Raw genomic sequence first — 56,940 nt, forward strand, 5'->3', positions numbered from 1 at the left:
AATACCTATACTTTCTGAATAGAGTAATCATACAACTCTTACAAACGATTACTTAGAATAATACGCGTAATAGGTGCTATTCCTGACAACTACTTCAAGAGGCGTAGTTGGTCCGGTGGGATATTAAACTATTAACTAATATTGATTTAATAATTCAATTGGAGGGTTCATTGCTCAATTGCTGGATGACTTCCCTTTCTGTGTGCTTTATCGCTTCATATGTTTTATTTTGTATTATTATGTATATGTTTATGTACAGATATAACTTTTACTTACCTATTATGTTAATAAATAAGATTGTAAATTTTTAGAACAAAAAAAAGGTATTGGTTGTAAAAACTTGAAACATTCCACTGCTACTTTAAACATAATTTTCTATACCCAATAACATTTTAAAAAAGGGTGGCCTTTTCGCACAAAACTTCCTCAACGCTCATATAAATAAACATTATCACTTACGCTTATTGTAGCATTGTTATAGATTGTGTAATAAAACTAATAGTACCAAAAAATATTAATAAAAAAATTTAAACTTAGTCATAAATATTAGAAAATTTAATTAAGAATCTTACATAAGTTATATGAAATATGAATAAGGTAAAAAATTTTATAATAGTGCGGAGCTTGAATTATAACAAAAGCACGAATATTTGCAAATTATTTGTAGTTAAAAATGTATATAATGTTCGATTTCTATAGCTAAGGTTTGATAATTGCTATTTAATATAAGATTCCCCATAAAACAGTTTTTTTTTATTTTTACCTCAATTTAAAATTAAAGATTTTAAGCCATATTAGTTTATTAGTCTTATTAGGTACCTATTTACACCATAAAACGCTTATAGTATAGTGTATTTCTATTGTTAAGATAACTATAATAACAATATAAATAGATAATACAATATACTTAGGGCAGTTAATCGTTTATACAATATCTTGCTAAATTTGTATAAATGTATTGATGAGAAACTAATGTACCTATACAGGGTGATTTTTTTATCACGAACCAGTCATTATTTCAAAAAGTATTCATGTTTTTGAAAATATTTTTTTACATTGTTTCAAGTTGTTAAAAAAATCAACGTTTTTATTAAAAAAATTATATTTTTAAATATTTTTTATCCTTATATTGTTTTAAGTTTTTAATTTTTTGAATGACAACAATACAACATAGTTTGAATTTCATATTCCAAAACAGAATATTTTTCTGAGTATTTTGATACATAAAAATCGAATTTAGGGAGAGTAATTTATGAGTTATAACTTTATAAGTATTTAAAGTTTTGATGCGCGGAGTGGAGTGGTACAATGTCGCAAAATGTTTGTCCACTACACCGCTTGTCTAAACTTTAAATACGTAAACTCATAAACTACTCGTCCTAAATTCGATTTTCAAAATACTCAAAAAATTATTCTGCTTTGGAATATGAAATTAAAACTCAATGTTTTCATGCAAAAAAGTAAAAGCTTAAAAAAATATAAGGATAAAAAATATTGAAAAATATAATTTTTTAATAAAAACGTTGATATTTTAACAGCTTGAAACAGTGTAAAAAAATGTTTTCATAAACATAAATACTTTTTGAAATAATGAGTGGTTCATGATAAAAGAATCACCCTGTATAGGTAGCATATAGATTAGGTTATATAACAAGGACCTTAGTGAAGATTTAGAATAAACCAATAAATATTACAATATTACCGCTACTAAACATCAGTCAAATAAATGTAAACGTAACAACAATATATTTTTACTGGTACTTGATGAACCAACTGTTAATCACAACAGCGGTGATAGCTAAAATCTATAAATTTGTGATAATTTAAATATTCATTAAATTATTAAGGAATCAAGACTCAAAATTTTCAGTTTCGAACAAATTAATGTACCTACCTATTTTTGTTTGGTGAAGTTAATTATTTTTGTTTTGTAAAATACATACTTTGACACATCTCCAAGTATACACATATTCTTAAATTTTCCAACTTCTAAGCTAGCATGTAGCTTTGAGTTCCTAAAAATGTTCCTATGATGAGCTGAACCGGCCACTCACCACAATATTCGTAAATTTCAAACTAAAATTTACTAGATGCCTATCTATATTATATTCATATTGCTGTTAATACTATTAGATAAATTTATTTTACTATTATAGTAATACAGTATGTTGAATTTGTTTTTGTCGTAAGTATTAGCTATATTTGAAATTGGTATAGTTCATATAAAATATAATGTTATACATTTTAAGTTTCAAGTACTTACAAAAAAAAAAAAAACACGTCATTGTAAAATCAATACATTGATAGCCTATACGTTCATAGCTCCACTCAGAATTTATAAGACGCTTAATAATTACTAGAAAATTAGGAAATGTTTTACAAAAAAATTATAAAATATATTATTAAATGATTTAATTGGTTCAGTCTTACAGTCTAAGATAAAATTGTTGCTAAAAGTTAGCAGGAGATAAAAGCAGTCACCAGGAAAAGTCTAAGTAACATTTAAAAGCCAGAGTATTAGCTTAGCAAGACACTGTAAAACTTAAACATAATAAACTGGTAGATTAATGTCCCTAATAAATTAGTTGTTAAACAGACAATTATTCAATTATTGTAATGACGGCCTTTAATAATGAAGAATAACAAATAGTCCCCGCTTAGAATTGATTTTAGTATCGATTGATCTCTAATTTCTTACATCTATTATAGTGCCATACTCAATGACAAGGTACACCAGACTACTACTGTACAGCAGAATGGTTACCTTGTCCACTTTTTAATAGTAATTTAGTAAATAGTTATTTTAATTTTAATAATATTATTGAGTTGAGATATTGCAATATATGTACCCAATAATTAATATGCATTTAAAATCATGAATTGCATTGAAGATTTACAATTTGTCATAATCTGAGCAGTCAGCTGTTAATTTGTTACTAAGTCAATATTATATAGTTTAATATATTTGTTTGGCTTTTATTGATAATTATTTACAGTATCTTTATAAACAGCACTAATTAAACATAAAATATTTTAATTTATATTTTGTTTCAACATTCTGAAACCAATTAACGTAGTAAATTAGTGTTTACCAATGTAACACATGCACAACATATATACTTGGATTATTATTAAAATAATTATATTTTACATTACAATTATTAAGAAAATTATATTATTTAAACTTGTATTTATTAAAGAATGTAAAGAATATGCCAATAAAATAATTGTTTTATTATATTATAATACAAATAGTTTCATATGAAATATAAGTGATTACTTTGGTTTTAGAAAAAATTGTAATCTCAATTACAGTTTTATATTACGATAAATATATAAATATTTAAAAATTTCTTGGAATTCACTTTAAAGTAATCATTTAGCTTAAATCTAAATAATCAATGTGAATTATTATTATTATTATTATTACTATTATATTATATATATATATATATGCATAGTGTATTTAAGATTTTGGTTTATTATGTTTATAATGCATTGATAGTTGAAAAATTGAAATAAAAAAGTATTGTTTTATTTGTAGTACACATGGCTTAGGTTTATTTTATACCTGTAATTAGTTTTGTATTGATTTACACAACTAATTGACCATTTATAAGTTATGTTAAAAAGTAAATAAGCAAATAATCATATAATTCAAAGCATTTAATTTAAAATCTACAATTTTATTTTATTTTATTTTGTACATATAAATAATATCATTAACTGTTCATGTACATGTTTATTTTAATATATTTGTATAGTAGTAGGCATTTAATGTGAATGGCACACATCATAATATTATAAACATTTATAATTAATATGATGAAAAATTAATTATGTTATGGGTTTAGTTGCTCTGTAGAAGCATCCGATTTCTTTCGAGACAAATTGCGTTGAAGAGAGATTGGAGTTAACCATTCCTTTGGTAAACAACGTTGGAAAAAAGGAATACATGAGCTAACATATGCTAGCCTATTTATCCAACTTGGTATATCTTGTCCACATAAAATCTAAAGTCAAAAGTTTATAAACAATATATTTAATATTAATATTGACTATATAGTTAATAAATTAGTTATATAAAAAAACGATGAAAATCTAAATGAAACAATATTTTACCTTTGTTAATGATCCAGAAAAATGATTACAGTTTTTATTCATTAAATGGTATTTATCACCTCGAAAATCCTTACCAAGTTCAACCATTATTCGTTTAACATCACTAACAGTAAAATCTGTACTTCCAATGTAAATGGATTCTCTAAAAATAAAATAAACATAAACATTTTATTAAATTCTAAATTAGAGTAAGTAAGGTTTATCTAAAGATTTTATGATCCCTTTAAAATATTCTAATTATTTTACAAATTATATATATATATAAAAGAAAAGTAAAACTGCATTAAGTACTGTATTAATATATTATTAAAAATTAAAATAACTTGAAGAATTGATTAGAAATGCACCCAAAAATATGTCAATGAATACAATTTTAAAACACTCCAAATAATATGAATATTATATAAATACAAATATCAAAATGTTTAATAAACATAGTCAGTATGATCAAACCAATTGTATGTAACTACATGCTAGTTAAATGAAAAGTTAAACATTTCATCTAATGATTAGTTTAAAACTAAAATCATATAATAAGAGAAGCTCAAGTTCAATCAAAAAGTTTAAAATTGTTGTATTGTATGATTGTATTTATGTAAATATATTAGTATTATAAAATTATTATTTAATTATATTATAAATGTCACTATTTTTTTAGTATGTATTATGGTTATCTATTCAGGTTCAAAGACAAGTTATTCAATTTTACAGGTAGCTCCTTCACATACATCAGATGTTATACATTGTATTGGTGAACAATTAATGCTATTAGTCACTAATTCGTTTTTAATATGTATTACATGGGTCATGGGGTGAATTTTTGTTTTTTATTTACAGATATAGAATCTACTTAGTATGCAATTACATAATACTATATTTTTATTTGAATAGAGTAGTTACACTTATTAATTTTAATTATTTCATGGAATTTTAATTATTGACCAGTCTGAAATTAAATGAAAATCTCTAATACAAAAACAAAAACAACTAATTTATATTAAAAAAAAAAAAACAATTTCAATTCTAGAAAAAAATTAATATTATCTATACAATCAAAATTGATATTAATTTACAACAAATATCTATTACACAAAATAATGGTTCTGTTGTAATCAATATTTAAGAACTATGTATTTAAATTTTAAATGTATAAAGATTGATAAATTAAGAAATAAATACCTGTATCTATAATGGTCTCCTAATTCATAAACATCTTTTGGAATCATATCAAAAATCCCAGAATCTGGTCTATCATGACCTCCATATCCATATTCTACAACACAAGTTACAAATTAAAATTTCAAACTTAAAATATGATTTAAATAATATTCACCTTGTCCATACACTTCAATGCCAGAATGGAATACACCAAGACCCATATGTGTAGTGTATTCATTGATCCAATACTAAATAACAAAATAAGAAGTAATTAATAAATTACAAACACAAGATATCTGTTAATTGAATTATATATTGTCTTATAAAAGTATTAACATTTTAAGTAAATTAAAATACCTATATAGGTACTCATAAGTTTAAGCTTTTTAATCTTAGTATATACAATTCTCTAATACATAACCTTACCCATTATAGGTACAATCATAATTTACTTATATATTATTTATTGCATAAGAATTAAATTGTATTCAAGCTTAACATGAATACTAATAATAGTAATTAAAAATAAATATATTAAATAAATCAACTCACATTTATTTAAAAAAGGTTGTTATCATTCAGTTATCATATACCAATGGTCTAAAAATTCATAATCTTCAAAATAAGATAATAATAAATTATATTAAATATAATTATTATTTATTTATATAGGTGATAGATATTTAAAATATTAGAAAGAATACATTTTTAAGTACGAAACAGAAGCAAGTATACAAAAATTAAAAGTGATACCAAACGAACAATATACCTAAATATAATTTTAATACTGTTAATGAGAAGGTAATTAAAAATAATAATATAATCGTAAGGTATTAAGGTAACGACAATTATACACTCAAATTTCTACAATATTTTAATCAACGCCTATTCAGGTAGATTATTGTAATCATTTGTAAAGTATACCAATATAAAAATGAAATAATTATCAAATAATTTTGTTTATTTGAATTGCAAATTTGTTTCTACTTCTACCTACTCGTCTACAAAATGTATACAGTATCAAGTTGATTTAATTAATTTAGGTAATATTGAAAATGTTTACAAATACACAACATCTAAATCTAACCCACATTGTGCACAACAAGCGGATGACAATTGGATTATAATTTACAGTTAAAAGAGTTAAAAGAACATCCGACATTTAGGGTAGAAAGGAATCATTATTATAACACAGCGTGCTGTTGGGTTCGTTTGATCTTACAGCAGTGGGCACACACAGATGTGGTAGTCGTCGGTTACAACACAAACACTTACCATATCGTAGACGTGCACCAGCACCGGTTCTCGAGCCATGTTGAACGATCAGTGGTCCGGTTTCCATACAGCGCGTGCAGGAACGGATACGTTCAAACTGGAAAATAAAATCAACAAGAGACGGATGAAGAAAAGTCGGTAAAACAGACAGGGACGAAACGAAAGACCGCACACTCGAGCGTATTGCACGTCACGTCGTCTCACGGCCGACACGACCACAGCTAACCATCGCGGCAGCTGTGAAATGTGAGGTAGTAAAACATAACGTTATTATTATTGCGTACGTACCTAATAGACGTAGATAATGAATAATTGTGGTGAACGGGGAAAACGAACGGCTTTCGTATTTATTTTCGCACTTCCCGTTCGTCGGCGTCCATCGGGTCGGCGGTCAACGGCAACCGACGACGACGGCTGTCGCGTTTCTCATTTATCAGAACACTATCAGTTAACGGTAACACGGAAGCGCACGTACGGTCGCCCGCCGAATGCCGGAGAATGACGGAAACGAAATGAATGACGGACGTCGGGCGGCGCGACTGTGAGTGTACGAGTGTATGCGCGCGCACCCGCGCCGATGTGCATTGTCGCGAGTATGTGTGGTTTGTGCGCGCGCTCGTGTGCGAGTGTGTGTGTGTGTGTGTGTGTCTGCGACCGCGGTTGACACCTAAACGAGGCCAACGAAATCGATTTTCCTCGCCGTCATTGATACCCGCGAGACGAACGGCCGTCGTCGTCTGCTCGTCGCCGTAAAAGAGAAACGGAAGGAGACCTTTAAATATAATCATGTAGTAATTATTTGCAGTTTTGCTAACGATTTTCGATCCTTAAAACTCGATAATATATTTCTTTATAATAATAACCAAAACCGTTATGTTAATCTGATGTAATCGATAGTTGTGTCATCGTAATTAAGAGGTGATCGGGAACGGTCATCGTAACTTCGCGAGCCCAATATTGTAAGCGATACGCCGATACCTACTTGGCTGACGAGTGGTAACTGATAAGTGACTGCGAACGTTCTAAGTTCTGACGAATAATATTCCTACATATACCTAACCTACTCATCATTACCTGTCGACAGATCTAATTAAGTGAAAAAAGGATAAAGTGAGACTGTCTGTAACACATTTACGATGATTTTTTTTTGCTCGTTGTATGTATAATGTAACTTTTAAATTCCAACCTCCAATTTATAGAATTTATTTTGGCAAGACTTCGCTTCAGGAACAGGTTTTTTTACTGGCCCAGCGGGGGAGACAATATTTTAAACTACGCTTGTCAAGTCAAAGGTCAGCATGTAAACTTTTTTGATATTCAATTTTTAGAAATTTATTAATTGTATGCAATATGTATGTGTAATGTATTTTATTTTCATTTTCATTTAGTGAGATAGATCTCCGAAACCGGAGAGCGAATTTTGTTGTTAGGGGTCTTTTTAGATTCATATTGGCTAGGAGAAGTACAGTGAAGATATTCAGAATTTTATCTTTTATAATTAATTTACTACAGAGCTTCAAAAAAATTAAAACTCATTTTATTGGGCGTTTTTTATGTTTTTCAGTTTTATAGCTTTGTAGTGAGTTAAAGATTGAAGTTATAGTTCTGAAAATCTTCACTGCATTTCTCCTAGCCAATGTGAATCTAACAAGACCCCAAATAACAAAATCCGTTTTCCAGTTTCGGAAAATCTACCATGCTAAATAAAAATCTAGTAAAAAATAACTATTTTTTTAACTGAAAAATTAAATAATTTTTTTTTTGTACATTTTTAATCTTACATTTTGTATCTACTTGATAATCCCTTTTTAATGAGCTATCATCCAAATTTTTAGCTATAATAATCTTGGAGAAAAGTTAAAAAAAAAAATAGAAATTTTGAGACTGTTTATGCCGACGTTTATGTGGATTATAATCGTTATAGGAACCGCTTGGGTGTGATATCGGATCTCTCTCATTAATATTTTATGTTAAAGCTAGCTTAATTATCCACCTACTCATTATAATTGAGTTACATTTTTATCATTTTCCTATTTAACATAAATTCTTGAAATTTTAAAAATTCAGACTATTTTCATTTCAATTACCATACTTATTTGATTAAAAATCAAGAAAGTAAAATTGAGTATAATAGTAGCAGATTATATTTTATATCCAAATTTAATGTAACTACGTAAGTAATATCTAATAATATATTAATATCAGCGACGGCTTTAGGAGAGCTTAAAATTACAAACTCAAAAAATTCAAAATCCAAATTACAAAAAAAACAAAACAGGTACCCATATATTATTGAGTATACCTACTATACAATTGAATTTAATTGAATATACGCTTTTATCATTACAGTATGTAATATAATATTATATTAGTATGATACTCGATATCGTTTAATTCAGGCATCATAATCGCTTTCAGATGTAACTGCTTATTGTTTATTATTTCATGATCGTATTGTAGAATATGTACCTTTCATTAGAGAAATAAGAAAACTAGAATAAATAATTTAGAATTAAGGTTACATAATAATATTTAATGAAACAACATATATTAATAAATTATTTTTATTTAAATAAAACCGTGTTCTTATTCAATTTAAAACAATTATTTAAAAAAAGTGTGTGTAAGGATATAATTTCAAAATTTATATTAGTTCGTGTTATAGAGGAAAAAATGGTTTTAAGGAGGATATTTCTCCTTGAACTTTTAAAATCTCCCTGTCAAAAAGTGCTGTGAACATACTAATACATCATACTACTTACGTATCTATTTAAACTTTTTATTCTTTTTTTCTTTTAATTTTTTTTTAAGTATAGGTACTTATAATATATTGTATTATAACATGAGATTATTATTATAATTTTTTTTTTAATATTATTTATTAAATTTAAAATAATTATTGTTATTTTTTTAGTTATGAATAATAAATTAATTTTTCTAATGATAATACTATACAATATGATGTACGCATACTCATACTCGTACTTTGTCGATTGATTACGGTCATACGTCGTAACTCGTAATACTATGTCGATCAATCAGATACACACATACACACACACACACACATTTATATATATATATATGTATTATGTATATAAATATGTTTATGTGCTATGAAAACAGTTTTTTTATTTTATGATTGTCACCCATCTAGGTTAGTTTTTGACAAATGTGCGACCTTGATAATAAATATTTTTATGATTACAAACCAAAACCTTCATAGTTTAAAATTGATCTAATTATATGACCTACCTGGCTGACTAGTAAATTTCAAATTTAAACAATAATACATTTTTTTACAATAAGGTTAAATAATTAACTAGGTACTAATAAAATATGAAAAAAAAATGATAACAAAATCGCAACATTTTTTTTACAACTTCCGATGAATGTTTTTAGTTTGTTAGATGATTTAAAGCGAGCTCTAAAACTTCTAATTTTTTATGTGTACATATATTTTTATAATTGTTCTAATGAAATAATTATAAGTTTAATAGCTAATGTGGTTATCTATAGCATTAATTTTGAAGCATTTGAATATATTTCGATATAACAGATATATATATATAATATTAATAATAAACTATCGACCAAAAAAAAATGTTGTATAATGTTTATGACCCCTCCCAAAATCAAACCCTAGAACTGATGAATACAAGAATAACATTTTATATATTATTATAACATGTGTACAATTTTATATCTTTGTATCAGCCATTAGGTACTTAGTCTGAGTGAGTATTCTTGATATTATGTCGATGCGTAAAGACGGTCGTCGAATGAAAAACAATATTCATTATTCAAGAATTTAAAGTCTAAATCCATTTCCAATTTGATTTAATTTTTTCATAACGATCAGGTATCAGAATTTTGTTTATAATCCATGAGATTTATAGTATGTTATATAAAAATAATAAATAATAATATTTCTGTAAATATTACACAAGAAAAATTTAAATTAGGTTTAGTTTAATTACTGCTTCCACTACTTTTTCCATTAAAAAGTTAAAACCGTCTCTACAATACCATAGACTTGTTTGTAATATTAAAAAAAAAATACGAGGAAAGTCTGTATTAACTTTCAAGGTCTCATGCGGACTTTACAACGAATTCAAATAGGATTTTAAAATCCTTATCGGTTATCGCATCATTAAATCGCTAGTATCGATAAGAAATAAAACTCGTTAGAATAATTTCTAAATTACACATTACACATAGAATATTCCAACAGGCAATTACTGTAAATCACTTTTTCCAATCTTCGAGTTATTAGTGGTATTGATTATTAATACTTAGTATAATCAATAATCAATGTTAAACGTTAGTAGACAGTTATTACATAATAGTCTTTAGCCTTCCATAGGATAGATAACTTGATATTTGTCACAAATAAAATAATTTTTTTTCCATAATAATTAATAATTATTTAAAATATAAAGTATTTAGATTTTAAGATTGATAAGAATTTTCTAGTCTAAAATCTAAACTAACTTCAGCCATATCCTACAGCAGGAGCCACTTTTGTAAGCTAGATATTACCATACTGCGGTGATCAAATGTTAACAATTTATACTTGTGATTATTATCGGATAAATCTGTCCCCCAAAATTAATTACCTTCCCTTTTACGGGTGCACTAATATTTTAAAACTATTTTACCTTTTCGCCCAAGAATGTTATAGCAATTTTTGACCACATTTTTATAATACACTTCGAGAATTTATTTATTATTTATTTGTGCAAATTCGTTTTAGAAAGCCACTAAACATTATACCCAGAGATGAGAGAGTAGTAGAGTACCACGAGGAGGCGGCTTTTATTACTCTCTAAAAATTATATATTATATATTGTGTATTTGTACATTTGTAAGTATTTGAAATTTATTGGTTTATTACAATATAGTGTAAAAAATAAAAAAGAATATAGATTTGTGTAAAAAATAATATTAATTCAAAAAAAAAATTTTAATATAAAAATGTGGTCAAAAAGTGTTAAAATATTTTTGGGTGAAAAGGTAAATTAGTTTAAAAATATTTGGGTGAAAAGCAAAAGTTCATTTTAGCCCTCCTTTAATGCGTTAAGAGGACGTCGCAGCCGCGTGCGTTGTCTCTGTCTTATACACACGCATACGACATACTTAAAACGTATTTACGCAGCCTGAGTAGAACTCAGCAAATTTTAAATTTAAAATAAATATACCTATTATACAATTAAAATATGACAATATTTTGGAGGGCAAGACGATGAGTTTTTTAAAAAAATTTAATTTTTAAAAAGTTAAAGGTTATTTCAAAATTTTGAAATTTTTGCTTTTTCTAAACGATATAATGAACGTTATTTTGAGAATAATGGAAAAAACAAATCGTCTTGCCCTCCAAAATATTTTCATCTTTTAATTTTACAATAGGTATATATGGTTTATTTACTCTAAAACCAAAATTGAGCAAGTAACTACTGTATCACTCATGACTGCGTTTTGTATAATATTATGTCGTACGCGTGTAAGACAGAGACATGCGGGTGCGTCGTTCTCTTAATCGTTCACATTAGTTCAGCTATATGTCAAATTATCAACTCTCATTCTCTGTAATGTAGATAATTAATACATGGCTCAGAACTTCAATGTATCAAGATAAATTGTCAAACCTCCCACCACTTTGTTTGGCATACATTTGTCCAGACATCCTCCCTCCTCAAACAAATAATTGAAACTGCATCAATAATTATTATCGTTTGGCGGTCGGTGCAATGATTATATGAGCTTATGACGTGCGTTGAAGCGTAGGACGATTCGAATATTTCAATAATAATATTATTATTATTACGTTTGACGTCTGATGCCGGAACATCGGTCAAAAGCGGATTTACAAATAATTTAATAATAATAATTTATACATTAGGGCCTAGTAACTAGTGATTAGGCTCTACAATATTCACAAACATTATGCGATGCACGTCTACACTGTGCAATGTGCATTTTAAATGCAATTAGGAAATTATAAATTTATATTTTATACGTATTTGGCTGTGTGTTTGTTGTTATTATTTCCGGCTTGTCTTAGTGTCTAACAGATGTCGTCGCCACTGTTTCCTCGCCAGTCACCGCTATTACTGCGAAGTATCTACTGACTACTGATTGGTAAAGTGGTAACTGATTGCACGTCTGCACTGTGCGCAAGGCGCGATCGGTCGGATGTAATTTTCTAAACTTTTCTGAATGACGGAAACAAATAGTTATTTGTATGATAATTGTCGGTACATTTATTATTACTGAAGAATAAAAATTTATAAAAATAAATACAAAATTGAAAATACCATATTTATATATTATATAATATCTATAGTAACAATATAAAAAATTTTCTGTGCTAAATGAACAAAATAAAATATTAAAAATCGGGGAATTCGCTTTGAAATTTGCATAATATAGTAGGTTTCGAGAATACCTCAACACTACGTCGTTAAGTTATTGAGTAGATTGCCGTACGGCATTGCAGGCCGTCAATGGTGATACACGGTGAGGGGATCTAGAAAATAGAAATATAGTCATATCTACTGGAGTTCACATGTGTTTTTATTATAACTAGCACACCCCGCATTATTTAGTGTAATAATAGTTAATACTTTAGTATCCTAACTTAGGGTTTTTTATTTATTTATATTTTATATTTCAATTTAATGCTGTTTATTAGATTATATTAGTAAGTAATAAATAATGATTAATAATTAAGATAATACTACTTCAATATAGGATAATTTTAATAATAAAAAATAATAATAATAAGGTAGAACGGTGTTTATAGGCTCTGTTTAATGTTAAAAAAAATTGTTGTAATAGTATTAATTATTATTATTATATTATATATATTAAATAAGACCATAGTGCCATACCTAGGTTGAGTATAGAATAAACAAATAATATAGATTATTTTAACTACACAGCGGACCTTGATTGTGACAACAAAAATATTAAATTAGTATTCTTTCGTGCTTCCGTAGTCGGTATTATTGTATAAATTAAATATTATAAAATGTTATGGTTAGACATTATATGAATGCATACCTCCATAAATGCATTGTATAGTACAGTAATAAAATAATTCCTTTACATTATTCAATAAACTGAGATTGAATTTTATTTCATTAGTTTTATTTTTGAAGTTAGGCGCCTACCAATTTAGTATTTTAAAATATTTTCAACTTTCATTCTTACACATTTTAAGTTTGATCAGTTTGATTCCGGATTGGTAACTCAATCAATTCACGGTTATTTTTAAATAATATCAATTTGATTAGATTTAGGTAAATATATATTTCATATAGATTTCAGACTTATAGGTTGTATAGTTAATACTTAATTTTTTCATACTGACTTCTACCAGTTATAGCTGAATAATAATCATTTGTATTGTGTTTCATATTTGTATTAAACATCGATATTATTTATTAAACCAAATTATCGCAGCTATAGAATTAAAAATTGTTTGACTCTCTTATATATATAATTTCGTAATTAAATCATAACTAACAATGGCACTAATACACAGTGCCACTTGTGTTATACTTTTTATATCAAAAATAAGTAGATATATTTGAATTGTTAAATTTTAATTTTTTTAACATTTTATTAAAATATAATAGTTCGAAACTTCTTAAATAACTGTGGGTGTGTAACATACTCAAAATACTATTACAAGAGTGGCTGACGAGAAGAGATTCGCGAGCCGCCCAATATATTATTAATTAATACGAAAGAGCCGAAATTAGAAAAGGTCATATTAATATATATAAATATATTGTAAAAATGTTTTGATAAGATGCGAACCGTAGTTTGGCCATCACAGTACTATTATAAGTAGTTTGTTTCTATACAATTTATATACATAGTAATTATGTATTTATATACAATACACCTATATATTACTATATAGGTACCTAAGCACTTTTTTTTTCGTTATTAAAATATTATTGCCAAGTTTTTCAATCCCTTTGTACATATGCCTACACGTTAGTTACCTGTAGTTGTTGTCAAACACGAGGTATACTATTGTACATAAATGCGTTTGTTGCCATCAACATAATATCATATACCTATATTCGACAAAGCTGTTACGATGGTAACCACGCTCGTGACCAAATATACATTTAGACATTTGGTTATTTTACGTATCAGGTATAATTCCTCACTCTACAGTTGTTATATACCTATGCAATTTAATTAGATATGATATGAGTTACATAAAATATAAATAATTTTTTATTTGATTTGAGAAGAATGTATACCTACGCAAATCATACGAAATAATCAAACATAGGTAGTAGGTACGTATATCTTATTTATTTACACTACTTATAGTGAAAAACATTGTATGCCGCAAGACTTAATTGTCGTATTTGTATTTTCTAATTTTATTTGCATAACGTTAATAAATATATTTATCTTATTTGTAATCATATAACCTGTACATTAATCGTACAATAAGCATGAGCTTTAATAAAATGTTATAAAGACACATTAATTTGTTGAAGAAACCATATCCTGCAAAAACACTTTGGTGCTAAATATTTTGAAACAGAAAATATGTCATCGAAGAAGAAAATCAATTCATTATCAAAGGTTAATAACGAACATTCAATGGAACAAGTCACTTCAATTGATTCAGATCATTTCATTACCGGTTAGATATTTTTATGAAACTATAATATCTAGGTTATGGTTAAAAAAAATAATTTTCTAAGGTTTCAAATTTTTATAATTGACAGAGCCAATAGAAATTCACAAGGATGATTTACAAATTGTGTTCATTCCTAAAACTTTACACGAACATTTTGAATGTGTCATAGGAAAACACGTTTTTATAGATAAACCGTGGACAAAAATATCTCGTACAAAAATTATAGATAATTTGCAGTCACAAAATGCGGACTCGTGTTTTTGGAAATTTAAAAAGGAAATTGAAGTAAAAACGAATGATATATCATTTTTTTTCTTACACATAGCAAAAATATTATGTTTTTATTAATATGTAGTTATTTTTTTTTTTTGTTAGGGCATTACCAATGATTATATTTTAGTTGGGTATAAACCATTTAGTAGTACTGATGAGGAATTTTTAATATGTACTACAGATAAAGCAAAACAGTTTATCGAAGAAACACAAATACAAACACAAGGTGAAATTAAAAAAAAAGTCGAGCGGCCAATGTGTCGTGTACCGGGCCCTTGGGAATCCAAAAGCAGCGAAAAAGATATCGAAGAAATTAAACCAGTACAAACACGTGAAAAGGTGTATTTATTTATAACAATTATTAGATCAGTTTTATAAACTTAAATCTATAATAAAACCATGCATGTAAAAATTTTATCTCTCCGGTAGATGTGTTAAGTTAGAATCTAATACATAATAATATATAAACTTAACGAATAGTATAAACACTATAAATATGTTTTATACAATATTATAATACTGCTTTTCTAATTAACTTGGTATTTTTTTTTTAATAAACATAAAAATATATGCAAATACATATAAGTATAAATTATTGTAATATAAGTGGTAAGTACCTTTAATTAATATATAGTAACTAATGATAAATAATAAATTAATTAAAAATTGACAGATAACATACAAATGGAAACTTCCGGCAGGGAGACTTCAAGCTGAAGCAGAATTTGAGGACGCGCTTTCAAAATCTATAAAAAATGAATATGTAAAATTAGAACCACGTCCAAAAGAAATTTTAAAAAGTAGTGATGCTTTAACAATGGAATCGAGTGTTCAAGTAATTTATATAAATAATTCATTAAGTAATACGAATAAGTATTTTAAACTATTAACAAATCATATCTCATTGTTTAGGCTGTCCGACAAATGGTCAATAGGGAAATGCAGACAATTCCAAGAATTAAATATAATAAATGTATTCAGTCAGTTGCCGTGGAAGAGGACATGTTTCAATTACAACCCCAAATTACATCAGAAAAAGCTCTTGATGATTTTTTAAACAAACATGTTCCTAAGTAAATATTTATAATTTATATAACAATAGATTATGGTTTTGTATAATTATATAGATTATGTATGATTATATTATGTACAAAAATAACAACCAATTATTCAAAACAAATAATTAGTTAAGTGCATATTATATTGTATAATAGCCAGAAGCTACGTATATAAAAATATATAAATATAAAGGTCTTTCAAATTCAGTGTGACAAAAATAGTGGAGATCGCGTACCAACAAACATAATTTCCAAAAATTTTTTACATACAAAATATGGAAACCATTATCGGTCTAAAAATAAGTATATAATACCAAAAATGCCTATACTTACTAAAATTAATATATTATTAACCACTATTGTAGTTATTGTATATATTGAGCATTGTATAATATAAATTATAATATGATATTATATTTTTATAAATTAAGTTTAGTGAATCAGTTACATTACAATGAGTTATACGATTTATACCGTGATGACTATAAACTTTTAAAAAATGAAAACGAAAATGAAATCGAACAGGTCTCCAAAGTTATAAAACTTCTACCAAGATATCAAAATGAAGTGTCTAAAAAAAAATATGTATCTTGTCAAACTTGGCATCCGACGATAGCGGGTAAATTAATCATAAATTATGACGGTTTTATAGATATTAGATAGTATAAGTTTTTATTATGTTCATTTCTTTAGGTATTTTTGCAGTATCTTACACAATCAATAGTAATGAGTTATATAAGACAGTGAGTTTAGAAACATTTGATGATGAAATTACCAAGTCAACGGCTAAAGACGAAAAATACGGTGTATCCTACAGCGATGATGATATCGACACAGACTCTTGGAGTAACCGACCAGAAACTAAACTTTTAGATGAGAATTATAAAGAAAAGATAATTTCTTTGTTAAACAAAGAATTTGTGCAGGTAAATTAACATGTAATTAAATTAAATATAATATTAAATGTTGAGTAATTTAATTTGAAGAGGATGAGGATTATCCAATTAACAGAGGATGAAAAAAATAATCAACAACATAGCCATGACATTGATAGACAGTTGCGAAACTCTTTAATTTATGTTTCTCACGAACAGATATCCACATACAATGATCTTCCACTTGTAAATTCAGGTATGCTACGTATTTCATATTAAACGTCAATATAAAATCAACAAAAATATGCCAATAATGATAATATTATAACAATAAATAACTTTTTATATTAACTATAAGATAATGGAACTTTGATTGGCGAGAACAAAATTATTAAAGACAGCCAAAGTGAATTAACGGGTATTGATGTTTTACCAATTATAGATCAACAGTATAAATTAAATTTGAATAACGTTTTCCACAGATGAAAATCAATATGAGATACAAAACGATGAAATGCATGACACAAAAAAATCGGCGAATATGACGAGTATTACAAATACTGAATATGAAAACAATATGGACGTGATAGATCATCACGATTCTGACACAGAAAGCTTTTACAATATTTGGGGCGATGATGAAGAATGGCTTTATGATAACAAATCAAGAAATGCTGTTAGAAATATACATAGGTAAATGTTTATATTTACAATAATTATTTTAAATACATGTAAAAAATAGGTACTATTATTATTATTTTTTTAATAGGGAATTTAATAAAAAATTTGATCGAGAAGCAAGAGAAGAAAAATTGTTTAGACTTTTAAAGTCCGAAGCCAAGTATACTGAAAAAAAAAAAAAGTAAATGTTTTAAAAAAATTATTTCATTATAATTTATTATTATATATTTATAATATGACTAAAAAATAATGTATTAATTTATTTTAATTTAAAATGTAGACTCGATGATATGGAAAAAGAGAGAATAAAATTAACCAAAGACATGTTTGAAGCTGGAGATATGAGTCAAAAATTAAAATATCAACTAGAATTTAAAAATAAAAAGAGAAGAAAATCTTTATCAAAACATAAATCAATGATAAATGATGAAGTACCAAAAAATAAAAGTGAAAGTATACCAATAATGGATGATCAAAATAACTCTGTTTTCATTTGGTCAGTTAATGATAATATTTTTCCAAAGGTATTTACCATTGAGTATTTCACAATAAACTGTATTATACTATTATTCATATAATATTTAATAAACCCCTATGTCTTAACTTAAATAACAAATATATAATATAATAATAATTAATAACATAATATTTTAACAATATATTTGTGACTTATTATCAAGTAATATTATATTTCATGAATTGTGTAACATTAATTGTATAAGAATTACGTACCTATATAAATAATAAAAAAAAATTTTTAGTTGAGACTGGAAAGTGCTGAAGAAGTGCGTTGTATTGAATTTAATCCTAGACACGGTAATACTGTTGTAGGAGGGTTAAAAAATGGTCAGATTAGCATATGGGACATTAAAGGAAAGTTGGAGACGACAGGTTTAAATGATTTAAACATGTCAGAAAAGGAAAAAAAACATCACAAACATTTAGTAAAAATAATAAATAAATAGTTATATTTATCATCTTATAAGTTACCTACAAAGCTTAAAATAAATTTTATTTTGATAGTGGGAACACATGAAATGGTCGTTGGACGTTGAGTTTGAAACTAGAATCAAACCAGCAGCACTTAGTGCAATTTTAGAATCTCATTTGTCAACAGTGACTGCAATTCAATGGATTCATCCCACGAATGAAGTTAGTTGAATTTAATAAGTATTAGTTTATAATAATTATTAATATAACTAATATGTGTAGTAAAAATTAACATAAAAATATCGAATTAAACTAGGTTAAGTAGCAATTGAAATAATTGAATTATATACGTTATTTGATATGTTTACGAAAAAATATTATTAACATTTTTTTGCGTTAAAATATAATCATAAAAAAAAACAAATTCCAAGATTTATATTCATATATTATATTAAAATGCATTATACACATAAATACAATAATTTAAAACAAAAAGATTGAAAAGTATATAATTAGAGCACCATTTATACAAATCGAAATATTAAAAATGTTCTATCCAAAGATAACATGATCATTATATTTTTAAACATACAATTATTATAACTCAAGTTTTACGACCAATTTTAATAGAAACTCATATTAATGTTTAATATTGTGTAGGTTTTCAATCACAATTCCACGAAGAAATGTTCGTTTGGATTACATTTTGATTCTATATAAGATATACACAGATATCGCTTTTTGATATACATTTGAAATAAAAAACAATAATTATGTATTTATTTTTTCATTTAAAAAAAATCCAGAGCAATGCATTCTATTTCTGTATAAACAACGGCAATCCTATGTATTAAAAACAAAACAAATATTTGATGTGCGTAAGCCATAGCTACTATACTATAGCTACCCTATAGCAACCTATATGCAGGGGTGGCCAAATTGCGGCTCTCTTCATCGACGTATGTGGTCACGGTCTTATTTACAAAAACCAAAGTTTTAATTTTTTTCGTGGATGTTAGCTATCTTTATTAATTTTGTCGTATAAAAGTACAGATTAGATAATTTGGCTCTTGATATAATTGCATTTATATATGTGGCTCGCGTACATAAAGTCATGTTGGCCTCCCCTGCTATATAAGCTATAGTACAGTCTTTTCCAACTATTTATTCTATGCCAATCTTTTTTCTATAAAGTAATAATGAAAAACAGAGCATTTTTAAAAATCTAAAAGGAGAGTAGAATAAAAAAAAAGTTGGCATACACCTGAATTAGTAATTAACAAAAAATATATTTGAATTAAAAAGTTTAAAGTTATAATAACGATATAAATATTAATTTAATTAACGAGTTTCCTAATTATTATTTTTTTTTTTTTTGGTTTACAAATAATAATAAAATAATTATGTTAATTGCTGAGCTACATTCAATATTTTTATATAACAACTAAATATTTTATCAAAGCTACATTACCATTTCATTTTATTACTGATATAGGTAATAATTTAGGTAATGACAAGTTAGGAGCTATTATTATCTACTAAATTATTTGATCAAGTTATACATATTTTGTTTATTTTTTGATTATGATAAAATCAAAATAATACATGTATTAGTCTCAATTATAATTGTAATAGTTATATATAAACTAGATTTTAACATAACGTATTACTTTTTAAATCAATAAATTGATGCTTTAATCAGTTTGGTAATAAAGTTAATTAGAAAATTAAAATTAAATTAACTTGTTAACTTAATTTTGATTATTTTAATTATTTAATGTTTAATTTTGTAAATAATATTAATATTAAATATACAATATATTATATTATATTATATTTATATATATACTCATTTATAGTGATTTAAGTAATTAGACGACAATTATTTACCTAATTTAATTAAATTTGTTTTTTTTTAATTCTGTAATAAGTATAGTATTATAATATAATGTTTTAGTATATTATTGAAATATAAGGTAGTAATACGACTTGTAAGCTTATTTTTTTTCAGATAACACCATTAGGAACATTTATTAACGTTCAAGAAGGACAATTTTCAGATCAATTTTTTTCTGCTTCCATGGATGGGACTATAAAACTTTGGGACTTGAAATCGACACCAATGCCAAGAATTATTAAAAAAAGTACAACTAACACTAGTTTCAACCACCCAGAAAAGCTAAACAACTATAAATCACCATTAAGTATTTACAACAATCGTCTAAAGCCTTCGTATACGGTTAGAATATACATTTTAATTAAACATCAGTTTTTAACAAGTTAATACTATGATTGTCTCTTGATAACTAAATAAGGTTATACAATATGAGTTGAAGTTTTAGTTGCAATTGTTGATAGTACCTTATTTAATAATATTTGAATCTTTTGAGTACAAATGTAAAATACATTAATGTGATTTAACTTTTAAGCATTATCTGGTTTTATTTTTTTCTCCATTTGCCCATCAAGCCAGGCTTAACAGGAAATTAACTAATCAAACTGTATTAGTTTTAAGTGTGATATTCGTAAGTAATAAAATTCATCACCAAATGTTTAATATTAGATTTTGAATATTATGAAATAATAATAATACACGGCATTTTTATTATTTAAATCAACAAAAATATTTTCGATGGTTATTTAATGGCTTATCTTTTTCGGTACATCAAAACTACAGAAAGTCAATATTTTTTTCATATTTAATTCAAAACAAAAATTATCCAATTATATAAATTATAATATTATTCCTACAGTTTATACTTCATGTATTGATATTGCGTGTTGATAATTTTTATATCAATATACGTTATTACTTATCTACTAGTTATCTACTTACTGACCTACATATACGAGTATCCGAGTATCCAAGTATAAACATTATATTATTATTATATTACCTATAATAATATTTATGTAAATTTCAAAACTTTATCCATATTTTACAGTAATTAAACTTAATATCAGTAAATAATAATCATAAGAGATAGAACTAATAAGTAACAACATTAATTTAGGATGGATGTGTCGTTTTTCTAATTTATAATAAAATATAAATAAAATTCCATTATTCTATCTAGAGTCTCATAAAAAAAAGTTTTAACTGTTACAAAGTATTTTAGATTCTGAGCGGAGCGATGAATATATTCATTTTACAATGATGCGTATTTTTTATGCAAAATAAATTTTCGTTATGACCCGTTTTTCTGTGATAGAATTTCCTATATATAGTAAAAATTTATAGTTTGTCGGTATCAATTCAAACATTAACAAAACAATAATATTATAATAATATAGTATTACGTAGTATTTTAAAAATAAATATAATGTATTTAAAATAAAATAAATGTAATGGTTTCGAAAAAAAATTAAATCAGTCCACTGTATTACTAATAGTAAAGTAAATAACTTTAATAGTAATTTCAAAAAAATTATTATTTTAAAATATATTTAATGATTTATGGACTAAAAGACCTTCTCCAATTGGTTTTTGAATTGGTTTTTGTATATACCGAAATACCGAAAGGTATATTATTAAATTTAAATTTAACACATCAATTTCATTACAGTAATTCACTTGATACTAATACTGTATAACAGCTAGAGTGGTACGTACTTATCAGTTATCAATCTTTTTTATTTTGAAATTTATATTTTTTTTCACCACAATCTATTCATAAATACATCAAATAAAAAATATATAATAAAAAGCATATAAGTTAAGTTCTTCTTGTCAATTTTATTTATATTCACAAACATAATATGTAATACTCTATTGTCTATAATCTAAAAAATGTGAAAAAAAATATGAATAACATTTTTTTTAAATTTAAATAGAAAATTTACAATCTGTAACATATGTATAAATGTATAATAACCAATAAATAGGAAAAAAATGAGAATATTTATATAATACTAATATTGTGTGAGAAGGTAGACTGCCTGCAGTGAGAGAAACCTCTATGAATAACATTAACTCATATTCTAGAAAACAGATGATTTAATTTAACAGTATTAATGATTATAAAATCATAATATTAAATGTAAATTAATGTTATAGATCATTATCAGAGAGCCAGAAAAGACAACGCACAGCCCTATAACAGCATTGTCTTTTGAAATACCTTTGATGCATTATAAGTATACATCTGATAAACCACTGAGTATCGGAAAACGACTGTTTGAATATGGTAAATATTGATACTTAATAATAAAATAAAGCATTAAATTAATAATTATCAAAATTATATGATTTATATTATTTTAGTGCCAACAAAATTGAATGATCCAAACCGTATATTGGTTGTTGGTAGTATTATGGGTCAAATTGGAGTTGTTACTTGGAATGGTTATGATACACACAAGCAGGGTCGAAATAGCGAAGGTGTATGCTGCATAGCAATTTAATATTTAGTTACAATTTAAAAATACAACCTCTGAATTTACAGATTGCAAAAATATTTGGTGGGGACAAGTGCACGATGGACCAATCAACTACATTAAGAGAAATGTGTTTTATCCAGATATTCATTTAGTATGTGGTGGACATGTAGTATCTATTTGGAGTTTGAGTTATAAAGTAAATTAAGAATAGTATAAATATAATAATATAATAAAATTAATAAAATTACCACTAATAACTAGGTATGAACTACATGTACAAAATACTACGTGCATTATTACATTAGGAAATAAAAGTGTATTCAAATTTAATTTAACATCCCATACTAAGTTTATTTATTTTTAATTTGATTATCAAGGTTAGAAAATAATAAATTCATATTTATATAGTTCATTAAGATTGAGAGCGGAGCAATAAATTTATTGTTTTTACCAACGCGATACTCGTGTTTTTTTTTATGTATCTGCCTTCACATTTTAGGCAGTAAAATGTATCGATTTTCAAATTTGAGGATGATTTCCGATAGCAAGTTGGATTTAATTAGTATTTTCTTATTTTTTATTTTACTGGGATATTGAGCGTATAAAAATTCGTTGTACTTTTCAGAATAACTGAGAAAAAAAAGAAAAACTTTACTCAAAACTTGTACTCGACCAAATGGATTTTGTTGTTTTTGGCGTAATTAAAAAACAAAAAGCCGTAGATACTTAAAATTCTTACTAGATATTTATATCAGCACTTTCTATACATATTATTAGATTATGATAAAATTGTTGATGTATTTAACTCTTTTCAAGCTATTAATCTATGTTTGAAATTTGATGTTGATAAAAATTGAATACGAGATTTCTCTTATACGTCGATCATTTACTAATCAAATATATCGAAAATATATAGTCAAAATATGTTTTTTTTATAATCGTTAACAATTTGACATGTATAATTTTGACAAACTTAATTATAATTTATAATCATGAATTAAAATTATAAGTTTACTTTAGGGTGGTCCAGTTTGGTGGAAGCGTTTCAACGATTTAACAAACAGTGTTTTATGGTCTACTACTCATCCCGCAGAATTTCGAGTGTCTTTTAACACCAATGGGGTCTTACAATTTTGGAATTTCATGAAACACACTCATAAGCCTTATTATACGACGGATATTTTCATCAGCGATGGACTAATAGCAAGTAAACATATTGAAATCATAAATACTATTATACATATAAAAATATATATATATAAATATAATAGTATTATTCATACTTAAATATTGAATGTTTTTATAAAATATTGTACATTTACAGCGTTATCAGCACCGTATTCACCAATACATTTCATTGATACCGAATGGTTAACATTCACTGAAGGTATACATGAAGTATTGAATTATAAAAAAAACGAATTGATTAGCTTTTCGGATTCCACTGGGACAATAATGATGATCACCACAGATGCAGTGGTAATGGAGCCTAATACAATTGAAGAGGTTGGACGAGTATTCCAGAAAGAGGTGATTTGGAGAAAAGAGTTGGATGCATGGAACAGTAAGTATAAAGAAGAATTCAGATCGATAGCAGAAAACGACGAAGATGGTCGAGATTATAAAGCAATTAAGTCATATAAACCAAACTCGGTTCATAGCGACAACATCCAACCAACGTTGTCACAAGAACAAATAAAGAGAAATATTATTGATGAAACTTTAAAGTAAATAAATAAATAAATAAATAACTGTTTGTTCAATTATAAAACTAAACATTGACTAAATATTTTAAATTCAAATAAATAATTTCAGTTGGTGTTTTAACCGAAAAGGACCACAAACACGTTTGGGTAAAAAAAGATATAAATATTTACAACGGGAAAAGCGACACATGATTGAGGCTATGATGAAAAAAAAAAATATTGATCAAAAACAATTAGAAGAATATTTTAAAGGAATCGAAGAAAACAAGTATGAAAAAGATGATATGACAAACATAAAATTCGAAGCTAATGAATCTTATAGAGACATCGTCAACAAAATATTATCTGTAGAACAAACAAAAGAATATGTATGATTATGGTTTTAAATTTAATTAGATTTTAATTTCACTAAATCACTATAAAAAAAAATATTTACTTATAGATATTAGATGTCGATTCAAAAAGTGGTGAGTCGGTTGATATGAAGAAAACAGTTGAAAAAATTCAACAGTTGTTGGTGACTGACATTGAAATTGAAAAAGAAAAGTTAAGTAATTACATAAAAAACAATCAATTTAAAGCTGATCAAGAAGATTGGGCTCAAGTAATTGAATTCGCAGAAAAGAACGTTAGAGATAGATTAAATGACCCAACTCTTTTAAAAAGTCCAGCATTACGGTAATGCATTAAACATAAATTTAAAAAATACAAAATTAATATTAAGACGAATACAAATTTAAATTATATTACTTATATTAATTATACATTATTTTTTAAAATTTTTTTTTTAAGTTTGATGCGCCGGGAATTGGCAAAAAAATACATAAATGAAGGTTATAAGATTAAAGAATGGAAGACTCGGAAAGATGAACATGCATGCGATCGATATATGATAAGAAATAAAAATATAGATGTATTAAAAACTATGTATGGAAAAAGTTACAACCCATGTTGGGATAAGGACTTGCGACCACAGAAAATGAGAGATGCCATTCGGATGCGATTAACCGAGGCAGCGGATAACGACGATGAAAGATTATATGAAAGTTATTTTGATGGAAAAGGCGGTAACTAAAAATATATAATATGCAAAATAAATTATATTTATTATAATATATACGTTTATATACTTATATTATTTCATAGGTGGAAACAATAGCTGTTATACCAATTATTTATCATTAATGGGGCCAAGGCCCATATCCGGTTTTCCTGAAGATTATTCAGGAATTTCCGAAAAAGAACTATCGATACACGATGAAGACGAAAGCGAAACACGCGATACTGAATTTGATGGTTTCAATAGAAATAATGATCGAGCAAAAATTAAAGATCCGTATAAAAGCAAACGGCTGTACAATGAATGTGACGAGTATCAAGATTTAGAAACAGTTGATGAACTAGATCATGAAGATTAAAAACAATTATCAACTACCTCGAACGCATTTAATGAAAATTGAAAAGGACAACTTAAATAATACTATATCAAATAATTTTATATTATAAATATGTAGGTATATTCGTATATTTAAAAAAGAAAATGATAAAATTTACTATTTCGGTTTGCGAAAAATACTTATAATAATTTATAATTGTTTACTTTCATCATAGCTTGCATTGCTTACTTTTATACACTCATACAGTAACAGTGTTATATGTATATTAGTATAATATAGTATGCTGATTTGTATTTTTAAATTTTTATATTCTTTAAATTGTTTTGACAAGTACTCAGATTATTATTATCATTATGTATTTACTATTTTTATTTTTATATGAACTTTAAAAAATGTAAATGTATCTACTAAATAGTTCTCTTCTTGTTGTATAGAGCTAAGCTAAACCAATTTCAATATTCTATATCTCACGATGAGACATTTTTGGTTGTCTATTCTCAACCGAACATAAGTGGATTTACTTGTACACATGGATATTCGTTCAATCTCGACAACAATAACTAACAATATAATTATAACTCAAAAATATTCTATCACCAGATTATTACAATTATTATTATTTTTATTTTTCCATTTATACGATTATTAATGTGAATCACTAAAAAAATCACGAGTAATATTTTTATTGGTATTTATATTATACCTATCTTCAGTACTTAGCAGATATCTACACATTATTATTAATTTCAGTTAGAAATGTATACATAATCGCCAACGACCATACCACGTTGAATACACCAGTTCTCGTCCGATCACTGAAGTTAAGCAACGTCGGGCGTAGTTAGTACTTGGATGGGTGACCGCTTGGGAACACTACGTGCCGTTGGCAATTTTTTATTATCGTAACGCACAATTATCACTAATGATAATATTTGATTTCAATATTGATTTTATATTATATTTTGTTTCTGCGATATTGGCCAAAACCCACTTTCGTTATAGTAATATATTTTATTATACTATATATGTCTATTTAGAACACAAAAAATACATAACACAAATACAATTTTTTTATTTAGTTACAACCATTAACTAAGATAGACTAACTTTTAAATCAAGTAAAAGTAAAATACCGTTATTGTTTTCATTAAAAATTGAACTTCAAATACTTGCAAAAAAAAAAAATCGCATCATTGTTTTTTTTTTTAATTTCTTTAAGAACAACCATGTACGATCTTATATTAAATTTAAAAGATTTTTGATTGAGGTTAAACATTTTTATCAATACCTATAAAAAACTAAACAAATTCGAAATGCCTAGAAATAGCTTAACATTAGATTAAACAATTTTAAAATAATACATAAATACATACATGGAAAAAGATACTTTAAATATAAGTTTTACTTTTTTTCTTACTTTCAAGTTTCTGCGAAAATGTTCTTTTGTATACCAACAAAACACATTTTTCACGTGCTCAAAGGATATTAAATTTTCTAATGATTAAGATAAAGTTACAGATTTATTACATATTATTTTATTAAGTAGACACACCTTTTTTTGTAATTATAATTTTTAAAATGTATATAGTCTGTTTTTTTTTAAATTTCTTATTATAACAGTTATAATCAAAACTTAATGAATTGTATAATTTTTAATAACTTCAATTTTTTCACGTGCCATTGAAATTTTATCAACGTGCCATAGGTTTGCCACCCCTAGGATAGACGATGTGCATTTGTGCAATCTCATTATCAACCACTGAGATAAATTAAGGTTTTTTTGAAAATAAATAAATTGTGATTTTCCGTAATTTATCAGTATGAAATCAGTTATGAAATATAAATCGGCTCATTAAACTCAATCAGCTTAGTAATAATATTAATATTTTTGTCAGTTGTATTATAGCACAGTTAGCAGACTGAAAATCATCTGCCTGGTACAAACCTATCTGTTATTACTTATTACGACTGCGCAGCCCGCAGATGATATTATAATATAGTGGGTACTTACCTACAATATATTTGGCATCTAAATATTTTAACATTCCTTGTTGTTGTTATTGTTATAAATTATAACTTATGATAACTTATATTATATTATAATAATTATAATCAAATCAATTTTCAAAAATATTTTGAGCTAATCGTAACACAAACACATTGACATTACCTAACCGTTTCATACAGATAATTCATTATACAGAGTGTAACAGAGAGAACTGACTTTTGAATTAACTTTTGTTCTAATTAATATTTTCAATTTTTTTTTTATTTATCATTAAGAGACCCTAGTGTTACATGTATAATTTAATCTTTTTTATGTTTATTTTTTAGTACTGAAAATAAAAAAAATTAAAATTTGTTAGGATACATTTAAAATAGCCAATTTGTGAATCTGGTTATAAGAACAATTTTGATGGTAAAAATATTTATCTAAGTCAAGTAGTTTATTTTTTAGAATTTTTTTAAAATATCAATATATTTTTATTAAATTATTTTGAAACGTAATCATTCTTTTAAAAATATGATTTTTGATTATTTGCTGACATGAGTATACTTCTTAAATTATTTACTCATAATATAATATTAACAATTCTTGTCATACGTTTAATTGGCATGATTTTTTTTTTCAATATCTGTTACACCCTGTATATTGAAAAATGTGGAGATAATTTTTGGACTTAATGTAAATGATATTTTCATACTTGGTAGTTTAGCAATCTTTTATTTTGTACATGGATCGAGTATATAATTCACATTGACCGATTTTATACTTTGACCTTAACACACATTACATTTATTATTTACTATTATATATATACGTATTGCAAATTATATTGATATAATAAAAACTATTTCCGTTAATATCAGTTTTTAAAGGATGTCTGCGTTAGATAATGACGGTGACTGTTTAGTGTCCGTAATATACATTATATATTTATACAAAACAGTATTATAAAACTGCACTTCCGATTTCTAATTTTGTAGTGTCAAATTGTTTAGATTAGTTTATTTATAGTTGAATACTCGTGTACCATGAGGCATATGTCTTCTGTGCCCTATATTATATATTATAATAGGTTTAATTTATTTCTAGGAAAAAATAATATTGTATGTTAATTTTTTCGGCCTACCGTTGATACGAAAAATACAGGCAGATTTATAATACGGTATTTTAATGACTTTTCAGTATGTGATTACAACTAACAATTAAATTATTAATATACTTTTAGTATATGCTTTATACATTGTAATATATTGTGTAAGTCTAACTGAACATTTTACTACTGGTATTTGTATAATACGTGATTTATTTTTAATCAGTGCACTTTCGTACGTAGTCTCGTTTACATGCTACTAAAAACTATATATCTAAAATAATATATTGCTCGATTAAACTTGGAAGTGTAGTTGGTCGGACCGATTTTGTGCCAATAAAAAGTTTATTACGTATTTATTTTTAATATTTAAAAAAGTTTTTGTTAGAAATTATAATAAAAATGCTGTTTTTACGACTATCGATAGTTGGGTTAAAATAAACAAATATTGAAAATAACTTTGTGGAAAATATAGTAAAATTGTTAAAGGGTCAATTTCAGATTAAAAATTAAACTTGTCCAACTTAAGTTGAAAACCTAACCTACTCTTTAGTCAGGTGATTAGGTCTAATTAATACTACATTGTAAGATGATCATTACAGTCCACTTATTGATATTTGAAAAGCACTTATTGGGGTATAACTGATAAATTAAATATAAGATTAAAAATAGAATTAGAATTTTATTTACATTTTCTCGATGGATGAAATTTTTCTATATATTGGCAAACTTAACAAATATTTTTTTTTTTTAATAACCGTAACTATATTTAAATATACATATACACAGTGTTCAAATTGGGAAAATAAGTAAAAGAGCTCATTCCAAGTATTTAAAAACTGCGTTCCCAGTGTACAATTACTTAACACAGACCCGTGGGGACTTCGCCTCCACCCCCCTTAACAACCTTAATTAAATTTTAAATGTGTACCACTTTTCAACTACACAGATATTTTAATTCTACCTTCATACTAGTCCACAGAATGGATATGCATAATAAATTATAGGCAAAGAATAGTAAATATGATATTATAATTAATTAACAAGCAAACTACAAAAAAAGAATATAGAAATGATAATAATAGTAATAAATTAATAAACTATTATCAAAAATAATTTTGATACTAAAAGTTGTAAAATTCGTTTTATAATAAATTGAAATCCATAATTTAATAAAAATTATTTTGGACATAAGTTTGTGCCGTCCCCCCGTTTCTGTGAAATAATAAAGTTGGAGTATGCAAAAAAAAAATAATAAAGAGCTCCGTCCCCTGCGCCCTCCCCACAATTCGAGCTCTACATATACATAATATACATATTATATATAATATTTAAGTATATCTATTTTCAGTGTCTATACAAAAATAAGCTGCTAATACAATTTATATTTTATTTATTATTTTATTGTAATACGAATTTCTATAATATAAGTAGGTCAACCAAACATTTTTAGTTGACTATAAGTATTAAAAGTATAATATTTAGTGCCAACAAAAGTTGAACGGGAAGTCGATCCGAAGTCGTTTAACGTCGAAGACTGGCTTGGCTCTTGCCAGCTTATTGTGTTTATACTTAAAATATGTATTATAATCGTGTTGAAGGAATTTGTCTTTTCTTGTTTATTTTTATGCGTGTGTTTGCGTTTTTTATGTTTTTATATTCATACTATACTCGTATATGTATATATACTATAATGTGTGTGTGAAAACACGATATTTGGACTTTATACTAACTTTGTGTTCGAGTATAAATCACGTCTGAATCAGCGTATCTATGAAAAAGTGGTAGGTATATACAAGTAAAAGTATCGTGTTCTACCGAATGAACTAGCCAGAAAAGTGTTACGACACCGCCATTTGTGTTTATTTTTTATCTGTCGATAGTACTATTCTTATTTGTCACTATTTTTACAATATATTTTTGTGTTTGCGATAATTACTTTTGTCAAATTGTCTTTATTTGTCTGAGCTATAAATTGTAAATATTCAGTTATTTATTTTTTCCTTTTTTTGAACCGAGATAAGTTAATTTGTTCTATTTAAATTGAAACTTTTGAAAGTAACACTCAAGTTTTAACGCGATTTTATCTGTTGTATATTTAGTAAACTTTACGAGTTAAACTAATATGTTAACATGCCAAACTTTGCATACATGTAACATGCATTCCCTATTTACTTGTATTATGTAAACCGTGTGTGCGTGCTAGACTAGAGTACCTACCATGGTACGGGACAAAGAGAATGTTCTATATTGTGCTACATTGAATGGTAACAAAATAAAATTCGGCGTAATACAATAGGTACTATAGTATTATGTTACTCATTCCAGTTTATATTCGTGAATCGTGGCGGCATTGTGGGTGAACATCGATATTATACGTCGTCCATCACTCTATCACGTGTATACAGGAAGATTGTTTTAGCGCATATACCCACGAGGCAATATCTAAGAAAATACTAGACATTTTTAATTTTTTTTAAACTATTTTATTTCCAAAGACATTATTATATTGCCAAGACGGCTGCAGGCTTACTATGAAATAAAAAAAAATCACCATGAGTAATTCTATTCTAAGTAGAACGGAGCATACGACGTATAATAGTTATTGATTAATAATCACAAGATTTACAATGATGACATTAACTGTTACACGCGAAAATGTATTAATACATTTTTTTTTTTTTTGTTTCTCACAGCATCTGTTCGTACGTCTTATACTTAGACATTCAACACATTGAAATTTCATACGTCGCATATTAATAAAAAAATAATAATAATATGTTTTATAGACTCTAGTCCGATGCAATAGTCGCACAGATAAACAATAATGTAATTTACCGCGTTATCATGCGTTGTATATACACACATACACACATATATATATATATATACTCAGAATCACTGCGCACCACATATATAAATATAATATAATGTCGTCTTACCGCGCATAATATTAATATTTATCGCGTAGAGAACTGAATATTATAATATTATTGGAAACAGCGTCGCCGCACCGTCCTTGCTGGTATACATTTAGTGTCCGATAGCGATTTTCGTCGGACGTCCGTCCGAAACAATACGGTATCGAATAACCGGCAGTCGTCGACCGTTTCGAAAAAAAAGTGTAATATTCTTAAAACGTTACGAAATGAAGACTACTACGACGTTGTTGGTTTTGACCAGCTTTTTCGTCGAATACTCGTTTTCGGCCTGTAAGTATTTTACGATATATTTCTACTCAATGCCTGCAGTGCAGGTACCTACATTGGCACCTAAAGATTTACGTGTCATCACGTTCACGTTGAAATTACTTAAAACGGAATCGCATTTCCAATATTAATTTTTGCGATGTCTATTGTCCATAGTATCGTTATTATATTGGCTCTCATGCATTATACATTTATACAATACAATTGAAGGTATCTACATAGTGCAATGTATCTACGTTATCCATTCGCTAGTCGAAGCCGAAGGATACACTAATATTTCAAATCAATTTTTAATAATAAAATACATTTTTACTAAACCATTAAGTTTTAATTACACAATCGCGTAAGCACACACAATTTCCTAATCATTTTGTGCAACTATCGCATAATACATCGATCGAATTGTTTTTGATTAATAAAATAAAAATTTAAAATTTAGATGGGACTTGAAACTTCCCCTTTCCAAGCTCAAAAGTATAAATTTCGTACTAAGCCTCCTCAAACAATATTTCTACTATACATCTATACGCCATAACTTATTTAATTTTTGCTGACTTTCTTATACTTATAGAAATTACAAAGCAAGCCAGCCCCGAGAATTTCAGGTATTTGTGCCACAAATGGCGTGTATACGTTTTTTATAGGCTAGGTGCTCCTTTCCACAATTATTCATTTCAATGCTCCACTCGTTTGAACTTTAAAAGTCAATTATAATAAATACGAACTTTTAGTTCAATATTTATACACAGCCTATTCAGAACGACATAATTTTCCTTAAAAAAATATTGTTTTTCTCCGCATTCAAAACAACCGCTAAAATAATAATAAAAATATATATCTAATCGATTTGTTGTTTTGTAATAATAATTTACTTATTTAGCAGTGTTATACAAACACTTAAAAGTTCAAAGGTCAAACCATAATATCGAATACGTTTTTTTTCGAAAACATAAAAATCTACTTTACCGGCAGGGTAATGAGTGTGTTCAGCTGGTTAAAAATATAGATCACTCCGTATACGGTTTTACTTTTATTGCAATTTAATATTTTAATAGCATTTGACTTTGTGCACCCCGCACCTGTTCATCACGGCGAATGCGTAATAATAATGATAATGTGTTCCATTATACAGGGGACTTGGAAAGCACGCTAAATCATTGTTGTAACACGGGAAAAACGTGGAGCGTGGAAAAAAAATCTTGCAATATCACTCTGTCGTTTCCTTTGTTCAACATCAACGTCGAACACAATACGATGTGCCTGACCACGGTCGGGGCGTGTTGTTTGCAATCGTTGAGGTATGTTAGCATTATTATTGTAGTAAAAACCTCTTCTTTTGAATTATTTTATTACTGTACAATAACGGATAGGTGATGTACAATAGGTATATATTGCCATTATTATTCTCGCGGATTTCGTCGCGAAAATGTGTTGTTTGAAAAACAGTCGCCCATTTTGAGCGAAACTCTACGATTTCTCGATAATACAATTTTAAAATACATACGTAATAAAAGCGTGTAATAAACCCGTTTAACTACAGATCGTAGCTGTATTCATACAATACTCGTATTTCAACAATTTAACTCTATTTTCTTTTTAGTTAGTTATTAAATTTTGTCAATATATTGATGAGTCTATAATATGTTGTTGTAATAATTATATGGGTGATAGAGATTAATTTTCATGTTTTTCAAAAATCGTTAAAAATATAAAGTTAAGTGATTTTGAAATGTGTTTCAGAAGTTTTCCAACGAGATTAGGTGAAATAATTTAATAAAATCATTTGCTGTAGCAAAATTATGTAAACAAAAATATGCCTGCATAAAAACAGCCATTATAACAGTGATAGTTTTGTTTCCACGTATATCATCTTAAATACGTCCCTAATTCCATTTTTATGCATTCCTTCAAATTCTACATGTATGAGTGGAGTGAATATATTGATCTTATAATATTGTGTGCTTTAGTTGTAACACTACATAATATTAGGCACGGTTTTATTATATCTCAAATTTTGTAGGTCATTTATAAATGAAAAATAATAATTTTAGTTATTTAGTTGTAATTCGAAAATATTATTCGTGGGTAACTTTTACGTAAATTATTATATTTTATAAATATTTATATGTATAATATATAAATTAATGTAAGTATATACCTATTACATGTGTTATATTTATAAATATATAAATATAAAAGTGTGCACACAATTACATTTTTAAAAAATTTGATGAATATAATATATTATAGAATGAATGGTTCAGTCTACTGTATTATTCATACCAAATAAATTAATTTAGTAACAATATCATTAAATATATTTTGTAATATATCTACATTGACAGTGACAGACTGTTTTAGCTCAGAATCATATTTTTCGTATGCAATAAATCATCATTAAATTCAAATTTAACACATACATACATAACAGTAACTTACTCAATGACAAGTTACACTTAAAATCTACTGTTTAAAATTAATCTACATATTTTGAAAATGTCATTGGGTATAATAAAAATTATAATACACTTATAAGTTGTAAGTATTCATGAATAATGTTTTTGAATTATTACAAAATAAATAACATTGTTATTCTTTGTTTAATTTATATATCTTATTAAATATTAGATTCCAATTTAAACTTCAAATGTGAATAAAAAAAATTGTACTTATCTACATATTTTTCATTTATTTTTGGTATTAATATGACTAACTTTGTTTAGTACCTAGTACTAAGGAATTTTGTACTATATTTTAAAGTTTTAGCTATATAATTTAAAATACAAATATTTTATACATTTTTAATTAGAAAATAATTTATAAATGTTTGAGATTTTGATGAATTTTTTCAATATTTTAACTTCCAATGCTCATACATAATTGTGGATATATACATTTAATATTTGTAAATAACCATTAAAAATACTTTGTATTAAATTGTCAAGCTCTTTGGCTGAGTAAAACATTTTTATTAGCAATATTTGAAAAAAATATTAATATAAATTAACAATTTCTCATGTCTATAAATTGTTTTAAAAGAGTCGAAATATTTTTAAAATTATATACGAGTATAATATATATAAAATTATATTATAAATATTTGGTAAAAATTTAAAGTATCTAAGATTATTTGTTTTTAAGTAACTACAAAAAAAATAATTAAAATAATAATAAATCGGTTATAATTATTAGCAAATACTAGTTTCGTTTAAATTTTTTTTTAATTTTTCTGGTTATTTTGAAAACAACTACATTTTTTTAATTATTTAAGGTTATTTAAAAATGTTAAAATTTTCGCAAATTCTAAACGATTATAATGAACGTTGTATTGGGAATAAATGGAAAAAACTCAACGTCTTGCCCTTCAAAATATTGATAAATTTTAATTTTATCATAGGTATATTTACTCTTGAACCGAAATTGAGCGAGTTCTACTCAGACTGCGTATTGCGTGTTGTCTATGTTACGCGTGGGCTAGAGAGAGAAAACTAACAGTGCGCTGACATCCTCTTAAGATACTCGCTTATTTAATTATCAGTATATTTAGTTTAAGTGTTAATACCTTTTACACCAGTTGTAGGAAACCGGATAATACAATGAGTGTATACCTAAATAATAAATAATATTTAATGTCAATTTTAAAAGTCAATTTAAGCCTACCTCGTTTGTAAAATAATTATGCAAATCAAAACTGTATATCGTTTTTAAAAGTGATATAAATTATTTATTACATTGCTGTGGATTATCGTCTTATTGCTTCGTTGTTATAACGTGTGTTCATATATTTTGTGTCAGTAAAAACCAAGTTAAATCTTGATTAAATAGCCCCTAGTCCGTTTTAGAAGGTATTATATTATATATGTAAAAAATAATTTATGCAAAATGCCCAAATATAATACATGAATAGATGTTATTACCAGTGGATTAACATATACGATGACGTCCATGAAGTTTGCGGTACGATGGGTAAAGGCTAAAGGTTCAATAAGGCTATAAAAAAAGGTCTCATCACATTAAAAGTATAATTATTACAATTTTAATAATACTATCGAACAATAATCACTATTTGATTTATTATTATGATTATTATTTTTTTCTGTAACTAATAATCTGAATTTATAAATTAATTGAATATATTGAAATCAACGAGTGTAAGTAGATTAGTCGCTTAGTATTATACTTTAAATTGAACATGAACAGAAGGTGAATTTTGATCAATTGATTTATGCATTTTTAAAAACAAAAGCTAGAAAGAAGCAATTTTAAAAATATTTTACAATATAACTTAAGTAATGAAAGTGTATAATATAATTTAAGACACTTATAAACTATAATTAATACTCAATGTATTTTGATTTTTTTTTTTTAATTTATGATTTTTGTGACATTACAAAAAAAATATTATAATACAATATAGATTTATAAAAATGCATAAATATTAGAACTTACTGCCTACTGGTTTTGTTTTGATACAGGTATTTTAAATTCTAATTACGCTACTGATTATTATAAAGTTTAAAAAAATATATGCCTTGGTAACATTCCTTGTTACCAAAAAAAACCACAATAATTATTATGTTATTATTGCCAATATCCGATATACTTTATAACTGATATAGGCATGCTGCTTGACATTCGTCAATTTTATCAGTGAAAGCAATATGCCAGTGCGTTATTGCAGTAATATCAATCACTATCACATACAGAGTAGGGTAGGTCACTACTTATTAAATTATATTATTAGACATTAGTAAAAAATAATTTCTGTAGGTAATCATTAAAAAAATAATTTCTAATAACAATGAGGATTAAGTAATTATTATATTAATATTAGTAGACACTCTTATAAACGCCATTAATTCCATATAAAAAAATGACACCATCAAATATATTAATACAAGATCACGATTGTTTGAGTGAAGCTCCGTTACCACTATTATAATGTTTATTACTAGGGACCGGATTTATATGCACAAAAATCCTCAAAGTATGCTTCTAAAAATGCTGTAATATGTTATAACTTATAAAATATGTACTTACGAATAATATGCACTTAAAATTTTGTTTAAAATTATATAAAAATATATAAAATGTATTAATATGTAAATGTATTATGTAAAACTATGTAAAAATATTTATTAATTAGTACGGTATTAAAAAAAGTATAAAAAAGTTTTTAAAGTATTTTGTCGTCTTCGTCGCCATTTAACATTCTGTATTAAATCTTTAAAGTATTAGCTCACATTAATAAAAACTGGAAACAAAAATTGAATTCATATTTTACTTTATTGCATTGGATGATCAGAAAAGTTCCTTAATGTGTTCAAACGTATGTTATGTGGCTGTGAACGTGAAAATACGACAAAAAACGAATATATGTTATAAATAATAATGTACACTATAAAACTACAAATATGCATTCAATATACATTTAAAAAAAATGTAAAAATTTTAAAATCTGCAAAATAAAATTAGTGTTATTTTAATAAGAATGATCTGAATCGGGGACAATGTTCATCAGATTTCAAAAAGCTTATTTCAATACATATATGCATTTACGTATAAATCCGGTCCCTACTTATTACCAATTAATTTAAAAATTGTTATTTAAGGTTTTCATTTAAATATGTTATTTAGCGTTTATAGTTATTATTTCCCAGTTATTCTATAAATTTAGATCATTTGATCAGCTTTAATATGTACCACGTATATAATATTATCACATTTTATAAATTTTCATTTGTCAAAACAAATTTCAAACTCTTTATGCATTGAAAATCGAATGACAATTAATATTCGGTTTTAAAAGGATCAAACAATGATTGCGTGATCTGTACACGCAAACAAAACCAAATATTACGTTATTTAAAGTATTTAGTAAAGTCGAAAACGATTGTTAAACTGTCGTGTTGTCGTTATGATTTCGCTGGTGCAATCAGTAGAGCCATCTCGCTGTTGACGGCGTAAACTGTTGATAGAGTGACTGAAATATAATATAAAATAATAATATACAATATAATCGATGCAAAAACGATATTAATAAATCTATAAACGGGTCTTTCGTTCACTATTTTTTATACATCTACAGCGTAGTATTTAGAATTTTTAAAAACCACATTGCTTTAACTGTTTTAAGTTTTTTCCGTAATTTTCTATACACAACATAAAAAATAGCTTTTTGAAACTATTATTCATGTACTGCTACGTACTACTTCTAAAGTGTTTATTTAAATAAACCAATAATTTTTCAATCTACACACTTTTTGATCATCTAAAATATTTATTATCAGCGTTTGAAGTGTAATGTTTACCTAACCAGTCTTGATACACATTCATTAATTTTTTCATCGCACCAATGTGTTATCGACCATACAAACATTTAATTGCTAGTAAAGTTTAAAGTAAAAAAGACGATAGCCTTTCAATGTAAAACACAAAAATAATCTACATACTCTACGACTCGCGGATCTTTAAAATGTGCTCAAGCACTCTAAGCTCACCTAATTTTTACTAATGAACATTAATACTGAATACACCACTAATTAATATCTTTTTTTGTTTTATACTGACCGATAACAAATAAGTATCACATTGAAATTTCAAAAAGAGTAACGAAAAATAGAAATAGTAATGTGCTTTAGCTGCTGGTTAAAGCTATTTTTTGCGGACAGTTGAGATTAATCATTACCCATAGTAATAATAATAGTTTTATTATTCTAGGCACAGTAGACGCCTGAAATCAGATTAAATAATAGACATTAGTGTATAATGTAGTAGCAAACATTCTAAACTCTAAAACAACGCGGTGTCAAACACAATAATCCATTAAATAAAAACTAAATTTAATGTTATTTTAAAATTAGAGATTTATTGTTATAAATTATAGAGAAATACGATGCAACGAGGGAAAACAAGTCGGGCTAGAAAATGGAATTTGTAGCGAAAAAACACAAACAGGAAAAAATCAAGTTGATTTTATGGTACGTATACACCTTTTATATTATTTATAAATATTAATATTATTAATAAAGGTGCTTATTAATTACTATTATTACTACTTTTTACTATTCAGTGTATTGATGTTATAAGGTTATAACGGAGTTTTTCTCTTTTGTATGGCTCTGTGCGACTAACAAGCGTAGGGCGTGTGTTTTAATAGAATAAAGCAATATAATATAATAAGTTTCATATCACATACATATTGTGCTTAGTTTACTAAGGGTAAGTGTACCCTCCTAAAGCCGTCGCTGATATTAATATATTATTAGATATTACTTACGTAGTTACGTTAAATTTGGATACAAAATATAATCTGCTACTATTATACCCAATTTTACTTTCTTGATTTTTAATCATGTAAATATGTTAATTGAATTGAAAAAAGTCTGAATTTTTAAAACTTCATGAATTTGTGTTCAATAGGAAAATGATAAAAATGTAACTCAGTTGAAATGAGTAGGTGAATAATTAAGCTAACTTTAACATAAAATATTAATGATATCACACCTAAGCGGTATAACGATTTAAATCCACAAAAACGTTTGAACTCGGCGTGAACAGTCCCAAATTTCTATTTTTTTACTTCCAAAACTACTATGGCTGAAAATTTGAATGATAGCTCATTAAAAAGGGATTATCAAGTAGATACAAATTGTGAGATTAAACATTTTTAGATTTTTCACAGTTAAAAAAAATAGTTATTTTTTGCTAGATTTTCATTTAGTGTGATAGATAGCGTTCCCGAAACTGGAGAACGGATTTTATTATTTGAGGTCTTGTTAGATTCACATTGGCTAGGAGAAGTGCAGACGCCCAATAAAATGTGTTTTAATTTTTTTTGAAGCTCTGTAGTGAATTAACTATAAAAGATGAAGTTCTGAAAATCTTCACTGCACTTATCCTAGCCAACGTGAATCTAACAGAACCCCAAACAACAAAATCCGCTCTTCGGTTTAAGATATATATCTCACTAAATGAAAATGAAAATAAAATACATTATATGTACGCGTTAGTTATTACATACAATTAATAAATTTCTAAAAATTGAAAATCAAGAAAGTTTTCATGCCGATATCTGACTTGGCAAGTGTTTTTACTATGTATAATCACTATAACCACCGTAGTTATACTATAATAAAATTGAGCTAATCTGTTGATGTGCGTAGTATTATTTACTTAATATACAAATAATATGTTTGTAGTACGACATTTGTATATAATTAAGTAATAAATATACAGAATAATGCATCATCGTACCAGTACTACGTGTTGCATCTTACATTTAAAATATTATATTGATGTCTTAATTTTAATTACGTCATACATACTATGTTTGTGATTTATAATTACTTACTATGAATAGATATGCTGTGAAATATGTAAACTCGGCGTTGTTGTCGGTTCAACAAAAACGATATGTCAATCAACTACGCCATTGCTTCACAATCATCAATGGGGTGAAGTTTATCAGTCATGCTGTAGTGTAGCTTCCTCAAAAGTAAAATCGATTTCGACCGAAACTAAAAAAAACTTTATGACAGCTGCTGGTCAGTTAAATTTGTGTATTTTTTATTTAACTTGTATTATTTTAAATTAAAATAATAACTTATTTCTGGATAAATTAATGATAATTTAATCAATGTTTTTCAGATCGAGTTATCTATTAAAAATTTCTCGTTTCAAACTTAGAAACTAAATTCTATTTTGAAGTCAAAATTTTTCAACTTTAAATTATATTTTGTAATTTTTCATTAGACAATAACTTATAATATATTAATATAATAGGCTTTTTAGTGATACCTAGCTAGTAATTATTAATTGTAATGTGTAACTAGTACATACGTATACAAATTTAACTGTAGCATTTATTAATATTGCACGTTTGTTCATCTAATATTTTAACACAAATTTAAATGATAATTTCTCGAAAAAAGTCTATAGGTATTATACTATAGGACTTAGGTAATCACATTAAGCTAGTATTATAGTTGGATTTAATTTCCAACTTTTTTCTAAATTAAAATCAACAAACTAAGAATTACATGTACTTATTTAATTAAAAATATTGAAAGGAGGTCTTATAAATATATATATGTCATACTATTCACTTGATAAATTTAAAATTAAAAAACTTTTTTCTTATTATGTTTTTTTCATACCAGATTATTTATCTACAACTGGTAGAAACTTTTGTTATCAATTATCTGAAACACTTGTTGAATTAATTTCCAATATACTTATATGTCCTACTTGAAAACTTAGATTATTAAATTATTATATTTATTTCTTTGTTGGATATTTATTCAATTTATGTATATACAGAGAAAAATCCTTGTACTGATGGAACACATAGTTGCACGTCTAGTGAAATATGTATAAATACATCAAATGGATATGAATGTCAATCATACTTACAACCATCAATGATGTCGATGATTCCAGAAAAGTTAACTATGTATAATAAAAAACCAATTTGTGACCCTGGATACGTTTATAATGTGTATGAACAAAAATGCAAAGGTAATTTTGAAAATTCATTGTATATAATTAAGATAAATTATATGGGAAATCTAAAATAGGCAGTTGCAATGGTCTAGTTGAAAAACGAACTAATGGACTTAGTGGTACACTATTTATCTCATATTAATTTTAAGGACAATAATTAATATATTTATTTATTTGATGATTAAAACTACGAACACAAAATATAATATAAAAGGTTGTCATTTTAAAATCTAAAGTTGATATTGAAATCATTAACAAGTACACGTCTGAAAATTTACTAGTATAATGAGCGTTCACTGTGATAAATTATAATAAATTATAATGCACCTATACTTAAAAAAATATAAATACTTATAAATGTGGTTATAGGTGTATAATTGGTGTACGTGTCAGTTTGATTAGTTATTATATTTTATAATATTTGGTAAAAGTTAATAATAATTTAGTTAAATTAGATTGGATTAATGATAATGATAATAATGATATTAATGATAATAAAATGATAATATTAATTCGTTATTAATTGTTCAATATTATTTATACAATTGGAGCAAAAAAATACACATTTATTTTTAAAAAACGTGCAGGTATCTATAATTAATATAATTATTAAGGAATCTAATATACAGCGATGTTATGCAAAGTAACATATCGTATAAGGTCAATATAAATTATTTTTTTTTTGAAAATAGTATAATAGAATATGTTTAAAACAAATTTTGACATATAATAATTGAAAGAGTCTCAGTTGGAGTTTAGCCTAAACATTGTAAGATTTAGAGTATTGTCCTAAATATATTAATCATTCTAGATCTAACTTGTATAAATAATTTAAAACATATTAGATAATTCAGTATTGCGATCTGTGCGGAATAAATAAATACATTTTTTAATAAGATACAGAGTGTTAACATTTAGTAGTCAATGATATGTATTTAAATTATACCTATGCAATGAATGCAATTTATTTTATAGATATAGATGAATGTTCTCAACGACCCTGCGATATAAATGAAGTGTGCATAAATTCACCGGGAAGCTACAAATGTCATTGTAAAAGTGGTTATCAATTGGACAAAGTAACTAATGCGTGCACAGGTAATATATTTTTTACTTTGGTTTATCAATCAGTATATTAATCTATATACCTTTTAATAATATATCTATTATAATAATATACTTTTAAATCTAATCAGAGAAAAAATGTTTTCAAACTATTAAATTAGTTATTATTTATTTAGGATTTCTAAATAGGAATTAATTTTGGAAATTCGTTACTTAATATAAACCTCGATCTAACTTTATTTTTACAGATTATCTAATAGGAATATATTTACACATGTTTGATTACTTCATTTATCTATACTAAATATTATAAGTTGTAAATAACAATTGTACTTGAATAGTAAATATATATATTATATTTTCCCTATAAATAATAGGCAATATTGAAGTTTAATAAAATATATAAAAATAAAATAAAATAGGTAGGTACTTGTGAAACAGGGAGCTTGAAATTCCTTGCATGGCTTACACCAACCCTTAATTTGCCACTGACCACTGTTATATTATATGTATTATACTATACTGTACGTGTTACAAACAATTCAAGTAAGTAAAGTTAGAGTTTGGGCTTTTACTAAATTTTTTTTTCAATTTATATAGAGATACAGTAAAAGCTGGTTGATCCACAACAGATAATTATAATATGATATTAAAATAATGTACAGTAAAAATTTAAAATAAAAAACTAAGTTATATACTATATTAAATAGAATTATACATTTGTTTAGTTTATACGATTGTGTTTACAACATTATTTATAGAAATTAATTATTAGTTACATATTTGATATTGAAAAACCAATTTATTTTTGTGGTAAAAAATGTATTTCTTTATTGTGTATTCTGAATTGCTTTGATTGTCGGGTGGGTAAAGATTTTTTATTTGCAATCGACAGAAACAATATAATAATGTAGACAATAATTTTATTTGATATTATGTAACTTGGTTTTTAATTTTTATTATCGGTAAATAATAATTACCTATATCAATATTATTATTATTTTATTACCGATCAGTTAACTTTTACTGTCACGATTTGTAACTAAAAATATCACAAATTGAACATTTTTAGTATAAAATTCAGAGTAAAATTATTATATTGTTCAGCTTTTACTAAGTGCGATTAAGACACGATGTATATAATGTATATGAATGTATAATACTATAAAATATAATAATTATTTATATATATTATTTAATTTACCTATTACCTATAATTTAATTATTAGATAATTGGCATGTCAAGGTAATATATAGTAATTATTTGATTTTCGTTGTTTCAGATATAAACGAATGTCAATTAAATTTACACACGTGTCAAGAATCTCAGCGATGTGACAACACGGCCGGTTCGTTTCAATGTATCCGTTTCACTGGATGCGGAACAGGGTACACGCTAGACGTCGAATCCGCTACATGCATAGGTCAGATTGTGGTTAATTACGTTACGATAATTGTTGAGTAAGGTCAATAAAATAGTTTTTCCACGGAATATTGTCCAGTCGGATCAATTAACGTCATACAAAACATTTGGATTAGTAAAACGTATTTCCATTGTTATAATATTATAATATACATAATCAATGGTATTGCGTATACTATGTCGTAATATTATTTAATTATTTCTCGTTTTGTCAGCCGTAGTCACTTATCAGTTCTGTGAAAAACTTAAAAATAATTTATGACCTCTGCATTGAACATTTTTTTTCAAACTAGAGTGAATGTTTTTCCTTGGATGGAGGGGGGAGATCTACATTCTTTTAGTAGATAATTGTAAACTTGATCACTTGTAAAACTTTAACTCTATTATAAGAACACAATTATTCGTAATACTATAGTTGGATTACTATTAAATCATAAATATTGAAAAAAGTTAGTGAAATAAATTTCTGGGAATCCTCTTCACTTACGCCCCTGTTCCCTATTATTATAGTATTATTGAATTATGTAAGTAAGAGAGACAACCAGACAATACAATTTTAAAAATATCTCAACTCTGAAATTGCTATGGAAATTTTATTCTTATTTCAAAGTCTCAAGAAGAAGGATTAATGATTTATTCATTGATAAATGTTCACCGATATTTTTGATTCAGTGTGATGTGTTAAATTTATCGGTTAGACTCGTGTGTTTGCATTTATAAACATATAAATATATAATACTATATGCGATATTTTTTTGAAAAATTGATTTAACACTACCCAGTACCGCGCTACTAATAAAAATATAAATTACCTATAGTACTCAACTTAGGTGATAATAGACAACCAGATTTTTGTAATTATTTTATGATTTTTTCACACAATATATTTAATATATCCTGAAAGAATGGGTACCTACACAATGCATTAAAAGACGTTCACGTGTCATGGTTCAATAATAGAATTAAGAAATATAAAATATGAAAGAAGAATATCAATGCGTTATATAGAATGTAGCAAAAGAAAACTGATAGGTGTAATTAATAAAGAATGTGCTAAATTATATTTTGTACATTGTTAAAACTTGTTTCTTAGATGAGACTTGTTTTTTAAATTTAAATATTATTCATGATTATTATGTATTAAAATTTAAAATAAATATTATTAAGCTAAATACAGTAAAAATACAAAAGATACTCTGATTATATCAATTTTGCATTACAATAATTCTAAAAAAAGAGAGAAAATAGGTAATAACTTTATATTATAGGTACGCCTCTACAATAGGAGTCGAGTATATCTTGTCATTGATTCTGTAGTAATGAAGGTATGTGTTAAATTTGAATGCAATAATATATCATTATAACGTTTATAAAAAAAATAAATGACTCCAAAAATTATAAAATTTATTTTTGGGAAATCTTGTATTTTGATAACAAATCTTAGATATGAAAAATACATTTTTATATATTTCTAACCTCAAAATGATTTTAAATTATCAAGTTTTTACGAAAAATTCTAATTTTAAACAAAAACGAATGTTGTGAATTATTACTTTCGATATTTTTTTAAGGATTTTTATTTGACAATAAACCAATATTCATAAAAAATTTAAAAATTAAAAAAAAACCATAAATATTTATTGTTTATAAATAGCTTATTTATATTATGTATATAAAATGCTAACATATACATTTGAGGAAAATTTCAAGTATTTATATGGTTATTTATTTTAGAGTTACATAAAATAAAACAAATTTGAAACTAGTTTTTTGTAAAAATTCTCATTTTTTCTTAATATCTTGTAAATTTTTCGTGGTGATCTTGAAAAATAGTGTAAGTTTTTAATTTTAAAAGGCTCTCTAAATTACAAACTAAATCCAAATTTTTGTCATAAATCACCGTCAAAAATAAAAAAATCAAAGCAATTTTTCAACTATTTATCGTAAAAAAAAAAAAAAAACATCATCAATCAGTAGTCAACACACTCATCATTCCGCTCAGAATCTAAAAGCTATTGTTCAGTTAGTCAATTACATTTAGTCGGTCATTTAGGCTACACTCAGTAGGTACGCGGGAAAGGGTTTGTCTATGGCCGTGTGCTGAATCGGTGTCGCGGCAAAGCCTGAATTATATACTCGTAATAATACGGACGTCTGTCCGTAGGTATACGTAATCGCGATCGAGCGAATTAAAATAGCCGAATAGTGAAGCGCGTTATTGTGCTTATGCTTAATTGGATTAACGAGTGGACGCTGACGATAATATGATGCGGCGTGTGGGCGCGCGCGGTTAATCAACGGCTCCAACGCTGAGTCGGGTCGTATTCCGTATTAAATGGTACTTTAGTAGACGCGTTTCATCCGTTCGTGGATTTATTTGTCAATGGCCTTTTACACGGGCTTGTGCAATAGCAGAGAGTAGAATCAGTGTGGGTAGATAGGTATTATTGTTACGGCTTACAATCGTAAGCCGTCGTCGATATAAACAACGTTAGTACTAATTGCTGCCTGCAGTGTAGTAAAAATTACTTAAAAAGTATTGTTCAATTGTATTATTTTATGTCTTTACATGTACCTATATTATATTCAAAGATTTATAGAAGTAATCTAGATAAATTTTAATAATTTTTTTTTCATTTTTTGTAATTCTTATTTACCCAGAGACCTACGTGGTATGCTTTGTTACACAGAGTTATGTGACTTAAATTTAAATTATTAACAAAATAGTAAGTATTTAAAAATGATTATTAATATATTTTTGTAGCTCCTGTACTTATGAGGGAACTTGTTTGATGTTAATCATTATATTTAATTATTCATTAACTGATAATAATATATAATATTTGTTAACACAATTTTTTTTATTAAACCAATAATTTATTACATTTCACATAACGTGTTGTTTTTAAATTTCTAAAATTAGTATCCATTATAATATGTAAAAATATACAATTTTGGCGGTGATCGTTTATTTCGTAATAGTTATAAATATTTCAAATTAATTCAATAGAAAATGATTTAAAAAGGGAATTATTTAATAAAGTAAAATAGTATTTAAAATGTACTTAACATTTTTTTTGATATAAGTATAGTATATTATATTTTAAAATACGTATTAATACTTGAAAAGTATTTGATTAATACCATTACTCAAATATTTCATGATACTGGTTGTTGGTAGAACATGGTGAACCTTATATTCTATATATAAAACAGCAAACCTATATTTTTATTTACCACATATTTTCTGACAACATTATTATTGAACTTTTAAGTCCCAGAATAAATTAAATTAACTGATCAAAATTAGTTTCACATACTTTCTAGTTAATAATAATATGATAGTTATTAATTAGATGTACACGTAAATACAATAATAATGACAGTATACTAGTATAATATAATATAATTACAAGAACGGAAGACAGGAACGAGAGTTAACTTATCTACTACTTTTTTTTTTACAGGACGAAATTTATTACTTTAGAAATGTAGGAACACTAATTATTGCAGACCTCATTTACCTAGTCCGTTTAATACTATAATTAATCATTCGAGTAATAGTGAATTTTAACAAAAAAGACTCTACTTTTTTTTGTGCATTGCGTTGTAATGCGACTTATTATTTTTTACGTCTATATTATTGAGAATTAATGTTTAATATAATATTATATTGTTTATATAAAAACGTTTGCTGAAAATATGTTTCGTACCTGCAGATGACGACGAATGTGCACTGAAGACGGACACCTGTGGCGTTTTAGGCCCTGATTGGATCTGCAGAAATACCCAAGGTTCGTTTCGATGCGATAAGAAACGTTGCGTGGGACCGAATTGCCGAGTACTTCAAGGAAGCTACAACAACACGAATCAGATCAACCGGAACAGCGCTAAATGTCTTCGTGGTTATGAAATGGATCAAAACAATAAGTGCTCAGGTAATTATTTTGATTATTATTATTATTTTTTTTTTCGATGGAGGGGGACGCACATGTTTTTTGAACAAATCTCATTATAAACTATACACCATAATGCGTACATATAGGTGTACAACTATTTTTTTTTTTTTAACTATTTTCATTATTAGAAATTTAGTTATTTTAGATTTGGGTTAAAAAGTCCCGTAAAGACTTCGATATTTATCAATTGGTTCAAACCAGTGTCTAGACTTTTTTAGAAACATATATCTATAGATAAAAATATTATCATCTTATTTTATCTCACCTGGATAAAAATTTCTAAATTTCTATTTAAAAAAAAACCCTGGCTACGCCTCTCTTAATAGACGAGATAGTATTTTTTGCGATATTGTTGCGTTATTTTCGAACGCTTAGCTGAAAAGTCGGTTATGCAGTATACGTATAGGTCGAGATACGATCGTATATTGTTGGTTAAACAATTTTTTGTGGTTCCATCAAAACTTTCGAGATCAGTTTTTATTTTTACATACCGCAACTGGTGTAGTGCGATAAATTTTTGTCACATATATACGTTTCTGTGTGGCACATTACACATGCGAAATATTTGGATACTACTAAGAACGAAGATGTAGAAGTAAAACGTTTTATAGAAGTACGAAATAAACGAAATCCCTATCGTAACCTTGTTTTTGCTCATACCTACTCTTCTGTTATTTTAACTGACTTAACGGTGGGCGTTCGGAACTTTCACCTTTTTCGTATTCCCACCCTCTGGACGTGGATGTTATCCAATTTCCGGGAGTTATTCGTTTCTCCTCTTCGTTAGATTAGGTGTGACGCGTCTAGGACTCGGTGTTTGGTTACGTCTTGTCAACCATATGGTCTGCACTGGACGCACGTGCCTTACTCGTGGACTTCTGCAATTTGTGCAGGCACCGCTGTGTCGTTGTTCGATCATTTTTGTGTGATGCCCATCGTTAGTCGTGCCGCGAGTGCGTTAGTCCATCATCCGTCTTTCTTAGATTACATTATGTAGGTACGTATTATGCGTATAACCAACCACGTGTGTATTTAGTGCGCAATTTCGATTCCGGTTATCGTGTCGAACCGTAGTTGGTGAGCACCATGTTTGTCGCCGATTGTGACCGGCTGTGTGTCTGTGCGTATCGCCGAGTGCGACTTTTTCATTGCCATAACAGCAACCAAATTCAAATCGTAACTGTTACAAGTGTGTTTTATACACTTCCACCAACACATTATGTTCAGCTGTTGACGCAGTGCCGTCCCTGTTATAAAACCACCGTATCTCTTGCCGTTGATATTATACATTTGTCATCATACGTTTATGCGATAGTATTATAGTATACACTCCCCCATGGATTTTGTTTTTTACTTGGATTAAACAATTTATGATGGTGAACAAGGCTGGGCAAGTTAACGATTTTTTTTTAACTCGTTAAGTTAAGTTATTTTAAAAATAATTAATTTAAATTAAGTTAAAAGTTACTCGTATTTATTTCGTTAACTCGTTAAGTTAAAATTTTCTAATTTGAAAAAATAAAAAATTCCAGACACATCAAAGTACCAACTAGCTATCAAAAAACCTGATTTTCTAAAATAAATCCTAAAATTTTGAACTATTCTATTCTTGCATAATTCTTTAAACAAAAATTAATATTATTTAGATACTTTTGAATAAAATTTACTTAAAGTTAACACGTTAATCTTAAAAAAAAGTAACGAGTTAATTAACTTAACATTTTAACTTAATTTTAATTTTTAATTCGTTAATGCCTTGATGGTGAACTACATTAATAAAAAATATAATTTTTAATAGTGACGATTATCCAAAAACCTAGGACTCGGTCATACATTTCAGTTCAAAAAATCGTAAAAAATTTATAACAGAAACGTTCAAAATGTTAAAAATATAATTTGCTAAAAACTTTGTCTTGTACCCTGATTAGATTGTCATTAGAATTAGGTTCACTTATTTGGTCTCAAAATCTTTTCGCTTAAAACCAGGAGTTAGAAAATGCCCAACATATATTTTTAAAAATACTTGGTTATTAGTTTTGTTACTAAAACACCTATGTCTAGTTAATCCATTAGTGTATTGAAGAATTTATCGGTCTACTAACACTCGAGCTTAGAAGAAAAATTATTAAAATTATTTTCATATATATATTGTTGAATAATAAAAATATTGTCCACAGATGCTGGGCCTAATAGGTATCAGAGTTCCTACTTTTTTTATTTTAGAAATAAAGATTCATTTTTTATTTTAATTTGAGTTTTAATTTTAAGTTTACTGGTTTTAACTGTATAATGATGTGTTGATGAATTTCATTATTCCACAGACATAAACGAATGCAGATTAGCAAATCGGTGTATGGCAAACGAAGTGTGTATCAACACGAATGGAAGTTACTACTGTTTACCAAGGTCGAAAAATTCTCTGTGAATGTAAAGTAAAATAATTTATGTTATATAAGTATACCTACTAATGAATTGTTTGTATATTAAAAGTGAACTGTTTTAAGTACTTATGTTTAGTTTTTTAAAATTTTGTCTATGATTAATATTACCAATAACGCTAATTGAAATTACTATTATTCGAGTATTTTTCAAATTATTTAATACAGCATACAGAAACTGCGTAACCACTAAGACAAGAATTTGTTTATGACCAAAAAATGTATTATTTAATTGAAGTCATTAGTCGTATGCATTTTCTTTTATTAATACCATATAAAGCATATAAATGTTTTTACATTGCTATTGAATATTTTAAGTCAATTTTAGTATTTAGTTTCGAATTCTAATCTAATAAATAATAATACATTTGATGATAATTGTATAATTGAACTTCACAATAGACAATCTTGGTTAATAGCCAGTAGCCACTAATCCACAGTCGCATATATTTTTTATTATAACATTCATTTAGTTCATTTAATTCAATCATTTATAGTTAAGCTATAATTTGGTAGAGTAATTAAATTAAAATGTAAGTAGTGTGATTTACATAATATATCATACAAGCATCTATAATATCTCTATAGTTGTATTTTGATATAGAATAATACATTTTATTAACTATTATGGTAATATTATATTATTTCAAATAAAAAACAAATACAATATATTTTATAGTATAGATATTATCTATAGTAATTGTGATTTATAATTCTAGTATACAAATATTATTTTATATGCATCATAAAAATTATTTAAAATAATTGTCATGCATTTAGGTTAGGTTAGAACATTTTTGAGATACAAGAATGTTACATTGAGGTTTTTGTATAAGTTTTGGGGGGTAAGTTAACTGTCGCAATAGTAACAGTTGTATTTTTTAATTTTATTTGAATTGAACAAGATTTACTGTAGTCTAAAGAAAAGCCAGGCATGGGTTGTAATAGATGATCCGCCATGTGCAATATTGTCACGATGATTTGTGTTGATTAAATTATATCCCAAGATTATAAATATTTTAGAACAATCTGAAAAAGCTTGAGCATAGGACATACGTTAGTTTGGAGATGGATATTTGTTGAAGCGTCATTTGATGGGTGGTTACTTTGTACATTAGAAGACTTATATATAGTTTTATCAGTTACAATATTACTTTTTGAAGATGGTTTTTTCCGACATTGTAGTTCTCTGTAGATTGAACAGCCTTTGTAATTCGCAAGATGATATTCGGAACAGAGTGCACATTTTTGTGTGGCATCTCGTGGGTTTAGGCAGTCCGAAGTTTGATGGTCAGCTCCACAGTGTACGCAGCGAGGATGATACCCACAGTAGGCCCTTGTATGAACATATTGTTGAATATTAAAACATTGACTGATAACCTTAGATTTGTATGGTTCTTCAATTCGTATTTTGGTGTGAAGTAAAGATGATAATTGAAAGATTTCTTTTGATTTATGCGTAGGTTCTAAATCAACAAAAAAAAAAAAAGCGGAAGAGGATTTTCGTTTACTTTGTGAAATATATTAGCTACTTGTCCAACCTAAAAAAGTCTAAACTTCAGTTATTCTTTGATGAATTTAATTGATGTAGAAGAATGTAAGTTACGTATAAAAAATATTAAATGTTTAACCTCTCTAAGCTGATAAGTATAATATTCCGCGTTTTCGACCTCGAGAAAATGAATTGTGAAAATGTATGATTCCGGTTTTGAGGTTTGTATCTTTAATATATCTGCAGAAAATTCACAGATAAAGTTGTCCACACCATTTTTTTAATTAGCCTAGCGCATAGATCAGGAAAATCCTCAACACCTTTTACAAAAATTGGAGGAGGCGGTTTTTTTTTGGATGTTAGAGTCAGTGTCAATGTCGAATTGTTCTGTAAGAAGAGTGGAGGAATTTGTGGGCAGACTTTCATTTTGTCTAAGAACTTCTAACGATTTTGCGAAGCAAACATTTTTTTTATTTTTGACTAATTTATTGAGTATTGGTGAAGTTAGTGGTTCAGGAGAAGAGGATGTAGAGTGATTTCTTTTGTTTTTTGATTTCTTAACAGACCAGACTAGATCATCTGGGTTGTTGTTTTTTTCGAGTTTGATTGGAGTAATCGGAATGGCTTGATTGTTTATGTTTTTATTAATCATTTTAATGTCTAATTAATGAGATTATTAAAAGTATGACAATTTAATTCGAGAAAAAAAAAAGAAAGAGAACGAGCAATAGCGTGTGCAGGTAATTAAGCTTATCTTGGCAGCCACAGCGGCCTAGGTAGAAATGACATATCGATAACGCCAGATATGTTGGGTTGGTAGTAATAATAGTTATTGAAAAAATGAAATAAAAATTTACTGATTTATATGTTATTTTAACACGCATAAAAAACTGTATTTTGATCGTATGTATCATATAGCTATAGCTATTCTACAGTAATAAAATAAATTAGAGTTAATTAATTAATGAGAGTGCAAGAACGCGTGCGTATCAAACGACAGCTATCGCGAGACTGTAAAATATAACTTGATATAACATTTTGCAGTAACTAGTAACTAATTTTTACTACCAAATAATGAATAAATAAAAACGAAAGATATTATAATTACGACAATAACATATTCTATTATTGTTTTGTCAAATTTAATTAAGTTGGAGTTTCCCAAGGTCGTATAAGACTAATCTCCATTACCGAACAACCGATTACTTCATTTCCCACATTTTTTATCTTAATCGTCGCTTTATATTTTCCGTAAAAATACACCTTGGGAAAATTGTGGTCTGACAATTCCTTCAAGTCCAAACCTGTTGTTGAATATGTTCCCTGGAAAATTCAAAATTAATTGTTACAAACATATGAGGTTAGTAATGTACAATATTATTATCTAAAGAATTGTAACTTCGAGAATTTTTATATTATCTTGATGAAAAATTGCTTTAAGATAAATATAAATTAATAAAAATTCAAAAATAATTGTTCAACAAAACATAATGATTTTAGTCACAACTCAATGACAATGGTGTATGAAATTGTTGTATAAATGAATAAAAATGTCATTTTAAAATCTTAAAAGTTGATAGTAATTTCTACTCAATAGTTCTATGTTGAATTATTAATTTAAAAAAAAAATATATATGAAAAAGTATCTTCGGAATTAAACAAAAATGTTGTGCTTGATATTTTTTAACTTATAAAAATATAATATAGCGTTATATTTGTCGATTGACATTGTTATATTTCATTATATACAAAACGATATTCCTCCAGCAGTAAATAAAGTAAATTACTTTATAATATATTGTTTTATTAAAATTAAATTATATGTAACAAAAAAAAATTGTATTCAAATTTCACAATGTGTTAGGTAGTAAATTCTACTTAATAATTCTATGATAAATCTTTTCATTTCCTAGAATATGATTTTCCCATTAATTTGAACTAAGTACCAAATATTTAGTTATGTATTTAAATATTATGTTATTAATTGTATTAAATATATACTTACTGTAAGAGTATCGTCCAAAGGTACTAAAAAGGTATAATTTCCTTTTACCTCTGTTAAACTTAATGTATTTTTACTCAAATAAATATTAGATTGAATTAAACGTTTTGACTCACAAGGATATATTTTCTCATATATTGTACGATATTCTCCCTGCAGGGAGATTAATAAATACACATACTCCATTAGAAATCTCGAATAAAAAAATAAAATATAATAATAAATCGTAAACATAGATATTATGTTATAATATATTTAATAAATCAAGTAGATTATTTATTTACCAAATGTAAGTTGGGCATAAGACTAGTTTTTGAATTAGATAAAGTGAAAAATGCAATGAGAACAAACACTTTCATTATTATCATTATTGTTACTTTATTTCAACACTGAATTTTATAAATTAGTAACAAAAAGACTGATAAATAGTTATAAATTATTAATAAATGTATATACTGATGACAGTTTTTTTGACATGCTTGATTTGTAACCTCTAAAAGTTGCCGGAAGTATAAAATAAATCCACATATACATAATTATATAATTATATTTAATCAAAAAAAAAAAATAACAATGTAATTTCAGAAATTAAACAATTGCACATTTTTACTGAATAGAATAACATATTTTTCTAAATTATTTAATATGTCATGATATCATAATTTATTGTAATGTAATATTGACTAATAATTAGTTTGTTTCTTCGAAAAGTGGATTTTACAAATTACAAGTCTTAAAGTTAACTATCTGTGCTTGCACTGCTAATTGGTATTATAATCAAAGTTCTCAAGAATTAACTAATGGATTCTATATATTTACTAGACATTTTTTCCAATTATTACGTGCTATCTCTGTTAAGTAAATTATTGAATTTGATTTTCAATCACCAATTTAACTTCACGATACGAGGTTTAAATCAAGCTATAATAAGTAGCATAATATATAATTTTTAGTATTATGCAATTAGAATATTCACAATTCAAGTATAAATTAAATGTTTAAAGAAAACCTTAAAGGGATTTTTTTATATTAATAAAAAACTAATCTTTAAGTTAGAATTTAACAATTGAGTTTATTGTTTTTTCCTTTGTTAAGTAAGTAATACTTAATTTTTTGATTAAGTTGAGTAAATAATAGCAAAGGTCGTAGAGATCATATTAACATTGGTTTTCTTTTTAGTTAAAACAATAAAAAATATATTTAGAATATATATTTAGATTGCAGTGTAAAGTCATTTGAATGAGATAAATAATTATTTTAGATAACATTTATTTAAAATGTATACCATAAATCTATAGTATGATAGACGACAGTACTTAAAATAGTTAATAATGATACTATTATATTATTATGGTAATAATACGTTATAATAATATGTTATGGGTAACTTAATGTGTGATTAGCTAGTTAATTATAAAATATTACGTTTATTAAAATAACTTAGCTGATTCAACGGATTTAGTCATTTACGAAAAAACCGTACTTGAAAAAAACCATCACGCACAATGATGGTGTACCTAAATCGCCTATCTAATGCGCCGTTTCAATATATTATGGTATTATACAGTAGTCGTATCCAAGAGATCGTAAATCGAGAAATTTATATAAAAAAAAAATCAAACACATGATTTCATTCATACTAAATCTATATTAGTGTCCTAATTCGTTACAAGGTATTACGTTGTATTATGATTTATGACGTAGATTATAAATTATTGTTTAAAACCATAATATTGAATTGGTAGTTCTCAATTTATTGTTATTCCATGAAACACAAATGAGTTGCGAAATGGTTGTAGATATCCTATGAACATGGTAAGTACGGGTATTATTATTTAAATTATAGTATTATTTTATTATAATTTTAATATTTAACTAGTTTTTTTAATAAAAATACAGAGTCTACTTAGTACAATAAATAACAGTCGTACAAACGGTGATGAAATGTTACGTCAATATCACAAAAGAGCTTACAAAAGAAGGTGAGTTTATTTGGTAATGTCTTTAGTATATAAACCATAACTTGTCAAAACACACGAATAATATATATACAATACAATAACCAAACGTAGTCCTTTATACACGTAAATAATTTTCACCTCACTCGCATGGTTTATCGTATCATTTTAAATATCATATACTAATTTATTTTGTATGATTAAAATACGTTTAACACGCATAGAATCAAACACGGAGTATTAGATATGAAAACTAAATC

General features: G+C 26.2%; 4 protein-coding genes and 1 non-coding gene across 5 annotated transcripts; 3 read left to right on the top strand and 2 right to left on the bottom strand.

Moving 5' to 3' along the window:
• Positions 1-3,735: 3,735 nt before the first annotated feature.
• Positions 3,736-7,093, bottom strand: LOC113557052 (deubiquitinase DESI2). Its single transcript, XM_026962335.1, has 6 exons — positions 6,844-7,093; positions 6,556-6,652; positions 5,456-5,528; positions 5,302-5,395; positions 4,123-4,264; positions 3,736-4,013 (listed from the first exon to the last, which is right to left on the bottom strand). Exons 2-6 carry the CDS (start codon positions 6,592-6,594, stop codon positions 3,843-3,845), a joined length of 519 nt encoding a protein of 172 aa, XP_026818136.1. The 5' UTR covers positions 6,595-6,652; positions 6,844-7,093; the 3' UTR covers positions 3,736-3,842.
• A 7,150-nt stretch (positions 7,094-14,243) lies between these two features.
• On the top strand, positions 14,244-26,650 carry LOC113556677. Its single transcript, XM_026961771.1, is given in 24 exon segments — positions 14,244-15,235; positions 15,321-15,517; positions 15,608-15,844; positions 16,179-16,340; positions 16,418-16,578; positions 16,995-17,182; positions 17,257-17,489; positions 17,550-17,694; positions 17,797-17,908; positions 17,910-18,131; positions 18,208-18,300; positions 18,400-18,643; positions 18,881-19,063; positions 19,143-19,271; positions 21,061-21,288; positions 23,107-23,236; positions 23,314-23,430; positions 23,495-23,625; positions 24,450-24,636; positions 24,754-25,156; positions 25,245-25,503; positions 25,578-25,813; positions 25,928-26,202; positions 26,282-26,650. Coding segments are annotated over 24 exon segments (4,641 nt in total). The 5' UTR covers positions 14,244-15,138; the 3' UTR covers positions 26,554-26,650.
• Positions 26,651-27,302: 652 nt separating this feature from the next.
• On the top strand, positions 27,303-27,421 carry LOC113559479. The gene has a single exon (XR_003405981.1). It is a non-coding gene; the product is annotated as a 5S ribosomal RNA (ribosomal RNA).
• A 5,182-nt stretch (positions 27,422-32,603) lies between these two features.
• LOC113557399 (fibulin-2-like) lies at positions 32,604-51,661 on the top strand. Its single transcript, XM_026962894.1, has 9 exons — positions 32,604-32,842; positions 33,972-34,137; positions 39,726-39,819; positions 41,202-41,385; positions 42,161-42,358; positions 43,319-43,441; positions 44,692-44,832; positions 48,551-48,769; positions 51,112-51,661. Exons 1-9 carry the CDS (start codon positions 32,779-32,781, stop codon positions 51,213-51,215), a joined length of 1,293 nt encoding a protein of 430 aa, XP_026818695.1. The 5' UTR covers positions 32,604-32,778; the 3' UTR covers positions 51,216-51,661.
• A 1,782-nt stretch (positions 51,662-53,443) lies between these two features.
• LOC113557823 lies at positions 53,444-55,090 on the bottom strand. The gene is made up of 3 exons (XM_026963369.1): positions 55,007-55,090; positions 54,726-54,875; positions 53,444-54,043 (listed from the first exon to the last, which is right to left on the bottom strand). Exons 1-3 carry the CDS (start codon positions 55,088-55,090, stop codon positions 53,867-53,869), a joined length of 411 nt encoding a protein of 136 aa, XP_026819170.1. The 3' UTR covers positions 53,444-53,866.
• Positions 55,091-56,940: the final 1,850 nt, after the last annotated feature.

The sequence above is a fragment of the Rhopalosiphum maidis genome, chromosome 3, assembly GCF_003676215.2.
Source record: "Rhopalosiphum maidis isolate BTI-1 chromosome 3, ASM367621v3, whole genome shotgun sequence".
Classification (NCBI taxonomy): Eukaryota; Metazoa; Arthropoda; class Insecta; order Hemiptera; family Aphididae; genus Rhopalosiphum; species Rhopalosiphum maidis.

Bases quoted from the DNA above. Each gene is read 5' to 3' on its own strand.
- LOC113557399 (XM_026962894.1), top strand. From the start codon at position 32,779: ATGAAGACTACTACGACGTTGTTGGTTTTGACCAGCTTTTTCGTCGAA. The intron at 32,843-33,971 runs GTAAGTATTTTA...TCCATTATACAG, and splicing joins CGAATACTCGTTTTCGGCCT to GGGACTTGGAAAGCACGCTA. The intron at 48,770-51,111 runs GTAATTATTTTG...ATTATTCCACAG, and splicing joins TCAAAACAATAAGTGCTCAG to ACATAAACGAATGCAGATTA.
- LOC113557052 (XM_026962335.1), bottom strand. From the start codon at position 6,594: ATGGCTCGAGAACCGGTGCTGGTGCACGTCTACGATATG. The intron at 5,529-6,555 runs GTAAGTGTTTGT...TTTGTTATTTAG, and splicing joins TGGTGCACGTCTACGATATG to TATTGGATCAATGAATACAC. The intron at 4,265-5,301 runs GTATTTATTTCT...TTTTATTTTTAG, and splicing joins GGAGACCATTATAGATACAG to AGAATCCATTTACATTGGAA.
- LOC113557823 (XM_026963369.1), bottom strand. From the start codon at position 55,090: ATGATAATAATGAAAGTGTTTGTTCTCATTGCATTTTTCACTTTATCT. The intron at 54,876-55,006 runs GTAAATAAATAA...ATCTCCCTGCAG, and splicing joins TTATGCCCAACTTACATTTG to GGAGAATATCGTACAATATA. The intron at 54,044-54,725 runs GTAAGTATATAT...TGAATTTTCCAG, and splicing joins CTTTGGACGATACTCTTACA to GGAACATATTCAACAACAGG.